The 64,062-nt window shown below is 34.3% G+C and overlaps 1 protein-coding gene across 1 annotated transcript; it reads right to left on the reverse strand.

Annotated features, from left to right (window-relative positions):
- Positions 1–24,280: 24,280 nt before the first annotated feature.
- LOC149409514 (uncharacterized) lies at positions 24,281–43,828 on the reverse strand. The gene is made up of 7 exons (XM_089649442.1): positions 43,694–43,828; positions 34,189–34,338; positions 29,503–29,719; positions 27,598–28,009; positions 26,878–27,097; positions 25,878–26,038; positions 24,281–24,506 (listed from the first exon to the last, which is right to left on the reverse strand). The coding sequence occupies exons 1-7, from the start codon at positions 43,826–43,828 to the stop codon at positions 24,428–24,430; spliced, it is 1,374 nt and encodes a 457-aa protein (XP_089505568.1). The 3' UTR covers positions 24,281–24,427.
- Positions 43,829–64,062: the final 20,234 nt, after the last annotated feature.

Genomic DNA, 64,062 nt, shown 5'->3' on the forward strand with positions numbered 1-64,062 from the left:
TCCGGGTTAAATCTTCCGCATAGGAAAAACTAAACCCTTCCACACACTTTTCCATAAATGATCATCTAATCAATCCACATTATATAAGCAAAATAAATAAAAAACAATACAAGAACAACACGTCAACTCACCAGAGATCAAATGGGAAAATAATTCACCGACTCCAGATATTTTCATATCAGAGGGTTCGGCTCGGTAGAACTCCTAACAGGGCCTATAAATCCTACTGATCCCTCAATATAAATATTTTAAAAGTCTTTAGTTATCCTACATGTATTTAAAATGACCGACTTTTGCATCTTTATATATAAATTTTTTGACAAATCTAATACGTCTAAATTTTGAATGAGAGAGCTAGGTATAATGCCAATAGCCGAAATAACAAATAGTAATATTTTTATAGTCTGAGAATGCCAAATTCTTTTTAAATCATTTCCTAAATCTGTGTATTTTTTCATTAACAGATTTTTTAATATTACAGAAATTTGGAATAGCGACATCAGTGATAAAGTTATTTTTTTTTATTTTTAATATTATTTTTTTTATCTAATAATTATTATTATTGTACATCTGTTATGTTTTGTAACTGCTTTCTCTTTTAGGGAATTATTATTATTACAAAAAAACACACCGCAGGATACTTGAAATAGTAACCCTTCCGTGTCGTACATTTTTTTAAAGGTCATTAAAAATCTAAAAAGCACTAAATTAGTAAATCCGATATGGCCATCCTTTTAAAATGCAATAAATAAGACAAATGTCGTGTCATAAAAGTGTCAGGGGTTAAAAATATTAGAGGCGTCAAAGAAACAAAAAAACGTGTCACTTTTTTTAATTTGACATCTGTTTGAGAATCTACCTATTTCAAAAAGAATCTTGTAAAAAATTGCGGTATTTGAAGGGTCAGGAATGGAATTTCTTTAAATCCTTGTTAAGGCAAAGGACTAAGAAGTAGTAATACAAAATAATGTGGTTTTTACTTGAAAATTTCATCGCTTGCACATATTTTAGACGCTTTAATTAAATACTGCGAGCAGAATACATTATGTAGGGTTTTCCAATAAGAGGTGTTATTTTGAATAGCCCGCTATTTCGGTAGATGTTACTTTTGAAGCTGTCATTTTTTAACATTTGACAAGTAGAAACTACGCCATTAATAAAAATGGAACGATACACGCTTCAACAACGCATTAAAATTATTAAAATTCACTTGAGTGAATCAAATGCAAATCATCTTGAGTGATGAAGCCCATTTCCACCTCGGTGGCTTCGTCAACAAGCAAAATTTTCGCATCTGGGGCTCGGAAAACCCAAGAATTATTGTTGAAAAGCCTCTTTTTCCTCAACGTCTGACTGTTTGGTGCGGTTTATGGTCCGGCGGAGTCATTGGACCTTACTTTTTCGAAAATGAGGCTGGAGCAACAGTTACGGTGAATGGCTATCGAGAGATGATTAATGATTTTTTATGGCCGGAATTGGATGGTATTGATCTGGACAACGTTTATTTTCAACAAGACGGCGCTACGTGCCACACAAGCAACGAAACCATTGATCTTTTACGGGAAAAGTTTCTTTGAATATCAAAATAACACCTCTTATTGGAAAATCCTGTATAATACAGCACTTTTTTCAAGTCATTTTAGAAGCCCAGAAAAAGTTCAAGCCTATAAAACTTTTTTAAATAACTAACTAACTAACTAACCATCACGCTGTTTCCCCGCAGGGGCAGCCAGAGAGGACGGACCGCCAAAAACTCGGTATTGACACACATTCCTTGCCTCATTCACATTCATACATCGTCTCATACATACTCTTCTATTATTCTGACAATTGACATGGCCCGACTCAAATATCTGATTCACTTGGTCGTGCCATGTCTTCCTCGAACGTCCCCGACTTCTGTTACAATTCACATTTGCGTCATATATTATCCTTACACTCATTCGCTCTACATGCCCAAACCATCTAAGCGTCCCTTTCCTAATCTTACTCATTACTCATTACGTTTATATCAGCCTTGGATTCTCTACAGATCTCCACATTTCTCAAACGATCATACATGGTTTTACCACACATACGCCTCAGTGATCTTTTTTCTACAGAACTACTTATTAAATTAATATATATGTACATAATGTATTCTTTCCACCTTCAATACAAAAATTACAATCGTTTCCCCTCGATAGCTTACGTACTATGTAAGGTACAATGCACGTAATTGAAGAGAAGCTACGAGGTAGAATGCATAACGGGTAAGAGCGGGAAAGGGATCGCCAAATTCCCCGGCGATAAATAAAGCGGGCCCGGCGCGCGGCGTGTCGCGTTTCGGACACGAGACACCACCATCTTCTGGGGCACTAATTTACCGCTGCTAATTGCAAGTGGAGGAGAGATTCAAGCTACAACTACCGGCAATATACCTAGATACAATTATATATACAGGGTGTCCGGGGGTAAAGTGCGTTAACTTCGGTAGGTGAAGAAACACCAGGAGGTGTTAGAGGTGTGAGAGAAATATGATGGTAGAAGTAAAAAGGATAAATATATTATTTTTGAAATTCCATACAAAAATATTTTTCCATGGACGAATATTATTATCTCCATGTAAACAATTCAACTTTTGTACCCGAAAACTACATTGAAATATAAATGCATATTGGAGAAAATGAAATCAAATTGTTAATTACGTAGGTACCCTCTAATATCTAAGATATCTCAGTTATTTTCATTATGGTGTGTAAGATATCTCAGATATTTTCATTATGGTGTGTAAGATTTCTAAGATATCTCAGTTATTTTCATAACGGTGTGTAAGTTATCTAAGATATCTCAGTCACTTTCATTGCAGTGTGTAAGATGTCTAAGATATCTCAGACACTTTCATTGCAGTGTGTAAGATATCTAAGATATCTCAGTTATTTTCACTATGGTCCTATGGTGTGTAAGATATCTCAGATATTTTCATTATGGTGTGTAAGATTTCTAAGATATCTCAGTTGTTTTCATTACGGTGTGTAAGTTATCTTAGATATCTCAGTCACTTTCATTGCAGTGTGTAAGATGTCTAAGATATCTCAGACACTTTCATTTCAGTGTGTAAGATATCTAAGATATCTCAGTTATTTTCATTACGGTGTGTAAGTTATCTAAGATAACTCAGTTATTTTCATTACGGTGTGTAAGATATCTAAGAAAACTCCGTTATTTTCATTATGGTGTGTAAGATATCTAAGATATCTAAGTTATTTTCATTACGGTGTTTAACATATATAATATATCTCAGTTGTAAGATATCTAAGATATCTCAGTTATTTTAATTACGGTGTTAAGATATCTATGATATCTCAGTTATTTTCACTATGGTGTGTAAGATATCTAATATATCTCACTTGTAAGATATCTAAGATATCTCAGTTGTAAGATATCTCAGTTATTTTCATTACGGTGTGTAAGATATCTAAGATATCTCAGTTGTAAGATATCTTAGATATCTCAGTTATTTTCATTATGGTGTGTAAGATATCTCAGTTATTTTCATCAAGGTGTGAAAGATATCTAATATATCTCAGTTGTAAGATATCTTAGATATCTCAGTTATTTTCATTATGGTGTGTAAGATATCTCAGTTATTTTCATCAAGGTGTGAAAGATATCTAAGATATCTCAGTTATGTTCATTACGGTGTGTAAGATATCTAAGATATCTCAGTTATTTTCATTATGGTGTGTAAGATATCTAATATATCTCACTTGTAAGATATCTAAGATATCTCAGTTGTAAGATATCTCAGTTATTTTCATTACGGTGTGTAAGATATCTAAGATATCTCAGTTATTTTCATTATGGTGTGCAAGATATCTAATATATCTCAGTTGTAAGATATCTTAGATATCTCAGTTATGTTCATTACGGTGTGTAAGATATCTAAGATATCTTAGTTATTTTCATTATGGTGTGTAAGATATCTAATATATCTCAGTTGTAAGATATCTAAGATATGTCAGTTATTTTCACTATGGTGTGTAAGATATCTCAGATATTTTCATTACGGTGTGTAAGATATCTAAGATATCTCAGTTATTTTCATTATGGTGTGTAAGATATCTAAGATATTTTCATTAATGTGTTATAATGCTTTTTTAGGTTAATGCAAACATGCAAAATGTAATTATTTATATAAAATTGTAAAACAGTTTGTTTCCCTAATAAACTAAAATAAAAAAAATTGAAATTTCGAAAAAAGTTATTTATGTTTTTTACAATCACCTCCCGAAGATTGTGCACGTTATCCCCCGACACTGTATGTATGATTTCCAAATAATTAAATTAATGTTGGTAGTTATCCGACAAAGTAAAAAAAATAAACCCTTAAACAAACATATATTTTTACCATAATTATACTATATTTGAAAATGTCATTTACAGTAAATTTCGTTTAAAATGTTATTTAAACCTAATTTTGTTTTGGTTGACAATTTTGTTTTTATTATATATGATATATTTTAACTATATAGTTTATGATAGATATGACATTATCCATGGTCCAGGATAAGATTCTTGACTACTTAATTGCTTCTAACCGTCTGGAGTCTGTGAAACTATGACATCCCATATTGGAATATGTTGGGAGGGTGCAGGTAGTGGAGATGGTAAGGACATGGTGAAAAAATGAAGACAATGTTAGTAGTTCTTATTCAAAGTATGATACAGTTAAAAGTGACCGAGGGGAATAGGGTCCCATTAGCTCAGTTAGTAGAGCAGTGTCCCGGAAAGACAAGGTTCCTGGGTTCGAGTCCTAGATGTGACCGTATCCTTTTCTGATTTTTCTGTTTCAGATTTTCGTTTAGAAATCACGAATATTGTCTTCAATATTTAAATATTTCAATTTGAAGTTTTACTCAATAAAGTTATTCCGAAAAATAAATATTAAACATTTTACCTCATTTAAAATAAAAGCAGATGTTAAGGTAAAAAAAAACTGTTAAAAAAATTACATTAAAATATCGAGGAATGTGGAGTAAAGGGCAGATATGTATAGGATGTGTTATTTGTAATTTATTGCTTGTCTTATTAACCTTAAAAAGGCAAACACCTTGGCAGTTTATCACGCGTGAAAATAACACCCTGTTATGCCACAAAAATTCAACTCTAAAAAAATTACACCATCTGTTTTTTAACCATTCGAAAATTTCGTATCTTTACTGTTTTTTTGAGTGTTTATCGGTTGGTCACAATCACAAAATAAAGACGAACACAAGAAATGCGATTTGCGTGTGCTTCGCGATACAAAATAAACGCGAGCCGAGCCACGATTTACGGGAAAGGGGCGAAGCAACTGCATGCGGCGTTTTGTGCCATTTGCGTTTCCTTCGTTCCTTTCTCATAAGTTGAGGTTCAGCTCGGCATTTCGGTATAGCTCGAGTATATATATGTAGCATAAGGGTGTGTATAAACAGGACTAAATTTCCGCGAACCGAGCCACGAATTACAGAAAAGGAACAAAGCAAACCGAGCCATCATTTCGCGCCGTTTGCTTCGTTCCTTTCCCATAATTCGCAGCTCGGCTCGCGGAAATTTGATGTATGTAAGAAAAAAACTTCGCCAAAAAGTGTGCTGTAATTTAATTTATGAATTATTATTTTTAAAGAAGAAGCCAAATTATATAATAAAAACCATAACCCAAAATGAGTCCGTTATTATTTACTAACTGACGTGTACCCGGGGTTGCTGGGGGTTATCCTTAGGAGATAGACAAATACCATACAGGACTTTTCTGTAGTCCTTTTTAAGATATACAATTCCGTAGTACATTATTTTGATGTATCTCATAAGGTTTAGCCAGCGTTAGCAATGTAAGCGCCCGAAAATATATTTTACGACTTGATTATAAAACATCGACTTTTCTCTACTTTTTAAAAATATAATATGCATGTATTATATATGTAAACCTTTCGGAAGAAATTCTCTAAATGATAGTAAAAACTCTATCAAAATCCGTTGGGTAGTTTAGAAGAACTAAGCGCACAAACAGACAGACGCGGATAGCGACTTTATTTTATACTGTTGTTTTATATTTTATACTGTCTACGGTGTGTAGAGATAAAGAAGTACGTCTCAACACCTTGCATTATGCCGTATACTTCCATCACGTACAAACTTCCCAATAGAAACTAATATATATATTTTTAAAATAATTTAATCGAAAATAAACTTTTAAAAAGGTATGTATTTTTAAATCACCTTTAATTAAATTCACCTGTCATTTTGAGATTCGTTCCAGTATCATTTATACTCTAGATTCAAATTAAAGGTCACAACTTGAACCTCAGTTCCACGCAGGGGTAGGCAGAGAGGGTTGAAGAGGGAGGGGGGTGCCGTTACTAGGACAACCCCGACTCCTTTGATCCGATGCTTTGATGAACAGAATGTGCATTTGGCCGTTTTAAGGGTGCCTTTCAATCCATTGGACTTGTGTAACTTGTGTTGGGTAGGACACGATATGAGAATGAGTTAGTATGAGGTACTACGTACCTGAGGAATTATTATGTTTTCTGGATAGGTTCCAGCATATTTATATATTTTATTTATTTATTTAAACGCCTTTTTAGGCATTTTCATAAATTTTTCATCGATACATGATGCAGTGTACATAGGAGAATTTCTGTATTATATAGGAAATAATACCAGTATGTATTCCATTTTTTCAGATACAAAATATATCAATGAATACGCAAATATAAAACTGTGAAAACAAGCTTAATGAGAATATAATGAAAAATAATAAAAAATAAATAAATATGAAACAATAATTACAAACAGTAAAATAAAATAATATAGAAACTAGAACAATACTACATATAAGACAAATCACTGAATCTACATTACATTACCAACGCTATAATAATATTTGGACGATTTTTATAGCGCCGTTTTTGTGCAAAATCACATCAAGGGCGCTGTACAAGTATATAATACATTTCTACTATGATCTATGTTATTACTAACTATACCACCAGAACAATAACCAACGGTCACTACAAAGTACCTTCACTACATACCACGTCAGCTCAAATACAATTTTTCTTCCTAACTCCTAAAATCTTTAACCTTATCCCTGAAAACCTAAAAACCGTGAGTCAACCCCATTCCTTTAGAAAACAAATTACGAAATAGATCCTTACACACGGAATACATTACAACTACAATACCCATAAAATACTAGTATAACCAATCTGAAACAAGTCAAAGTTGTACAAAACGCAATTGTAAAATTACTAGTCGTCCCTAATATTTTTAAACAGAGACATAATACACGGTTGCTGTTTCAGAGTGCACGGAGTGCCAAAATTTTACCTGTTAAGGCTATTCTATGGCAAAAAATCATAATTCAGTATATATTTACCCCGCAGCATAAAGAAAAATTAGAACATAAATACAGTACTAGATTCACGCGCAATGACGGGTTAATAGTTCCGAAATTTAATAATAAATACGGACAGAGAACGTTTGAATACAACATACCGAAGATATTTAACTTATTACCTGACACTATAAAGCAATGTAAATCTATGAATAAGGTTAAATATATGGTGAAAAATTGGCTATCGGAAAAAATTTACTTTAATATGTATGAAAAATTGTATGAAAAAATTGTTGATTCTGTAGATATAAGATGTAAATTATAACTTATAAAAATGTATATGTAACTAAACTTTAAGCACCTGTTGACAAGCCAATTCAATTGGCTTAGCAGGACTTGTTCGTTGATATGTATTAACTTATTTATTCAATAAAAAAAAATCATTCTACACTCACCTCACCAATCAATTTAATCACCTTTCAGACAAAACATAATATATCCTTATTCCCTAACTTAGCGGTATAGTATGTACATAATTAATTAGTGTGATCTATTTACTAATAATTTCTTAAATTTTTCATCTTCTCATAATTCTCTAACTTCTCCATCCTCTTCTTGCAACCCAAACTAGCTTTACATCATTTTTCTTATTTCTCTATTTTATATTATAGCAATATATAGATTCTATGTCCGCAAACTGTAAAATTCACCCGCCATAACACAGGGTCATCCCTAGCATGGAGGGTGAAATATCACAAAAAATCACATGTACTCTCTAAATCATGTATTAATAAAATAAAAATATAATAAAATAAAATAAACAGTACAATACTTACTTTAAGGCTACTCTAATTTGTAGGATTCAACAAAGTGCTGGTATAGATTACGCTTAATTCTATAAATGGAGTCAATAAATAAATCAATATTACCCCCAAACTTGTTACCTAGATCATGGATCCTATTGTTTAGTGAGTGTGTCTGATAGTTGGTTGTGTATGTATTAGAGAAGAATGTTACATTTTGTCTTGTGTTCCTAGTGGGTACATGGAATTTTGTAGTAGCGACGATGGCAGAGCTATCAATTAAGGCGATGCCATACGTAGTAATGCAAAACCATGTGTTTTTAGTTTGAACAACCCTTACGGTTTGTTAACAACCCTTACGTAGATGGCGATAAGGTTTAAATTCCTGCTAATTCCAAATTTGACATCCACAAAATAAAATAAAAGGCACTTTTTGGCCGTGTTTTTTTCTTGCATAAATCAAAACAGGCGGATGGTGTTAAGCGGGAATTTAAACCTTATCGCCATCTACGTAAGGGTTGTTATTGATAGCGGCTCAATTTAAAATATTACACGACGTAGTGCATCGCCTTAATTCTATAGATGGAGTCAGTAAATAAATCAATATTACCCCCAAACTTGTTGCTTAGATCATGGATCCTATTGGTTAGTGAGTGTGTCTGATAGATGGTTGTGTATGTATTAGAGAATAATGTTACATTTTGTCTTGTGTTCCTAGTCGGTACATGGAATTTTATAGTATCGACGATGGCAGGGCTATCAATTAAGTTATTAATATTATATTTAGTTTGGAGTCCACACACCACTAGCATATTCCAGCTTACTTATATTTTATTTGAATGAATGTTTGAGTTATTTGAAGAAAAGATAATAATATCCACTGGGTTTTATGTTAAAGTGTCAACAATAAGTTCCCACCTGAAGTAGGGAAGTGTTTATAGATGAAATGGTAGAGGGACAGGGTACAGTGGTAGAATAGGGTAGAAGAAGCGGATAGGAGAGAGTAGATGGAGGTAGGAGATAGAGATGGAGGTATTGAGCCGCGGTAATCCGGGAACACGCCTCGTTACGCCATTATGGTGACACTAAACACTGTCAACCCTGACGGACTGCCAGCAGGGTTGCCACAAATCAATATATTAATAAATTATTATAAGCATTAATTACTCGCCTGAAATATCTATACAAATTGAAAATATCTACCGATTAAAAATAAATGCCGCCGACGGGAATTGAACCTGACCGGACATCAGAAGGTGTATAAATAATTAATTACATAGAAACCGCACAGAAAACGATCTTAAAGGTAATACTAAAAAAACATAGACTGACTGATACAGACCAAATATTCAACAGCTGTGACGTACTAGATATACGCCAATTATACGTTAATACACTACTAAACTACATTTTCAACAAAGAAATTAATTTCAACATACACAAAATAATACTAACAGACCAGTTAGACTAGCGTAAATTCAAGCTTTGGACAAAGACACTACCAATACCATGCTATAAAAGCTTTCAACAGTGTAAAACTCGACATTGAAATTGAGGAAAATAAAAATAAATTCACACACAAAATTACAAAATGGATTAAAGAACAAAAAAGACAATATTACCAAAATATCATAGCATAAAATAAAAATAAAACCTACACGTAACACACAAAACCAATATAAGCACACAAGATTATATATTTAAATGTATTATTTTATCTTATATTGTAGATTGTATTTAGATTGTATTTTTATATTATAAAATGAAGGCCTCAGCACGGGCAAGCCACCCAGTGAGGCCAACATTACTGGAAAACTTTGAAATGTAAAAAAAAAATATTGTACCAAATAAAAACAAAATAAAAAATTCCCGTCGGCGGCATTTATTTTTACTCGGAAGATATTTTCAATTTTTATGTATATTACAGGCGAGTAATTAATGCTTATAATAATTTATTATCCTTTGTGCTATGCATAAAAAACCTTGTCTTATAAACATTAGTTTATCATTAAAAAAATAACAGTATATTATTATTTTTATAGACCAGGCATAGCGAAGTCCTGTTTTGCATTTCATCTATCTGTTAATTTGTTCGTACGTTCCGATTCCGTTTCGAGATGGTGGCCATTTTAATAGTTTAGTAAAGATTCTTTATTCAAATAATGTGAAATCGACATTTATTTGGACTTAGGTAGGTACTTATCTGTTTGGAGAAACAGTTGTCATTGTGATAGTGACGTTTCCTAGGATAAATTGTATATTTCCATATTTGGAATAGAAAAATGTTAAGGCGAAGCTTAATGCTAAATCACTGTTTTGATTAATCTTTATAACGAATTGTTGTACATTATGAATACAAAAAAATATGCTTTAGATAAATTGAAGGTTTTCCTATCGTTTCGCTTGAGTAGAATACAAATAAAAAAATAAATTACTCAATAAAAAATATAAATGTAAACAACTAAAAAAATATATTTTTTAATAGAAATGTATGAACGCGTCATGAACGCGTAAAGTAAACAACTTTAAAAAATACAGTATTATAGCTAAGATTATCTGTGGCAGTTTCACTTGATTAACTTTTTTGCTTTCTTATAAAATTATTTACAAAATAAATAAAAACCAGTTTCGTGCATGAAATCGAAAGTTTATAGACTCAGTTTGTCAAGCGATTTTAATGCCTATTACGTACGATATAAGGTATACCACGAATATACACATTTTTGGCTTGTAGCTTCCTCTTAAATTTAATATATGATTTGTAATTAAGTATATAGGTCAGATATGATTTGAGATTTTCACGGCCAAAAGTATTGTGGTGATTTATTTTTGGGGTATCGTGCCGTGTTAGAGCAGATAAAAGAAGGTAGGTATTTAAGTGTCTACTTGTAACCTTATTTTTTAAAATTTTAAGCCGCACAAGAGTGCAAACTGTTCTTAACCGTCTGAAGCCAGTGAGACTCTGGCATGCCCGAGGATATTTGGAGATGCCCAATTGATCGGGGTATGCTGTGAGGTTGATACTAGTAGGTAGGGAAAGGAGATGAGAAAGAGGAAGGTAGGGAAGTTCATAGCTTTTTGATCAGATCTGGTTACCAAGCAACATTTATATTCTGGATTGTATTTTTCAATATGCTACATATCATTTTAAATGAGTAAATAGTGAAATAACTCAAATAATTAATCAAATAAAATTTACTTGCGCACGTCGGGATTTGAACTTGTTGTATAGAGACTTACCCCTCAACCACGGAGACTTATGATTTCTGAAAAAAAAATTGGTTTTGATGTAATAAATAACAGAAAAATTAAAAACATACTTTTTCGGTCACGAAATCTTCTGTAAACAGAACTACTAGTTCAATCAGTGTTTAACTGGGGTTTCAAAATATTCGCACATTTCAGAACACCTTCGTAACCTTCACTGGCTCAAGTGCCCTGAAAGAATCCAGTACAAACTGTGCTGGATGGTGTTTAAATCCATCAATGAAATGGCCCCACCCTACATCTCTGAACTATGCGTCCCGGAAAACACTGGTCTGAGGCAGTCAACTTTTAGATCAGCAACATCATCAGCTGTAGGCAAACTGATGGAAACTAAGCGCAAGCTAAATACTAAGTTCAAATACTAAGCTAAGTACAAGTCTCATAACAAGTCCAACAGGAATTCAGGTCTAAACTAAAAACTTACCTTTTTAAGCTGTCATACCCTTAAATTAAATATACCATTCCTAAGAAAAAGTCCAGTTATATTCAATTTTCCAATTATGTCCTAAATCCTGTATCTAAATTTCGCTAACCAACAATTATATAATGTTAATTAAGTGTTAATCTCAAGTGACCTACCAGGTAATTATTGTACTGTATATTATCTCCATAAATAGTTAAGTAATAACATAGATCACTGTAGAGATGTATCATAAGTTTGTACAGCACCCTTGAGGTGATTTTGCACAAAAACGGCGCTATACAAGTCATCCAATTATTATTATTATTATTAAATATATTTTTAGTATCCTAAAAGAAATTGTTCTTAAATATTTTTTAAAAATGTTAAAAAATAATATAATCAATCAAGTGACAACCCTGAAAAAACAGTGAGTAGCTGCAAGGGCTCAACTTAATCCCTTTTCAGCCCATTTCTACAAATCCTTCACGAAATTTCACGCTTATATTGTTTATCTGTACGGAATCAGCGCTCATCTCCCATCAAATCCACTCTACAATACACGACACTACCCACTATCCAACACTAGTCCTTCAGTCCCGCAGTCACGAGTCTTTGGTCTTTTATCTCAACACCATTGTGTCAAATCCTACCTGGAATTTTATCTACTACTTGTTCAGAGATTAATTTTATTTATACCAACCATCTTGCACAAAATTAGACTGAATGGAATTATATGTCGTTGGACAATACTTGTGACATGTTTAGTGTGAAAAAATGCTTTAAATGAAGTGGGAAGAATGCAGAGACCACTTTAGACAATTAGACCACTGATTCCCAACCTTCTGTACAAGAGTCCCAATGACCTAACCTTCTCAACATACCTTCCATTGATATTCTTGGTGGCACGCATGCTTCCGGTATATTGATACTACTGATAGTGCATAACTGCTGACCCTGTACAAATTGCACTGTTGAATTTGACAGCCACCTCTGGTCTAGATCCCCAAAACCTTTTAAAAACCCTTGATTCTGTGCAGTAATGGGCGGCAATTTGTTAAATTCCCCCATCTTAACAAACGAGTTGCAATCTTTAGAGGACAGGTGTCAGGAGGGAATGCTGTCCGTATTCTACCGGTATTTAAATGGAAGATGCTCCGAAGAACTAGCGTCATTGATCCTTTTGGTACCGGAGCATATTCATTCAACATTTGTATACTGTTGATATTTGTCACATGAGAACGGGATGTTTCTACGCCTCATTCTAGAGTTCAACAGTTTGGGTGTGGAAAGATTTGCCAGCCTCTGTGTTTCCTCCCTCCTATAACATGTGTACTCTTTTCTCTCCTCAAAAAACCCCCCACACAGCATCCCCCAAATGACAAAGAGAAATGATTGTGTCTCTAAATTATTATTGCCTCTGTGTTTCCTCCCTCCTATAACATGGTTACTCTTTTCTCTCCTCAAAAAACCCCCACACAGCATCCCCCAAATGACAAAGGGAAATTATTTTCGTCGGGTTGGAGTGTTAAAAAATGAAATAAAAAACTTCCTACCTTCCTCTCTCCCATCTCATTCCCCTCCCCAAATTATTCCAAAGTCCCTTTGTCTCCCGGCAGTTTGGACAATTATTCACAAGTGAAACATATTTAATTTGTACTAAATATGCTAAGAGCACGTAGAATTTTAACGAATTTATTTTAAAAAAATAGTACAAATATACCAGGAACTAATAAAACTGCAGTGGTTCAAGAGAAACATATTATTAAAATTTGCCTGTCTACTAAAAACGAACGCATCAGATCGAAGAGAAAATTATTAAAAATACGCCTGACGAATTTCAAGTTTGCAATCCTCACAACTCTAAAACATTGCACTCTACAGAATCATTTTCCAAAGGCGTATGTTTTAAATGATTTTATTACTTTTTAACCAACACGCTCCTAGATTATTTGAAAAATATATCGGGGTATCTACATGATGTTTTATCGATATTGTCGACAACTTGTCAAAGTAGATCGCTATCGTAAAAACAACAGTTCAAGTCGAATAAATTAAAATCACTGAGGACGGTTTGTTTCACAAAATTTGAACAATTCATCAAATTTAAATGTTGATTTTCACGTTCTGTGAAGATTCGTTGGCGATCTGCAGTCGATAACAAGTTGCTGACATACCCAGATTCCCAGAAGCACAAGAGATTGAAGAGATACAATTATTAAAATATGAACCTAGAGTTTTTCGAGTGATGAATTCCCAAAATCTGAAGTTATGGATATAGATTTCTCTGCTGGTGGGTGTCTATAAAGATTCAGTTTTTATGTGGTTATTTAGCAAGATCTGATGACCAGATCTGAATAGCCAGATACTTCCCAACCTTTCTCTTCCTTATCTTCTTCCCCTCCCCACCATCTTCAGCCTCACAAAATTCCCTAATTGGAAATGCCATAGTCTCACTGGACGGTTGGGAGCAGTTGGAGCTCTTGTGCAGTTTCACATTAAAAAAAATATCAAAAATTTCAAAATTGGAACTGATTTGTGAAGAATGAGGTCGTCTCCTACAAATATATTTCAATTTTTTTACATGCTGAGTAGGAAGAACTTGTTAAATTTTCGGAAAATACTAAATACCTAGTACCGAAAACATAAGCCTGAAAAATGACAATTTTTGCAGCCTGGGTCATCCTTAGGCGGTAGACATATACCATCGCAGACATTTCTCTAGGCCTTTCAAAGATATACAATTCCGTACTACATTATTTTGATGTATCTCATAAGGTTTAGCCAGCGTTAACAATGTAAGCACCCAAAAATATATTTTACGACTTGATTACAAAACATCAACTTTTCTCTACTTTCTATAAATTAATATGCATGTATTATATATATAAACCTTGCGGAAGAAATTTTCTAAATGATGGTAAAAACCTATCAAAATCCGTTGCGTAGTTTAGAAGAACTAAGCGCACAAACAGACAGAAACGAACAGCGACTTTATTTTATACTATTTAGAGATTGTACCGAATCGTTTCTATTGCATAAGTTCAACTTTGAAGCGAAGTTCACTTTGAAAGCTCGTAACTTCGTCATTTTTGGAGATATCTCAAAAATAATTTTACTGTCTTTATTAACCATTTAAGGCGAAACTTAATGCTAAATCACTATTTTGATTAATCTTTATAACGAATTTGTGTACATTATGAATACCAAAAAATATGCTTTAGAAAAATTGAAGATTTTCCTATCGTTTCGCTTGACTACAATACAAATAAAATAATAAATTACTCAATATAAAAATATAAATATAAACCACAATTTTTTTTTCAATAGAAATGTATGAACGCGTATAGAAAACAACTATAAAAAATACAGTATTATAGCAAAGATTATCTGTGACAGTTTCACTTGATCAACTTTTTTGCTTTCATATAAAATTATTTACAAAATAAATAAAAACCAGTTTTGTGCTTGAAATCGAACGTTTCTAGACTCCGTTTATCAAGCGATTTTAATGCCTAATACCTACAATATTAGGTATAACAATAATATACACATTTTTGGCTTGTAGCTTCCTCTTAAATATAATTTACGTTCACCTCATTCAGACTATTCTATGATTAAGTCACTCCAGAATTGAAGTTCCGCTTGAAAAGCCCTGAATTTAATAATCCCCATCAACAATAAAAAATGTGAATTGAAATACCAATTCAACAATCAGGGGATTTAAATTCCGGGGAGTGGCGCTGTTCATTTAGTTGTCGCCCTATCGCGAGATAGATCCCATGCTGTTGTCACTACTGTACGTTGCAATCAGGGCCGGATTAGGGATTAAGGCGAAACACTACGAAGTAATGCAAAAACATGTTAACATCTTAACGATCAGCTCTACATAAAATTTAATGTACTTGATGTTCGTCAAAATTACGTAAAAAGGGTTATTATTCACGTACACAAGAATCTAGAAAACCTTGATAAATTGATCATAAATATATCACAAGAAGTCACACCCGAAAGGATTTGTGGACCCAAGGAGCAATACGGCAAAGTATCTGGGACCGAAATTATATAATAAATTCCTCCAAGAATAAAATATTAAAACATGCAAAATGTCCTTCATTGGATCAATAATAAATAAATGGTTAATTTGCTTGGGGAGGGAGGAGTCTGAAAAACTATTAAATAATGTCATTTAAAATTTTACATGGTTACCTATTAATGGCTCATTTAGTAAAAACTTAATATATATTCGATTTGGATAAAAAAAACAAGTTTTAATTTTTTTTTTAATATCCTTATACAGTTATTGCAATATTATTATTTTGCCATATACATGTATCTAATGTAGTGTAATAAATTAAAAATAAATCAAAAATAAATCTGTCATTGGTTTGAAAATTTGATCGCTTGAATTTTGGATGCTTTAATTAAATACTGCGAGTAGAACACACTTGGCCATTTAAAAAAAGGCCATTATCAGGCTTATAAAAACTGCTTTAAAGTTCAAAATCTTCTACTTACGAACCCCTTTTCGGTTGTGGTTTTATTGTATAATGTGAAAAATTAAGTTCATTAGAAAATGATTGTAAATTATTTGTCTTCATTTAAGATATGTATCCAAATTAGAGTATTTTAAAGAAAAATATGAGTACCTTGCTGAACAACACACCTACACTACAAGGACGAAATCCTCAAATCTACTAAACATTCCAAAATTAAATACATCTTTTAGCCAGAAAAACCACTATTTCCATGCTATAAAATTATATAATGCCCTTCCTATTGAAATTAAAAACACCATGGATAGAGAAAAGTATTAAAAAGACATCAAATTATGGCTAACTAAACATGAAGATGAGGAAATCATTAAATTTATGAAGTAACCCCATCGCAACCTACAGACAACAAAAATAAATACTTTTTGCTTAATTTATTTTATATTTTGTGGGAACCAACAAATTAGAAGATGAGGAAATCATGATCAACACAAATACAACAAACTACAGTACGCATCGGAACAGGAAAACCTAGTGAGGAGGACTGAGAACAAACTACATCACTTTAAATGTTTATTTTACTTAATTTTGTATCTTTTTTACTTTACTTTATATTGCCGTTAAATAAAAAAATAAGAAATGAAAAAAGATGGGCGCATTTCGTACCCCTGATCTGAAATTAATTATAAAAACACCCTAATATTATAGAACTTCCTTCTTCTTCTGGCGCTAGTAAAATTAGATTGTTAACATTAATGTTAGTTGTAAGTTTCTACATATGTAAATATGTATGTCATTAAGATAGTAATGAGATCCCTGAGGCGTATGTGTGGTAAAACAATGTATGATCGTGTGAGGAATGTGGGGATCCGCAAAGAGTGCAAGGCTGATGTAAGCGTAATGATTAAGATCAAGAAAGGGACGCTTAGATGGTTTGGGCATGTAGAGCGAACGAGCGAAGAAAGGAGTGTAAGGAGAATATACGATGCAAATGTGAATGGTAGCAGAAGTCGCGGACGCCCGAGGAAGATATGGCACGACCAAATGAATCAGATACTTGAGTCGGGCCATGTCAAGAGTCAGAATAATAAAAGAGTATGTATGAGACGATGTATGAATGTGAATGAGGCAAGGAGTGTGTGCCAAGACTGAGTTGTTTGGCGGTCCGTTCTCTCTGCCTACCCCTGCGGAGAAACGGCGTGATGGTTAGTTAGTTATTAAGATAGTAGTAATAGGCCTTAGTCGTAAGTCACTAGTTTTAAGTCAGTAGTTCTAGTATTAACTATTTAATAAATACATTTGTACAGCGCCCTTGAGGTGATATGTTACCGTATTGACTCGTATTGACTAGTTGTCGATGTGAATGTTCTAGGCTTCCAGTTATGAGCAAATCACTTATCGAGTGAAGAGTCATATTGAAAATGTTACAATGAGAATGCGTCCCCAAAATTTTCGCGCCCTGGTCTACATAAATTGTCTACCCAGTAAGCTTATTGCCAAGTTCGGCCCTGTCTTCACCGTACAGTTTGCACTGCAGTGTGGGGCGGTGCTACTGCAGGGTGTTATCGTGGGACTAACAATGCTATTGCCACAATGGGACGTGACGTCAGTACATGCCATCATCACACGTGGTCACAATGTGATGTAAGAATGAAAGGACACACAGGAGGAATGGTATAACTTCAAAATGACAAATAAATTAATATTGGTAGGGTTTTATTAAAAACCCTGAAAAAGTGAGCGTTGCTCATGAAACATGTTGGTAATAAACAATCAAAGTGGTAAAAACGAAGTATTTTATTAATTTCAATTAAAATGGTGCCACAAAATAAGTTTGCTGTGTTAGAAGAAATAATTCTTGGGTTTTTCGACCCCCAGATGCGACAATTTTGCTTGTTGACGAAGCCACCGAGGTGGAAATGGGCCTCATCACTCAAGATGATTTGCATTTGATTCACTGAAGTGAATTTTAATAATTTCAATGCGTTGTTGAAGCGTGTATCGTTCCATTTTTATTAATGGCGTAGTTTCTACTTGTCAAATGTAAAAAAATAACAGCTTCAAAAGTAACATCTACCGAAATAGCGGGCTATTCAAAATAACAACTCTTATTGGAAAACCCTGTATTATAGCTATAATTGGCAAGTACCTACGTATCTCCCTAATAGAGAAAAGTTCCAAGTTCGGGTCTTAGGGGTTAATTTTTTTCTTATTTTCAATGTCTCTCTCATTCATATAGTTTGAATAAGTAAATTCATATAGAAGCATAGAGCTTTAAAATGTTGATTTTATAACTTTTTGTAACTTATTTTTATTTAGCAACTTTTCAATTTACACCACTCTTCCCCTGTACCCACAATAACACGATATTTTCTCCCAATTGAACAATGTAAATCCGTCTTTATGAGGGATGTTAATACTGCAGGACAAAGCAAGTTTCGTGTTGCACTTTTCGCTATCCTGTCCTTGTCTACTCTATTGTGTAAGAATATAAATATATTTTACATGAAGGACACATTGTGGGTCTTTGTATTATTGTTGTACAATATTTTATAAATGTACTTGATATTTTTTTTAGGCAGGGGTGACCAATTAATTCTATTTTTAATAAAATATTTTTATTTTTTTCGTATTCAATTATCTTATAGACAAGTTCTGCTGTGTAACTATTATTATGCGTGACAGCTGTTTCGCCTTCGAAGGCATCCTAAAACTGTGGTGAAGCCACCAAAATGCGATCAATTTGCATTATTTCAATAAAGGTAATACATTATACTGAGGAATAGTTTTTTTATTTATTTGGTAAATTATTAATTAAATAGTTAATGTATTGGTAAATCCATTAATGGGGGACTGAACGCAGTTGGCGCTATCCAAAAATTGTCCAAAGAAACAAAGCCAGCAGTCCACAATGGAGTGCTGGTACCTACCCTGATGTACGGAAGTGAGGCTGATGGATCTAACAGAGAAAGCAGACTGAATGCTGTAGAAATGAGATCCCTGAGGCGTATGTGTGGTAAAACCATGTATGATCGTGTGAGGAATGTGGAAATCCGCAAAGAGTGCAAGGCCGATTCAATCGTAATGAGTAAGATCAAGAAAGGGACGCTTAGATGGTTTGGGCATGTGTAAGGATACTGTGTGTAATATACGATACGAATGTGAATGGTAGCAGAAGTCGGGGACGCCCGAGGAAGACCTGGCACGACCAAGTGAATCAGTTACTCGAGTCGGGCCATGTCAAGAGTCAGAATAATAGAAGAGTATGTATGAATGTGAATGAGGCAAGGAGTGTATGCCAAGACCGAGTTGTTTGGCGGTCCGTCCTCTCTGCCTACCCCTGCGGGGAAACGGCGTGATGGTTAGTTAGTTAGTTAGTTGATGTATTGTTTAAATTTGACTATAGGTTGTTAAAGTGATGGCTTATGGGGGTTGGTGTTCCAAATATATGATATTATAATATATGATTTGAATGACGCAGGGATTTTTGACTGCATAATTATTATACAAACTTTTATTTAGTGGCGGTAATATAATATTATAATTGAAATTCCGAATATATTATTAAAGTCACAATTGATTTCATACCCGTGGTTTTGCTCTTTCAATGGCTTAGTGTGGAAATTTGAATAGTTGAAAATTATAGTGGTAATGTTCGAATAAATTATTAAAGTCACAATTGATTTCATACACTTGATTTTGCCCTGTCGGCGGCTTAGTTGCTGATTTATGAATTGTGAATGCGTGTAAAGCATTAATTGAATATTATAATCTAAATGGCGTAATATATTATTAAATTTTATACTACTAATAAACAACCATTTTTGTATCATAAAAGGATTTTAATCAGTTGTGTATAATTTGAAATGTATTATAGTCACAATTGATTTCATACACTTGATTTTGCCATTTCAGCTTAAGACCCGGCATTTTCAATTTCTACCGATTTTATATCAAGTTTCTCGCTAACTCCTTAAGTCTTGGAGTTCCAAAAAAAAAAGTTGTTTTTGAAGATAATATCCATACATTTGTTTTGCCGAAACGTTAATTATTTGAAATTCCCTCGATAGAAAAAAATCGCAAAGTAAGCTCCGAAAATTATTAAAAATACGTTTTGTTCTGTTATTTAATATGTTATAAGCACGAAAAAATTCAGAGTGTATGTTTAAATGCAACTAAAGACATTGGAGAGAGATTTTTGCTTTATTTCAAATGAGTCGTGTTTCATAAAATATTTTCACAGCAGTCGCTTACGTCTGTTCGTTCCAATCCTTTTAAATATTAGCGCGCTCTCTCTAACATTCTGATTTACATAAGACCATTTCAAACATTCATCAGTCCCGCGCAGTCGGCAGGCTTAGTAGACGTGTGTCAGAATTTTCGGCATCTAAAATTACGTGATTTACTGTAAATAATATTTAATTTAAAATATTTGAATAGCTTATTTAACGTGAATATTGCATTTATCGGTTAAATAATATTGTTTTTCAAAATTGAAAAATAATTAACAAACATAAATTAAATGTCCCAAGGCCGCGGCTTGTGTACAAAAGTACTATTCGCCAAAAATTCATTTGCCACAAGGCGATGTAAGCTGATTGTTCTAAAACTGTGAGATTATTTCTTGAATGAATTCCGCAGTCGTTTTTTGCCACTCTGGAAATATTAGAGTAAAACACGTCAGGTGTTTAACAAATACTGGTTATTCAGACTTTGCCGAACATTTAATTAATACTAACCATACTTTTGATAAAAATACAGGAGTCAAAATTGTACATAAAAATAAAATAGGAATACGCCTTAATAATATAGAAGCATTAGAAATAGTAGTAGATTGAGATCAAACGAAACCGGTCGACGTGTATAGCAAAATAAAGTGGTTTGAAACAACAACAAAAAATATTTTGAATAACATATTTAATTAAAATGTATCTATCACGTATACTTTTATAAAATTTACAAATATCTTTATGAAATTCAATTTTTATTTAAAAAAGAAAAAAGTGAAGTAAAGCAAAAAATAGAGTATTAGATATTATCCTCAAGGGACAACTCTGTATTACAAAACATATTCAACTATTTCAAGTTGTTTTTATAATTGTATACTTTATATTATTTTTTAGATTGCGTCCATTTAGACATATTTAATGCATTGATAACTGTAAAAACCGAGTAAGTTTGTTTTGTATTGGCCATTAAATGATGATGATGTTTTTGTTACGTAACTCCACACAGGATGCAGGTAATTCTGCGTGATTATACAAGTTAAAAATAAAATGTTAATTTTTCGAAATTCCAACGCTTTAAGGTCGATTTCAGGTAAGTAAGTTAATAAACTAAAGGATAAATAAATATTTTTCTATGGAAAAATATTGTTCTATAGGAAAAAACACAATGGATTGTTAACCCTATACGAACTCTATGACAAGTAAAAGTGGTGGGCGTCGCCCATCTACAATTCGAAATGCAGAATGCCGCGTCTTAAGAGGAAGCTACAAGCCAAAAATATGTATATTCTTTGTTTGCCTTATTTCGTGACGAATACACAGGTAATAGGCATTAAAATCGCTTGGAAAATGGATTCAAGAAACACTCGATTTCATGCGCAAAAGTGGTTTTTATTTATTTTGTATAAAAATTTATAAGTACGCAAAAAATTAATCAAAGGAAACTGTCACAAATAATCTTACCCATAATATGTTATTTTTTAAAAGTTGATTCATTTGTGCATTCATACATTTTTATTGAATAAATACATTTTTTAGTAGGTTACATTTATATTTTATATGAAGTAAATAATTTTTTCATTTGAATTCTCCTCAAGAGAAAAGATAAGAAAAGCATCAATTTATATAAAGCATTTTATTTGGTACTCATAATGTAAAAAAATTCGTTATGAAGATTAATGGAAAATCACTATTTAGCACTAATTGAGCTTCGCCTTAAGTCTGAGTTCTGTTGATTTTATTTCCGAGTAGAGCCGATTTTCCGTCAGCACATATACGTCGTAATGGGGTAAAATATGGTAGATTGTAGTTCATAATGTTATAATGCAAACTTATTAGATAACTATTTAAAATTATTGTACTGTTTAAATGAATAAATATATAATTACAAAAAGTCTTCTGTTTTACAAGTCCTTAGGAGGAACCTAGAGTTCAAACCCTGTTGATATAAAAAAGCTTAAAACAATTAAAAGTATTTTTAAAATATGTAATTATTTACTTATGTATATACTTTTATAAAAGTATATAAATATGTAATTATTTACTTATGTATATAATTTTATAAAAGTATATACATAAGTTACATTTTAATTTAATATAAAAAAGATTTAATTAATTAAATCTGTAATATCCTTAGTTTGAGAATTGTAGACGTTTTAAGTCCCGCGCGCGTCCAGTTCAAGTAACTTCGCTAGTATTTGTCCACCGAAATAAAAGTTTATTTATCAAGTACCAAATACCTAACGACCGGCGGACTCCTGTCGACCCTTACTACGTGTTGCCGTTAAATGCACGGCGAATTTGGAGAGTATGTCCAACTTTTGGTAAAATTAATTTTAGTTCTCAATAATATCAACAGATGTAGCAAACGCAAGAAGTGAAATATATAAAATTGCTATCTTAGCGACAATCAAAACCCTATGCGCAGTTGTGAAAACTAAAAAAGGAGGGTGTTACCCAAATCGCAATTCCAAACAGCGTATGCTGAGGCTTAATATCTGTACATCAGAAGTCAAAGATCGGTTGTCCAGTTTTTGTGAAAATAAGATACATGAGATCTTTTTAATTTTTTCAGTATCTACACAGTGGTATAAAGTAGGTTGTCCTACGACAGTGTAAAACTTATTTAGATCAACATAAAAGGTCTGGTATCCCCACAATGTTCAAAGGATTTTTTTCACTCTTTCCTCTCTCCTTAACAATTAAAAAAATGTGACAACCGACCTTTGACTTCTGAGATAGAAATATTGATTTGCTAGTTGGGAATGTGTGTTAAGCAAAAATAGTTGAACATTATAAAGGGAAATTCCGAATATATTATTTTAGTCACAATTGATTTTATACACTTGATTTTGCCTTTTCGGCGGCTTAATGCTGCTTTACAAATTGGGAATGTGTGTTAAGCAATAGTTGAACATTAGGGACAATCTAAATGTCCGAATATATAATTATAGTCACAATTGATTTTATACAATTGATTTTGCCATTTCGGCTTAATATTGATTCGCTAGTTGATGTGTGTTAAGCATTAGTTGAAAATTATAATATATATATTTTATTAAAGTCACAATTGATTTCATACTCTTGATTTTGCCCTTTTGGCGGTTTAATGTTGATTTGCTTGTTGGTAATATGTGTTAAGCAATAGTTGAACATTATAAAGGTAATATCCGAATATATTTTTATAGTCACAATTGATTTTGCCCTAGTATTTATTTGCTAGTTGGAAATGTGTTGTATCCGTTGTGTTAACTATCGGGACGAAGTTATTGGAAGCACCTGTCTTTTCAGAGTAGTCATATTTTTTACTATAAAAGCTGTAATTAAAATGAATCAAAGCGAACGGTTCTGGAATAGGAAAATAGGAAGCAATTAAACATAACTGTTATGTTAAAATATTTTTTTATTAAAAAAAGTAAACCATAAAAAACAAACAGATAAATACAAAATTTTAATAACGCGTTGGTAAGACTGGCCCAATAAACCCAATTATTTTTATAATTAGGCAAACTTTTCGATGAACAAAATCTTAAAGTTCCAAATAATAAAGATTTTCTTTTAAGGTGCTATATAAAACAAGTGATTTAATTACTACAAACATTAAAAATGTATTAACATTGGCAATTTGTTCCTATGATAATAAATATGCGAAATAAGATAAATATGTATTACACAATAATGGAAGCAGATCTTTAAAAAAATATAAATTTTTATCTTGAAAGTTAAAATTTTGTTGAAAATTTAAATACTCGAATATGTTTTGTTTATCAAATAATATAATCGGATTTTATAAGGGACTGATAATCTAGGATACTCTTGTTGCAGTTAAACGTATTGTAGTAAATACTATAATTTCCAGATATGATATGATGGGTGACTTAGAAGATTCTGACAAGTTGTCCAAATTGGTTGTAAGTGAAGATTGGCTCTGTGATTTGTCTCAGGTTAGTTTGTGCCCTGTGAAATAAAATAAAATACAGATATTACAATTTAAAAAAAGCAGTTTTCTTATTAAACTTAGGTACTGTTCTGTTATTATTATAGTTATTGTACGTCACGCATAGCAGCAGAATGGGCATATGCCTCGACTGCTTTTCCTTGTTTGACAGTTAGTAGTCCAGTCCTTATATAAAATAAACCACTCAAGCGATTAGTGTCGTATACATATATTTACCATATTATTTAATTAATACCTTCCTCAAAACATTAATATAGAAACTATATATACAATGAATCCACCTAGATTTCAATAAATTTGGTACAAAACATGTTTGCAAACTTGGCATAGTATTTCAAAAATCGCTCGAGTGGTGATGAATCTGTGACACTTCATTATATCCACTGAACAGATAAAACCATACTAGAAATGCCTTCGGTTTAAATCACAATGGAAACCGATGTCGTCACTTATTACCTTTAGGTCTAGTCCATTAAGCACACGCTCTGTCTGACATCGTATATTACCACTCTATTTAAACGAAATTGAAATTTCATAATGACGATGAAACGGATTTTTGTCTTAGAAATTTAAACAAAAAGTCAGAACTTTGATTTATTTTGACATCGAATTTATTGTGTTCTTCATAATTCCATGATCATATCCTTACGATCATATCCTTATGATCATATCCTTATGATCATATTCCTAACAACTGCATGTTAGTAGTTCTACCAGCTCTTTAAGTCAGTTTCTTACTTATGTTTCTATGTCTTCTTTCCATCAATTTTTTATCCTTTTTCACATTTGCTTTCTGCTGCTACATGAGTCAAGTGTCTTAGAAGTGACAATGTCATATTAATAGCCTTACTAACTCCCCTTAGTGAATTTATGACCATATTGATGAGTTATCATTTTATTGAAGAGTCCTTCTAACACACTAACAACGAGAAGTTGAAAAATTTGTAAAATCATAGAAGAGAAGAAATACAAGTTCCTTCCATCCAGCGCTATGTCTCACTCAGAACATCAAACCTAGGCATCGTAGATCTCAATCGCATTTGAATTTCATAAACACAGTTTAGTATTGGAAATTTAAGTCCCGATTGGGTAAATATTTGAATCACGAAACACGTACTCAAGACATTTCTCTTGTTCTTATTTAGTCTACAGGTAAATTGAACGCATTTCTATGCGTAACGACAAGTAAAAACATTTGCAAAACTGAAACACGCAAAAAAGACAATGACTGTTAGTTAGCCAATTTGAGACTTTGCACAACTGCAAGAATTTAGCGCAAAGACAATATATTCAGAATATCCATCGATGTGTCTAAATATGTATATTTTTTAAATTTTAGAGGAATTGACTAAGATGATTTAATGTTTTACCTCAACTTAGCAGCCTTAGGAGCAGTTTTTCCTGCCCTCAGTTTAGCTGGCCTTCCAGTCTGCTGGAGAAGTACGTATCTTCCAGCAACTGCATTGGAGATAGCCACATCACCACCATCAACTTCCTCTTCTTCTCCGAAATCTCCGTTGACTTCAGTTGTCTGCAAATTAGATAGAAAGCATTAGCAACAATTATAATTTAGTTCTTTTGGTAACTTATTGCACCAGAAAACGATGGTATCATTAACTCCACCCAAGTTCCGAAAATTTTCTGCTAAAGCAAATCGTAAAGAAAGGACAGTTCGATACAGGGTTTTCCAATAAGAGGTGTTATTTTGAATAGCCCGCTATTTCGGTAGATGTTACTTTTGAAGCTGTTATTTTTGACATTTGACAAGTAGAAACTACACCATTAATAAAAATGTAACGATACACGCTTCAACGCATTGAAATTATTAAAATTCACTTGAGTGAATAAAATGCAAATCATCTTGAGTGATGAGGCCCATTTCCACCTCGGTGGCTTCGTCAACAAGTCAAATTGTCGCATCTGGGTCTCGGAAAACCCAAGAATTATTGTTGAAAAGCCTCTCTATCCTCGACGTGTGAATGTTTGGTGCGGTTTATGGTCCGGCGGAGTCATTGGACCTTACTTTTTAGAAAATGAGGCTGGAGCAACAGTTACGGTGAATGGATTGCGCTATCGAGAAATGATTAATGATTTTTTATGGCCGAAATTGGATGGTATTGATTAGGAAAACGTTTGCTTTCAACAAGATGGCGCTACGTGCCACACAAGCAACGAAACCATTGATATTTTACGATTGAATATCAAAATAACACCTCTTATTGGAAAACCCGTTACTTTCCCACGAAAGAATGAATAATGAATCACACATGTTTTAAAGCATTTGAAGTTTTGAAGTCACTATTGCATTTTCGAAAAAACTTGACCCTTGTCCAATATCATTGGGATTCTTGTAATAGTCAATTTATGTACCTCTTCTTCAACCTGGGGCAATTCTGGTTCCTGTTCTTCTGGTTCGAGTTCTTCTGGCTGGTCAACATCGGTCTCCTCTTGTGGTGCCACCTGGGCGGGGGGTCCGTACTCTTGGGCGGGTGGTCCGTATTCCTGGGCGGGTGGTCCTCCGATCTCGGTTTCTTGGGCGGGAGCACCATAGGTATCTAGTGCCTGTTCTTGCCTCTGGCTCTGGACAAACCTAAAAACCGCACAGTTTTAATATCAGTTGATAATAATTACTATTACTATGAGGATGTTTTCATGTTCAATATCTGAATCGAAGACGATATTTCATATATTATAAGCTATAATTTACTGTGTAGGGGATTCTCAGTTCGTCCAGTTTTCGTAATTGAGTTGTTGATGGTTGCCGCCATCATAAAGATTCTCTCCAGTTTTAAGAATCGTGATTGGGTACAATGTATAACGGAATAATTTATAGGAAAAGGTATATTGTTTTTGAAAACGCTTATGTTGGAATATTGACTCGGAAAGAAATTAAAAAATTCTAATCACTTCAACTAATCAAGTTCAGCACAGAGATGTTTTGAGGCCAATTCTTTACTTATGCTGGAAAATGCAGAGACATAATTATTATGAAAGAACGACCCAAAGAAATAACAATTATTGATGAGACAAAGTGAACAAAGGAAGAGAACCTAAGTTATAAGGACTATTTGATTGGCTTTTGCATTGTACCTCTGTTGTTGGAAAACTGGTGCTGGCCTCAATCTCTGCTTAGGAGCCAAGTTCTGTTGGGGAGCTGTGAACCTTCCGAACTGCTGGGCAGCGAATCCTTGAGTCCTTGGAGCACTCTTTACTTGCTGCTGCTTTACTCCAAACTGCTGGGAAGCGACCTGCTGTTGAATGGAGGGCTGGAATCCGTTGGTGGTGCTGTAGGCGACCTGTTGCCTCTGGAACTGCCTCTGCTGCTGGAACTGTTGCTGGAATTGACCCTGGAAGAATTGGGCTTGCTGCTTTGAGGGTTGGGCCTGGAGCCTTGCGGTCTTCTGCTTGGGCTGGGCACGGAGGCGCTGAACGCGACGGTCGCGGAGACGATCACCGGTGGGAAGAGCGCGGAATTCCTTTGCTGGCTCTATTCCGGGAAGACCTACAAGGATGTATAATGTTACACTGGTGGTTAGAACTGAATACCTTCCTCTTCCAACTTCTTTCCCTATCCACTCCATGTAGTAGGAATCCATGATATGCTATCAACTATCTGCCTACAGATTATCCTAATATACTTTGGACATCTTGCTCGCCAAACTCCGAACTAAAACCTGGAGAAATTCATAGTCACTGGAAAATATAAGGCAAGAGAAGAAGCAGTTGGAATGACTATAGGCAATGACTATAGAATTATTACAGGCTTCCGGGACGTCGGTGTCCTTGGCTCTCCATGGGAGCGGTGAGGAGTGATGAGCCTTATTGTAAAAATTATGACCGCATTAAATTGCATTAGGGGTCACGATTCTCAGCATCGTTGCTGGCAATGATTAAAAAGTAATGGCATAAGAGATGTACAGCTAAACTATAAGCTCTTCGCACTGTTATGGCTGAAAAAGATTTACTAGCCGATAGATATCTTATTTTCTTTTTTAAAATGTTTGTCTTTCACCCCTCAAGGGTGTTCTAGGTCATTATTTCAAACTATGGAGAGAGGGAAGGTGAATTTATATATTAATTTTATACAAATGTACAAATTTTATAATTATGTGAAAGATTGGAGTCGAGTTTAGACTTTGAACCGAAGGGAGGCAATTTTAAAGAAGACTTGATGGAAGAGAGGATATTTGTTTTGAGACGGACAGCAACAAAAATATGTGATCTATGGTTCCCACTTCTAGACCACAGATTTCAATGTGAGGAGTCAAGTACGCGAATTTTAAAAAGTCGAGAATAAACGGTACAATGTCCAAGTCTCGAAATATATTTTTTAGTTTTCTTTTTCTATGGGGGGAAATGTTGAAACCATGGTTTTGATGGGAATGTCCTTTATATCGAGGCATAGTAGGCTCCCTTGGATTCTTTAAGGATCTACAGGTGTAATTATTACTGCTATGCACTGCATACAGTATGTTTAGTGAACACCAAGCTTCAAACTAGCCCTTACATTCTTAAACTTAAATCAGAACAATACCATCGGATATTATTTACCGTCGCTAGAGATCTTTAGAGATCAGCTGTATTGTAGCTATTTTGAAGGCAATTGAATATTTTGTTAGGGAACTGAATATTTTCGAAGAAAATCACAAAATTTTCAATACTTCATAATTATAATTTTTTTTAAAAGAAAGACAAACGTTCCCGGGTTACGAATAACCTGGCAATATTTGATAATTTCCTACTACCACCACAGACCACCACAGTAAGCGGAAAAAGTTGCTTATGTTGTGATGGAGGAGGAGGAGCCAGCCGAGGAATTGAACACAATACACCCAAATGCGATGTGAACTCAGCCACCGGCCATAATTGATAGTTATACAAACCTGATCACTGAAACAATTGTTTAAAGTGTTAACCAAAAATTGAGTAGTTTATTGAGGTTGCATTAGATGGCAAAACGTTCGTGAATCTATCAAGAAAACAACGATTTCATACCTTGAACGCTCAGTTCTTCCTCGGCTTCTACAGCTTCGGTGGTTGGGTTGATCTCTTCCTCAGGGAGGTCAGTGATGGGGGGTCCGTACTGAAGGAAGGGAGTGGTAGCCTCGGTTGTGCCGATCTCTCCAGTGTATTGGACCTCTTCTTCAGATACTTCGATATCGGCTCCGGTTTCTTGGATCTCTTCCTGTGGTGCTCCATAGGCGTTTGGTACCTGAAAGAATGAAATTCATTGATTAAAAAAAATCCATACCATGTAAATACTATGTGGAAGTGCTGCTTGTGTCATGATGGAGGATAGGTGAAGAGTCATTGTACCCACAACGCCTGGATGGTAATTCAACGCATTTGTCAACTCAGTCACTAACCCGTCGATTCTATAGCAGTCGAAGAAGTAATGTACCTTTTTGTGCAAAAGATTATCTCAGCAGATAGAAACTGTTCGTGTAAATCATGACGCCTTTTTAACGACAAAACACGGAAACGAGTGTGTAGGAAGTCCCGGAGTCCAACGTTCGCTCTGTTATGATCTCTGTTAAATCTCTATATTGCTAGAAACCTAACTGCCAGCTAATCTCGGTTCTGAATCGGAGGGGCGAACCTAAACACTAGAGACATCTCTTGGATAACTCTATATACTCCGTCAGCTACCTGCACTAGAGCCATCTATGCTACGTAGCTCGATCTATTTATCTACACATTTATCTGTGATTTTCAAAGAGGAGAGAAAACCCGAAAGAGCTAAATATGTAAGACAAATTACAAGATTTAATTTAAGATGAGTCCTAAATACTTTGGAATTCTTTGCCTGCCAATAAATCATATGAAGAAGTAGGTTATCACTGAATTTTTAGAAAGACAGGAATATTTCCATATTAGTTAGAGTGGATCAGTTCGAAGAGAAAATGTTGTACATATTAACTTTTGATATTAAATGAACAGAGCAATGAAAAACTGTAAGAGGTACCTAACACTGTTTAAAATTGAAACGTTGCAGGGGATGTGTTTAATTTTGTTTATTGACATGATCCTATTATCTTTTACTTCTAAATCATCATCTACCACTTCTCGATTCTCTATTACAGTTCTTCCAGTCTCACATCATTCCCAAATAGCATTTTCACATAGTTCTAATATATTATACCTTCTCATAAGTTCTAATTATTGTGTACCACAATCAATTAGCACAAATTTATTTCTTGACCAATTACGAAGGTCGTTGATAGTCCACATGCAATCTAGATCTCGCATAAACAATGGCTAATTCAACACCTTCGAGTTTTGCCCCAGTTTTTTTATGTTACGGTAGGATGTTTACTGCTCGTAAATACTAATCAGTATTCAAAGGAGGATGCTAGCGTAAAATTACGCAAAAATGTTGTTACGTCACGGAATGTACTCGAAATGGTTGATGGCCAAATGCGCCGTAAGCCATTTTGATGGTGTACCAGAATTTGACTGTGCCTTGCCCATTTTATCTTTAAAACGTGTTGCTACGAAAATTTAGTATAGTTTTTAAGTTGCAAATTATGTTTTTATTAACAGAACAATAAGATGGTAACTGGGAATGTCTCCGTAAAAGTCTACTCCTGTCATTCTAACTTTATTTATTTTCATTTTAGTCCTGAGTTAAACTTGCAATCTTTTTTTGAGTCTTTCTGTTTTTTTTTAAATCTATTGGTTTCATATTAAGCAATTTTATCTTGCATTTTTAAACACCCGTTTATTCCCAGTCGTAATTTTTCAAATCTACTTGCAGAAGGAATAATTTATTTGATTAGTGAGGATTCAAATAAATTTATGCTAGGTAAACGACGAACGAAAGTTTGTTTAGTGGTTGTTTTTCTTAAAATTAAAGTCAAATAAAATGAATATTAAAAAAAATCAATTATTCTTCTGCCGATTTGGGTTTGCCATACCCGCCTTCAAACCCCCTCCCAATGTTAATCTATATTTAACTTCAGTATACGATTCATCCTGGTGAAGAAAACATTGTTTTCTAAACATGTAGATTTTGAATTTAATAAATCAATTATTCTTCTGCCGATTTGGGTTTGCCATCCCACTTTAATTCAGAATGAAAGTGGTTCGGGAGACAGCGAGTTAATTTGATGCAACGTTATTAATTTAATGTGTCCGAAACTTTTGCTTTTGGGTTGGTTTGGACGATAAAATTTAATGATAGATGCAAATTAATATTTTCTTTTGAAATCATTATTAACGACACGTGTCATTCTAAGCCAAATTTAAATTGATATGGACATCAGGACAACGATGACAAGCTCCTAAATGTTCAGGTCATAGACATATGAATATTAGTAGACCTGCCCTAAGTGATTAAAAGCGTATTATTCCCCACTCTCCATACCGGTTCCATTGGAGCCAGCTGGGCTCGCGTATGGCCTCAAGTGAAATTTGAAAACGTGACGTCATCATTCTTGTGCGAACTATGGTCGAGGCATCATCGGTTCATTTTACGAAATAACACGGCAAAATGTTGACTTGTGATATGAAAACTTGTAAAAATAGATGTGAAAAAGAGAAAAAACCCAATTGTCGTATTACATTCCATAAGTAAGCATTATTTTACTTTATTTTAAGCTTATTCACACCGTATTATATGGATCAGTTTTAGAAACATATACTATCACATCACAATGTAGCGATTCTCAAGTGTGCTCATCGTTGTTTACTGGGGTAAGTAAATTATGAAACATTTGTAAAAGTGTCTTAACTAAATACTCTGAAACTAACTACGACTCTGCAAACAGAAGAAATTTACTTTGCCGAATTTGGACTTCGCAAATTAGTTCATAACGTGGCGAGTAATTTGCGCTCCCATGTAAAAATGTCTATTCATTCAAAAGCAGATTTTACTTTTAAGAACTAAATGGTGATATTATAATGCGAGATGCCTATTTATTGTCAGATTGATTTATTGACGAATCACAGTCAGCCTTACTCCCTTCGTTCTTCAACAGTTGATTTTACCCCTCGCCATTATCTTCTCGTCTATTAATTCCTATGTCTGTGGTTCAGGTATTAAAAAGTGTCCAACACACACAAAAAGTAGTAGTTTTCTTACAAGGCTAACGTTATCAATCCCCAAATAGTATAAAATAAAGTCGCTATCCGTGTCTGTCTGTTTATGCGCTTAGTTCTTCTAAACTATTTTGACAGAGTTTTCACTATCATGTTGAAAATTTCTTTCGAAAGGTTTACATGTATAATACATGTATATTTTACTTATAGAAAGAAGAGAAAAGTTGATGTTTTGAAATCAAGTAAAAAAATATTCGGGTGCTTTCATTGCTAACGCTGGATAAACCTTATGAGATACATCAAAATGATGTAGTATGGAATTGTATATCTTGAAAAGGCCTACAGAATAATCTACCATGGTATTTGTCGATCTCCTAAGGATAACCCCCAGTAACGCCGGGTACACGTCAACTAGTCCTAAAATACATGAATAATTCATCACTATAAAAGGTTATTTATTTGCGTAATATATATTATTATCCTTGACTCCCTTCGCAAGGTTACTGCATTTCTCAATAATCAATAAAATTCATGAATCACTATCAACAACAACTAATAATAATCATTTGTTATTTAATTCACGTAATGTAAGTACAAACGTTCCACAAAAAAGGACTCAACAATTTCGTCGATTACACAAGTCGATTACTATTCTTAAAATGTCCTCGTGTTTACATCATCCGTCTTTGAAGATATGCAAAATTAAAACAATTTTGGGACATTTTTAGTTCATTAAGAGTAGGAACGTTTTTCGAGGATTATCGGGTATGTAATTAATGCTAATGCAAATAATGGAAATGAAGCTGGAATTGGTAATAAGCAATGAATATTAAGGTTAAAAATACATTGTATTGATGTTCTTGTATTGTCGTGTTCTTGAATTAAAGACTGACCGTAGTAGAATTGCACCTTGAAAGAAATCACCGTAACATAATAAACCATTTTACGTATATCTTTTCATATTTGTGAGCAGCGCAACTTTTATATTATGCCAAATATTCATCTCCTATCGTAAAGCGAAAAAGCTCGATATCAATGGAAACAGTGGTTTTTAGAACTGAGTTTTTCAGTCTGTCAATCTGTAGTCCTTTTATTGTAAACACAAATGTATTTTTATCTTCATTTTCTGGTCTCAGTCAGTCGGGAAATGTTTTAGTATACTATACTATACTATCATCAGAAAGATTGATTAATCAATCGTATTCTTACCCAAGACAAATCAATTATTCATATAAAGTCAACAAGAGTCTTAAGTTATGAGTGCTGTAGCTACTGTTAGATTTGAACCTTGGAAAAAATAACAAATCCATTATATGGCTTCCCTATCTTAGTGGATCAATTGCAGTTAATGGAAGACATACTGCATGATCTATTCAACAGGTCTTTCAATTTATGGTTTTTAGAACAACAAGAACAGAACTTGAAACAACTTTGAAATTTGATGAATTATTCAAGTTTTGTGAAACAAATCTTTCAAACGCATGCCCATTATTGCGACTTTTATCTATATTGCTATGCTCTAAATAGAGATTCTTTAGAGTTCACTTTCGCATAAGATTGTTGTGATTTGTACATTACACCGTGGTAATTTGGCTGGAAGTTATCACTTGCCGAATGAGAGTATTATTTTTTTATGCAAACCTGTTGTTGTTCCTGGATTGTTCTGGTCGGCAGGTCGAAAGAGGGTCCCCTCGGCCTCCAACCGCTCGGGGCATATGGGGCACTGGGGGCCTCTGGGGCTGCGATGGCTCCCAGGACTGCGCAGGATAGCAGGAATACAGCTGATATCATCTAGAAACAAATAGGTAGAATATAGTAATCGTCAGTAAAAATCATCGCGTATAAATGGTGCGAACTGTGTTCCCCAGTTGAAAACTACACAGAAAATTACGAGTTAAATACTGTAAATGGAGTGGAAGACAACTAATTGATGACAATTTATAGTAGGATTGACATGTTAAAAGAATTCCAGATGACAGGATGCCAAAAATTATGGTTTTTTGAGCCCCAGTGGAAACAACCCAGAGGTAGACCAAGGAAGATGTTGAATGACTTGGACGAAGATCGGAGATGAATGGTGAGGAATTGAAGACAGTGGATAGCATTTGTGGAGGAGGTCAAATCTTATTCTCTGATGCAGCACCATTATAGTGAGAGTGACCAAGATCATTAATCAAATGTTCAAAGTTAGTTAATATTTGTTGATGTCCAAAGAAACGAAGCCTATCAGTGAGGCATGGAACTGCCAGAGAAAGGGTGAACGTAGACGGAATGCTGTAGAAATGAGATCCTTGAGGCATATGATCTGTGAGACATATAGAGATTCTCGAAGAATGATGTAAGCGTAATGAGTAAGATTAATCTTAAGAATGGCACGCTTAGATGGATTAGGAATGTAGAACGAATGAACGAAGAAAAGTTTGCAAGAATTTTAATGGTTGAAGACGTTCGAGGAAGACCTGGAGTCAGAATAACAGAATGAAGCTAGGAGCGTGTGCCAAGACCAAGTTGTTTGGCAGTCCATCCTCTCCGTCTACTCCTGGCGGGAAACGGCGTGATGGTAAGTTAGTTTTGCATGAAAATAAAACTGTTTTCGACACTTTCGCATAGTATTTATCAGAGGGTTGTCATTAGTTGAATGTTGGCGTCTTTTGAGGCACGAGCTATGTTAAATGACAATAACTGTGAAAGATTAAGAGAAGGAGTGATTCCGGAATGAGGAATATCTTAAGCGAAGAAATGAATCCGGACTGAGGAGTATCTTAAAAGAAGAAATGATTCCGGGATGAGGAAAATCTTAAGAGAAGAAATGATTCTGTAATGAGGAACATCTTAAAGAAGTAAGAAAGAATCAAATACATATTTGCAAAATTCTTTAATTGCAACTCTAATGGGAATTTTTACAAGTTCAAGTAAAGTGAACTCAGAATAAGAAAAATACTTGTAGAAGATAATATTTATGAGTAGTGGAAAATACAACTCAGTATAAAGTAAAACGGTATTAATTAAGAAGGAGTGTATTTCTCCTTTTAAGATTAAAATATCCACAATATTTGTCCCTTATTAAATATCAACAACACAACCAAAAACGGCATGAACAAAATACAGTTGAAGTAAAGCTGTTGTAAGGAAAATCCTTGTTTAAAGAATGTTTCAACTTATCATGTTATAAATATTGAAAATATTAGTTAAAACATTTTAAAATGATTTATGTGTCATGAAATAAAAACAGAAGGGAAGAAGTAGTCAAGATAAGAAAAACTACAATTAGTAATATAATATTGATTAATTAATTTGGATTGCAAAACATTAATTAAAACAACGAACTGACTAACGTATCCGATGATATCGAGACAAAATAAGAAAGGACATTTTGAAATAAACTCCTAGAATAATTATATTCCAAGGCACAGATAACGAAAGGACGTTGAGTCCTGTTTTGTAATGACCACAACTAATAGTTAAATAAATCTTTTACTTTATAAATAGACAAATGCTTGTTTTAAAGAATTGTATAAACAGATCAATCAAATTTTCAAAAAATGTTCGCATAACCAAATATTTTTTTTTTTTTTTGAATAATTTACCCAGGTTTTTAAACATAAAATAGATAATTGTTTGTCTTAAGACCCAGTAACAAACTATTAAAAAAACATCAAATTTACAAATAAGCCCACCTTTCTGACCAAAAATCTTTCTTTAAAATGATTAAGCCCTGTTTTAAACAACTCCAAGTGAGCGTGATCTGGATTTTGAATCTCTTACAATGCCAAGAGACTATCTTAAAGCTCTGTATCAAACTATTAAAAAGACCAAATTTTCAAAAACACGCACCCAAAAATCTTTCAATAAATATTTGAGCACTGTTTTAAACATTCCCGATTTAAGGTGATATAGATTTGGATCTTTTACTATGCTAAGAGTCTATATTAAGGCGATGCACTACGTCGTGTAATATTTTAAATTGAGCCGCTATCAATAACAACCCTTACGTAGATTGCGATAAGGTTTAAATTCCCGCTTAACACCATCCGCCTGTTTTGATTTATGCAAGAAAAAAACATGGCCAAAAAGTGCCCTTTATATTATTATGTGGATGTTCAGACATAAATATTTAAATTTTTTTCAATCATTTTATAAATAACTTAATTTGCCACATTATGCAATAAAATCATAACCGAAAATGGGTTCGTAAGTAGGAGATTTTGAACTTTAAAGCAGTTTTCAGAGGCATTTACATTATTTTTTTCTGGGCTTATAAAAAGACTTATCTAAAAAATACTCGATTATTTCAAAGGCCAAGATGTATTCTACTCGCAGTATTTAATTAAAGCATCTAAAACATTTCTAGGCGACCAAATTTTCAAACCAAAAACACATGATTTTGCATTACTACGTATGGCATCGCCTTAAAACACTGTCAAACAATCGAAGTACATAAAATTTTCAAAAAACACCCTTTGACCAAAATTGTAAAATGTGTATTTACCTTCATTTTGGATTTGTTTGTTTAATCACTGTAGAACTAGTTAACTGGTGATACTAGTCAGCAATGACTGATGATGAGCTAATGATGCTATCTGCTTGTGGTCCTGGCTATTTATACTGACCGCTGACTTGTAGAGGCGTGTGACAAGAAATTTAAAATAATTATTGCTGGCGAATTTGTTGTAGGAGACGCGCAAGGACGCTTGCCGAAATGAAGGAGATCGGATTGTAGCTTGAGAGATGGCAAGAAAAGTTTTCAGAAGAGAAAAATGCAATAAATGCATGTTCAAATATGTGAAATAAATATAAAAATACAAAATTCACATCGTGTGATACTAATATTATTTAAATTAGCTGACATACCTGCTCGAGGTTATGAATCGTTTGGAGTAAATTTTTGAGAATTTAACTGTACCTGAAAACTGGGTCTATTTTTAAGGTGAACATAATACAGGATTTTCCAATAAGAGGTGTTATTTTGAATAGCCCGCTATTTCGGTAGATATTAATTTTGAAGCTGTCATTTTTTTACATTTGTCAAGTAGAAACTACGCCATTAATAAAAATGGAACGATACACGCTTCAACAACGCATTGAAATTATTAAAATTCACTTGAGTGAATCAAATGCAAATCATCTTGAGTGATGAGGCCCATTTCCACCTCGGTGACTTCGTCAACAAGCAAAATTGTCGCATCTGTGTCTCGGAAAACCCAAGAGTTATTGATGAAAAGCCTCTCTATCCTCAACGTGTGACTGTTTGGTGCGGTTTATGGTCCGGCGGAGTCATTTGGACCTTACTTTTTCGAAAATGAGGTTGGAGCAACAGTTACGGTGAATGGTTTGCGCTATCGAGAGATGATTAATGATGTTGTATGGCCAAAATTGAATGGTATTGATCTGGACAACGTTTACTTTCAACAAGACGGCGCTACGTGCCACACAAGCAACGAAACCATTGATCTTTTACGATTGAATATCAAAATAACACCTCTTATTGGAAAACCCTGTATTATTCTAATGATTTAAAAAGTTTTTATTTCACTTGATCTTGCCACGACTTCCTCGGTCGTCCCCGACTTCCACCAGTGGTACACTACTGTAAACCACATTGTTACTACTAAAAAAACTAAATTATATGTACTTTTATTCTCTCGTTCGACTCGTTCCAATAATATATATACAACATGTTACTCAACTCTATAAAAAACTGTGAATTGACTCTTAGAAAGAAATGTAGGTTAAAAAAATGGTGATGTGAAAGAATTTTTTTGTGCCAATGTAATTAAGTGTATATTTTATGTACTTGTTAAAATTGTATATGTATTAAAAAAAAGTATTTGTAAAAGAACCCGTTGACAAACTGATGTCAATCAGTTTAAAGGGATTTAAGAGGAAGCTATAAGCCAAAAATGTGAATATTCTTGGTATACCTTATATCGTAGGTAATAGGCATTAAAATCGCTTGACAAACGTAGTCTATAAACGTTCGATTTCAAGCACAAAACTGGTTTTTATTTATTTTGTAAATAATTTTATAAGAAAGCAAAAAAGTTAATCAAGCGAAACTGTCGCAGATAATTTTAGCTATAATACTGTATTTTTAAAAAGTTGTTTCCTTTATGCTTTCATACATTTCTATTGAAAAATTTTTTTTTGTAGTTTACATTTATATTTTTTACTGGGCAATTTATTTTTTATTTGTATTCTACTAAAGGGCAACGATAGGAAAACCTTCAATTTATCTAAAGCATATTTTTTTGGTATTCAATATGTACACCAATTCGTTATAAAGATTAATCAATTAGTGATTTCAACATTTTTACTATTGAAAAACTACATTAAAAGTCCCCGACTTCTTACACCATTCAAACTACCATCTAAGCACTCCTGACACTAATAAGAACAAACTAGAGTAGTATAAGAGTCTATAGGGGACAAACAAAGAAATATTAATTTTAATATATAATAAGAAAAAAGTTATTTATCTTTTTTACTTGTACCATCATGTAGAATCACCTTCCGAAGTTAGTGCACTTTACCCCCGGCACCCTGTATACATTTAAATTCAACTTTATATCTGCCATTATGTTATGTTAATTTTTTTCAAGTTTTTATTTTTTGTTAGCTAAAAAAAAACTCTTCTTGTCTCTGCATTATGCAGAAAATCACGTAAAAGCTATAAGTTCGTTTAAAATTAATAAATATTTTAAAGAATTACCACATGAACGAAATTACCAGCTATCTGGATTCTGTACATCAATTGAGTATCTGGAAAAGGCGTGTATTTAAATTTATTGACTCCCGAACTCACCGTTCGATTGATGTGGTATTTCAAAACATGTTTTTTTCTGCTACAAGCTTCATGCCACATCCTGTGAAAAAGCAGCAGAAATTCAACTCTGAAAATAAAATATACCGCACCCTAATCAAGTCAAAAAATTGCATTTTTTGTGTTAATAAATCAGAAATATTGAAATGTTGTTTTTTACAGTAGCTCCACACAGGAGGTCATCTTTGGGGGTGCTGTGTGGTAAAATGTGTAAGGGTTGGGTAGGAATCTAGGGATCAGTGTGTCCAGGAGTGACGGACATATGAATATATCCCTCCCACTGCAGTGGAGGGCAATCAGTCGAGATACCAGGTGGAGAGGTCAAAGGGTCTCCTCAAACCACCCCCTCCCGATCTGGCATGCTCTGAACACACTTCACCCGATGAACGCAGGCAAACCTGATAAATCAAATTGGGGTGACTTATGGCAGAGGTGTTGGTTATCTCCGCCCGCCTCCCAAATTGATAACAAATACTACAAATTTGGGAGATTTGACGCTGGATCCCCCGATAGTTGATCCCCCATCAATTGATGCCGAGGACAATTCATCCCTCTGCGAGTTATTCTCCCTTAACAATTGATCCCCCGTCAGATAGTTGATCCCCGGACATTGTCAGGTTATTCGTAACCCGGGAATGTATACATTTCTGTTGTTTATAAGGCGAAGCTTAATGCTAAATCACTATTTTTGATTAATCTTTATAACGAATTGGTGTAAATTATGAATACCAACAAATACGTTTTAGATAAATTGAAGATTTTCCTATCGTTACGCTTGAGTAGAATACAAATGAAAAAAAAAAATTACTCAATAAAAAATATCAATGTAAACTACTAAAAAATATTTTTTTTCAATAGAAATGTATGAACGCGTAAAGGAAAGAACTTTTAAAAAATACAGTATTATAGCTAAGATTATCTGTGACAGTTTCACTTGATTAACTTTTTTTTCTTTCTTATAAAATTATTTATAAAATAAATAAAAACCAGTTTTGTGCTTGAAATCGAACGTTTCTACACTACGTTTGTCAAGCGATTTTAATGCCTATTACCTACAATATAAGGTATACCAAGAATATACACATTTTTTGGCTTATAGCTTCCTCTTAAGAAGAACATTACCTATTTTTTTTTGTATAAAGTATTAGGATACTCAACGAATACCTTGTAGTAAATATAATTGAAAATAGTACTTATGTGAATATCACATCCACCCATTGAAAAAAGTGTTTTTCTTATAGTAAAGCAAAACCAAAATTTCCTCTGAAATCTTTACCTAACCACTTTATTAATAAACTCGAAAATTTTTGGGAAGACGAATATTTACTGATCCATTAAAACGGCCAAACAATTTTACATAGAGTTACTAGTGTAAGACCATCTTTCTGATCAGAATAGCCAGGTGCTATCCCATCTTATTCCCTTCTCCACTGCTTTCAGCATCACAAAATACCCCAATTGAGGATGCCATAGTCTAGACATAGACTCCAGACGGTTGGGGGAAGTTGGGACTCTAATGCAGTATTCCATATCTAAGCTATAATAAAGGATGCCAACGTAGTGTAAGTTTTAGACTGGACACTTTTAATTTCGTTGGTGGGTCAGAGATTTGGAACGCACTGAGCTTATGTTATGTAACTCTAAACCGCAAAGCGTCCAACGAGTATTCCAAAACGTTTACAAGGTTTATTGAAAAGACGTGTGGTTTTTTCTTAATTTTTCTAACGCCTGATTTACTAGATAGTAAAAATTAGCGTAAAATTGAGATCACGCGTTTTAGTTACAGTAATAAATTAATAGTTGTTTCTACCTTGTTGTTGGTCCTTCTTCCTCTGGCGCCAATAAAATTAGATTGTTAGTGTTAATGTTAGTTGTAAGTTTCTACAGTTAATGTAGATTTACAATAAACTTCCCCACTCCATTCCCCACTCCCAACCTCACTTCCTTCCTTAGTTCCATCACCAGTCCTATCTCCGGTCACTTCCCCGCACCCTACTACCCTACTCACTTCCCTGCTCCCTGTCGGGTTCCGTTCCCAACTCCCTTCCTCATTCCATTCCCCATCCCAAACCCCATTCGATTCCCCATTCCATTCCACATAATTTTTCCCCATTCCCTTATATCCTACATTTCCCGGCTACCTTTCTGGCTCCCTTCCCCACTCCATTCCATTCCCCACAATTTACCCTAGTTCTTTCCCTTTTCCATTCCCTACTCCCGTTCCCATTAAATTCCCCATAACTTGCCCCGCTCCCTTCCTCGCATATTTCCCTGCTACCTTTGTGGCTCCGTTCCCCACTTCATTCAACTCTCCACAATTTACCCTACTTTTTTCCCTTTTCCATTCCCTACTCCCGTTCCCATTAAATTCCCCATAATTTGCCCCACTCCCTTCCTCGCACAAGCTTTCCCTGCTACCTTTCTGGCTCCGTTCTCCACTTCATTCAACTCCCCACAATTTACCCCACTTCTTTCCCTTTTCCATTCCCTACTCCCGTTCCTATTAAATTCCCCATAACTTGCCCCACTCCCTTCCTCGCACAAGCTTTCCCTGCTACCTTTCTGGCTCCGTTCCCCACTTCATTCAACTCCCCACAATTTACCCTACTTCTTTCCCTTTTCCATTCCCTACTCCCGTTCCCATTAAATTCCCCATAACTTGCCCCACTCCCTTCCTCGCACAAGCTTTCCCTGCTACCTTTCTGGCTCCGTTCCCCACTTCATTCAATTCCCCACAATTTACCCAACTCCCTTCCTCATTCCATTCTCCAAAACCTGCCCCACTCCCTCCACACATCCTTCCCAAATCCCATCACCCCACAACTTTCCCCACTAATTTCCACGCTTCATTCCACACTCCCTTCCCTTCCTCACTTCCATCCACTGTTCTATACCCAGTCCTTTCCTCAATGTCTCCCTTCCAAAATACCATTTTTTTTAATTATCGATTTACTAAACATTGCTGTAAAAAGATTAACAATAAATGACAACGACCAATCTTCAAGTTCAAGGCTAAGCAATGTGATTACGTAAGTACTAATCGGTCGGTATGTAGGGTAGGTACTTAAGTACCTCCTTACACCGAATCAAATATTTGCTGTGCGAATTAATTTGTTTGTACGCATTTATGGTATAAGAATAAGTAAATAATGTTTACTTTCATTTTTATTTGTATTTTTCAGTGTTATCTCTAATATAAATAGTATAAAACAAAGACGCTATTCGCGTCTGTCTGTTTCTGTGCTTAGTTCTTTAAAACTACGCAACGGATTTGGATAGGGTTTTCACTGTAATTTAGAGAATTTCTTCCGAAAACTTTGTATATATAATGCATGCGTATTATATTTATAGAAAGTAGAGAAAAGTCGATGTTTTGTAACCAAGTCGTAAAATATATTTTTGGGCGCTTACATTGCTAACGCTGGCTAAACCTTATGAGATACATCAAAATAATGTACTACGCAATTGTATATCTTAAAAAGGCCTATAGAAAAGTAGAGAATAGTATATGTCTATCTCCTAAGGATAATTCCCAGTAACGCCGGGTACGCGTTAGAGTAGTTAATTATTGGCCAAAGCGTGGGAAACAAAACGCGAACGAATTTATTTACATAGGTAATAATAATATTACGTATTTGGGGACAAAGAAAGATCTATACAGAAAACTTCAAAGGAATTAACCCTTTCAGTACCGCACATTTATTTCCAAATTTAGACCATATTTTAAGCTTGATAACACATTAAACAATTAGTTTTTTTTGCATACTAATTTAGATTTTTTTCTAATTAATAAAAATTATTTGTAGGTCTCAAAGGGTTATTTTTTATGAGCAAGGAAAAAGAACATCGCTCAAATAATCGTTTAATTAAAAAATATATATTTTACAGTGTGAAATGCATAAATGTAAATATGATAATGTATATAAATAAAAATAATGGATCCCAGCCCAAGCAAAACAGCGAAAACAGGATCTGTCATTATATTTACAGTATTTGTTGCTGGAATAAAGGTTATTACCTAGCATAAAAAATAGACACCATGAGGAATATCCTTCACAAGCTTTACGTAAAATAAGGGACGATTTGTTTGACAAAATCAAGAGATATTAATTGGTTTGTTCATATTCCTCAGTAGGAACTCTGGTATTGAAAGGGTTAATATCACCAATTATTGTGTAGTCAATTTGGGAGGCGGGTATGCAACCGTATATACCATTTATTGGATAACCAAAAACCTTGCTATAGGTCTCCCCAAGTGGTTTGCTACGTTTGGTGATGTAGCAGGAGTGTCCGGGTTCGTGGGCTGATGTATGTCCTTTTGCCCACCTTCTGCGTGGCGGACCGAATCAGGAGAGATTGGTTGAGAGAGACCTTTTGAGTTCTCCAGCCAGATTCTCTCGACCCATCACCGTGCGCCACAGTGGAAGGGATAGATTCCACGTCCGTCACTCCTAGACACATTCACCCTCAGATTTCTATCCACCTCCATACATTTTTCCTGCCCAGAATTTCTTCTCCTACTTTTCCATAAAAGAACCTCCACACAGCATCCCCAAAGATACAGGCCATGTGGGAGTATTTTTCCTCAGGGCCTCCTGTGTGAAGCTAATGTAATAAAAGTCACAGTAGCTGAGCATACTGATTTAATGGGGCCTGGGTTTCTAGCACAGTGAAATCGATAAATTTACAATATATCGGATCGATTGGTATAACTACCTACGATTTTATTCAGATTTCCCGAGCACGGTAGGGCTGTTGATATCCAGACAGATGTTGATAAAGCAATAAATCAGAATTCAGTAACACAGCCGCATCTCTCTATGAATTGACATTCCTAAACGTCAGACAGCTATGTAAATGTTAAAAATACTAACAAATTGACAATCTCGAATTGAAATATTGACTATACAATGGCAGTCCGTATGTACTTTTTGACACTAAATATTGAGTTAATTATTTCATAAGGTCATTAGTCAGAACTCATACTAAAATATCTCATATAAATCAATTCGTTCTTTTCCAACCAATTTATAGCTACAAGTGGTGTACCACAAGGGTCTCATTCAGGACCAATTTTGTTTTTTTTTTGTTGTTTAAAAACGATATTGTTAATATATTTGATAATGATATAAATGTATTACTTTAGTTATTCTATTATTATAGTTATTTTACTCTATTATTGCGTGGAGGGGCAAGCTAGCATGTTATAAATCGGTAGAAATTCGGAATGCGGGGACTTCGGAATCGTGCGGGCATCGTGTTGCGAAGCTTATACTCGTAATATAGATCAACGGACTAAATTTTCAAAATCCTTTCATCTGACCGCCTACAAACTAATATATACAATATTATTAGTACAATATGTGCTAAGATAAGTACGTACTTATCCAATTAACATTATTTTTTCACGTACGTGACGAGTGGGTACCCAGTACAAGCAGTAAGGATATGCATATTAATTGTGCCGAAACTGAAAGGACAACCAACTTTCAATTCAACATGTAAGTATAAGTACACAGTTGTTGACACGCAGATCTTGTATGACTCATCTTCACAATAATAATCAATAAAACAAATTTTTTACTTTACAAACCACAGCATAGATTTTTTATTTATGCCCCGCATAACCAATTTCTACCGATTTATAACAAGTTTCTCGTCAACTCTTTAAGTTTTATAGCTCAAAAAATTTTAGTTTTGAAGATAATATCTATATATTTGTTATGAAATTACATCGATAGAAAAAAATCACAAAGTAAGCTCCGAAAATTATTGAAAATACGTTTTGTTCTGTTATTTAATATGTTGTAGGCAATAAAAAATTCACAGTGTATCTTTAAATACAACTAAAGCATTTGTCGAGAGGTGTTTGCTCTATTTCAAATGAGTCGGGTTTTATTAAATATTTTCACCATTTTCGTATAATTATTATCGTTTTTTTTTTTAAATATTAACGCGCTCTCTCTAACGTTCGTATTTACATATCTCCCTTTCAAACCATCTTTGAACGCTTACCAAATTTTTATTAAACTCATTTATTATTGTTTTTGGTAATGTATTTTGAGTTTTAAAAAGGAAATTGAACAATTTGCCCATTGGTGGTTTGGACAATTAAGCACTGAAGCGACGATGTATATATTCAGAACTGGTCACCAAACATGACTAAGCATGGTGGTCTTACACCAGGGCGATACTGAGAGTATCTAGCACTCTAGAATCACGGAGGCCATCAATAAGGAGGCTGGTAAAAGCTATCAATACAACAGACCCCCGGGAATTGAAGGGTACAATCACGAGTTGAAAATAATTTCTTAAATCCCTAAAAAATGTACTACTTATGTCCTGTCTTCTTTCAGCAAATAAAGATTAAATGAGATGAAAATGAAGACGAAACGAGAGTAATTGACAGATCATAGCGAACCACATGTCACGATCAAGCAAATCAACAACTTTATGATAATTATTATAATATATTTGGATGATTTGTATACCGCCGTTGTTGTGCAAAATCACCTCAACTAATTTGTAAATAATACATTTCTACAATGACCAATTTCTTACTAACTATATATGTAGATAATATACAGTACCACACTTACCTGGTATGTCACTTAAGATTAACACTTAGTTGACTAATTGTTTATTAGCGAAATTTAGATTTTTTTTTATTTTTTATAGTGAATACCTCACAAGAGTCCCAACTGCTCCCGTCTGGAGCCAGTGAGACTATGGCATCCCCAATTGGGGGATGTTGTGAGGCTGAAGGTAAGTGGGGAAGTGAAAGAGGAAGGTGGGGAAGTACCTGGCTATTCAGATCTAGTCACTAAACACGGCTAAAGCCATTTGGAGCAACGTTTCAATTCTGAATGGTGGTCTTACACCAGGGCGATACTGGTAGTATCTTCCACTCTGGAACGTGCCGCAAATATACTATATATATTATTTTAATTAATTAATTGTGAAATAACACAAATTAATCAAATAAAATTTATTTGCGCACGCCGGGTTCGAACCCGCGACCTTCGGAATGGCAGTCCAATGCGTTACCACTGGACTATGCCGGCCGTCAAATTAGATGCAGGATTTAAGACATAATTGGAAAATTGGATATAATTGGACTTTCTCTCAGGAATGGTATATTTAATTTAAGGGTATGACAGCTTAAAAAGGTAAGTTTTTAATTATTGAAGACAATATTAGCGATTTCTAAACGAAAATCTGAAACAGGAAAATCAGAAAAAGATACGGTCACATCTAGGACTCGAACACAGGACCCTTGCCTTGCCGGGACACCGCTCTACCACTGAGCTAATGGGACCCTATCCGCTTCGGTCACTTTTAACTGTACCATACTTCGAATAAGAACTACCAACAATGTCTTCATTTTTTCACCGCACATTATTTATTGACATCTTTATGTATGATCGCAAGATTCAACCCGAACTAAATGCAATCTAGACAGCGTCTTTTTAGATAAACCTATCTTATTTTTTATTTTATTTTAAGGTAAGTTTTTAGTTTTTAGTTTTAAGGTAAGTTTTTAGTTTAGACCTGAATTCTGTTGGACTTGTAATGGATCTTAGTTCCGGAGGGAGTTTATTCCAAGCCTTCGGCCCAGATACTCCGAAAGCGCGATCACCAAACTTAGTATTTGGCTTGCGCTTAGGTTCCATCAGTCTGCCTACATGTTCGATATAAAAACAGTAAGTGTATGACGAATATAATTCGATTTGACAATAATATTCAATACGTGTAATTGTCGATATAATGTTCAGTGCACGTTCGTATGGTTTACATCGTGTGGCCGATATAAGTCAAGCGTACACCGCCACGCTTACCAAGGGCAACAATACATTGACTCTACTTCAAATTTAATCACATTTATTTATGTGAACCGGATCTTGGAAGTCTGTCAAAAATTACTCTAAAATGTGTTAATATTAGTTTTAACACAATTATGAGTAAAACCACAAATTGTAATATTTAATCATTGAAGACTCACAAACGAAAATTTGAAACAGAAGCTGGGCGTCTTGTATACGTCTAGCAGATTCTTCCTTTAATGGTAACCACCTGCTAACCCTATACAGATATCGAGAACCCCCCAACAATTGAAGTTGGGAGCCACCTCTGGGCTGTAGCCCCGCAATACTTGATAAACCTGCTGGATTCTTGCAAAGCAGAGCGGTCCGTCTGATTCACAATCCATTGTTAACATACCGATTGCCAGCATGCACAGACGCAATGTAGGCATTATGAGTCTGTTCTATGGGTATTTTAATGGAGCATGCTCTAAGGAGCTAGCAGCATTGATCCCGGGTTCACCGGTGCACGGGCTAAGCCAACATCAATAATAATTCATGAGAACGGACCGTTTCTTCGACTCGTTTTTATGTAAGTTACTCGTATGTGGAACGAGGTACCGGCATATTATGTTTCTCCTTCTTAAGAGGAAGCTGCAAACCAAAAATGTTTATATTCTTGGTATACCTTATATTGTAGGTAATAGGCATTAAAATCGCTTGACAAACGGAGTCTAGAAACGTTCGATTTCAAGCACAAAACTGGTTTTTTATTTATTTTGTAAATAATTTTATAAGAAAGCAAAAAAGTGAAACTGTCACTGATAATCTTAGCTATAATACTGTATTTTTTTAAAGTTGTTTTCTTACAATTCTATTGTAAAAATAATTTTGTAGTTTACATTAATATTTTTTATTAAGTAATTTATTATTTTATTTGTATTCTACTCAAGCGAAATGATAGGAAAACCTTCAATTTATTTAAAGCATATTTTTTGGTATTCATAATGTACACCAATTCGTTATAAAGATTAATCAAAATAGTGATTTAGCATTAAGCTTCGCCTTAATATAATACGGGCTTCTTTAAGGGCCGCATTAAAAAAGCCCTTCCTACAGCCCCTACCTTCATCCGCCTCGCAACGCTGCCCAACCGGGTTTAATTGAAGATAATGTTGGTAGTTGTACCAAAGCAAGGTTGAGCTCCTGGGTTCAATTCTTAGATGTGATCAAATCTTTTTGTAATTTTTCTGTTTCAAATTTTCGTTTGAGAGTCGATAATATTGTCTTCGGTGATTTGAATATTACTTATTGTTAGAAGAAGTCGGAAGGCGATGCACTAAGTCGTGGAATATTTTAAATTAAGCCGCTATAAATAACAACCCTTACGTAGATGGCGATAAGGTTTAAATTCCCGCATAACACCATCCGCCTGTTTTGATTTATGCAAGAAAAAAACATGGCAAAAAAGTGCCTTTTATTTTATTTTGTGGATGTTCAGGCATAAATATTTAATTTTTTTCCGATCATTTTATAAATAACTTAATTTGCCACATTATACAATAAAATCATAACCGAAAATGGGTTCGTAAGTAGGAGATTTCGAACTTTAAAGCAGTTTTCGTAGGCCTTTACACTATTTTTTTCTGGGCTTATAAAAAGACTTATCTAAAAAATACTCGATTATTTCAAAGGCCAAGATGTATTCTAATCGCAGTATTTAAATAAATCATCTGAAACATTTCTAGGCGACCAAATTTTCAAACCAAAAACACATGATTTTGAATTACTACGTATGGCATCGCCTTAAGTCGGGAATAACAGAAGACTATAATATATGATACGATGTATGAATGTAAATGAAGCAAGAAGTGTTTGCCACGACAGAGTTGTTCGGCGATCCATCATCTCTGCCTACCCTTGGGCGAAACGGCGCGATGCTTATTTACTTACCAGGAGTACTTGCGGAAAATATTTTCCCGTGATGTCATCTGTGAGGATGCGATTCACCATTTAAATATTGGGTTAGCAAGAAAACAGCCATATAAAATCACAAGCTGACGTACCCGGCGTTACTGGGGGTTATCCTTAGGAGATGGACATATACCATAAATAAATTTTCTGTAGTCCTTTTCAAGTTATACAATTCCGTAGTACATTATTTTGATGTATCTCATAAGGTTTAGCAAGTGTTAGCAATGTAGTGCCCGAAAAAATATTTTTACGACTTGATTATAAAGCATCGACTTTTTTCTACTTTCTATAAATATAATATGTATGTTTTATATATGTAATCCTTCCGGAAGAAATTCTCTAAATGATAGTGAAAACTTTATCTAAAACCGTTGCGTAGTTCAGAAGAACTAAGCGCACAAACAGACAGACTTGGATAGGGACTTTATTTTATACTATTTAGAGATTCGGACATCATACTGTGCTTTTGTTGGCAGTGAGAAATAGTAGGTTCAATATGTGGTTAAATTAGGTAAAGTTAGCTTAGGTTAGGCTAGAGGTTGATTGACATTATTTGCTGTACAATGTTTTTTTAACTTGCTGACCACAAGTGGCTGCTCAACTGACAGATAACATCTCTAAATAGTATAAAACAAAGCCGCTATCCGCGTCTGTCTGTTTGTGCGCTTAGTTCTTCTAAACTACGCAATGGATTTTGATAGGGTTTTCACTATCACGTAAAGAATTTATTCCGTAAGGTTTATGTACAGGGTTTTCCAATAAGAGGTGTTATTTTGAATAGCCCGCTATTTCGGTAGATGTTAATTTTGAAGCTGTCATTTTTTGACATTTGACAAGTAAAAACTACGCCATTAAAAAAATGGAACGATACACGCTTCAACAACGCATTGAAATTATTAAAATTCACTTGAGTGAATCAAATGCAAATCATCTTGAGTGATGAGGCCCATTTCCACCTCGGTGGCTTCGTCAACAAGCAAAATTGTCGCATCTGGGGCTCGGAAAACCCAAGAGTTATTGTTGAAAAGCCTCTCTATGTTTATGGTCCGGCGGAGTCATTGGACCTTATTTTTTCGAAAATGAGGCTGGAGCAACAGTTACGGTGAATGGATTGCGCTATCGAGAGATGATTAATGATTTTTTATGGCCGGAATTGGATGATATTGATCTGGACCACGTTTATTTTCAACAAGACAGCGCTACGTGCCACACAAGCAACGAAACCATTGATCTTTTACGATTGAATATCAAAATTACACCTCTTATAGGAAACCCTGTATATAATACTCGCATATATACATAGTTATAAAAAGTAGAGAAAATGCGATGTTTTGTAATCAAGTCGTAAAAAATATTTTCGGCCGCTAACGCTGGCTAAACCTCATGAGATACATAAAAATAATGTACTACAGAATTGTATATCTTAAAAAGGCCTACAGAAAAGTCCTCCATGGTATATGTCTACCTCCTAAGGATGATCCCCAACAACGCCGGTACACATCAGCTAATTTAAAAATAAAATAAAAAAACGCTTAAGGCCCGTACTAACCGTTCAAGGATAGTTTGAAAGGGAGATGTGTAAATACGAATGTTAGAGGGAGCGCGCTAATATTAAAAAAAAACGATAATAATTAAGGCGATGCACTACGTCGTGTAGTATTTTAAATTGAGCCGCTATCAATAACACCCATTACGTAGATGGCGATAAGGTTTAAATTCCCGCTTAACACCATCCGCCTGTTTTGATTTATGCAAGAAAAAAACATGGCCAAAAAGTGCCTTTTATTTTATTTTGTGGATGTTCAAGCATAATTTTTTTTTATCGATCATTTTATAAATAACTTAATTTGTCACATTATACAATAAAATCATAATCGAAAATGGGTTTGTAAGTAGGAGATTTTGAACTTTAAAGCATTTTTCATAGGCCTTATACATTATTTTTTCTGGGATTATAAAAAGACTTATCTAAAAAATACTCGATTATTTCAAAGGTCAAGATGTATTCTACTCACAGTATTTAATTAAAACATCTGAAACATTTCTAGGCGACCAAATTTTCAAACCAAAAACACATGATTTTGCATTACTACGTATGGCATCGCCTTAAACGAAAATGGTGGACTCGTTTGAAATAGAGCAAAAATCTTTCGAAAAATGCTTCAGTTGCATTTAAAGATACACTGTGAATTTTTGCATGCCTATGACATATCAAATAACAGAACAAAACGTGTTTTAATAAATTTATGAGGAACGATTTTTTTCATCGAGTAAATTTCATATAATTAATGTTTTGGCATAATAAATGTACCTATAGATTTTATTCTCAAAATTAACATACATTTTTTTGGAATTTAAAAACTTCTTTAGAAGAGAAACTTGTTATAAATCGGTAGAAATTGTGAATGCGGAGACTTAAATAAAATTTGATGTATTGCAATCCCTGACGATGTAGATAATTTACAGTCAATGCGCGTTCTTATATGATTTGCGATTGAGATTTTTGTTATTTATATTCTGATAACTAACTAAAAAAATCGGAAGTCCTTGCTTTTCGAAGGCTTTTTAAATCCTTTATTTATGATTGACGATCTTATTAGCTTCCGTTTTAGTACCTACTTACTTTTCATAGTACCTACATACCCGTAATTAGCTAGAAGGACAACGGTAACGAATTGAATCGTTGCTCAAAATGACTTTAATTGTGTTTGATGACCAGATCTGTATAGCTAGGTACGTCCCCGCCTTCCTCTTCCCTATCTCATTCCCTTGCCCACACTTTTTACTGTGGTAAAGTGTGTATTTATGTATATATATATACGTGATATCGTGTTGCGCGCGTCAATCATCTTAGGCCGGTATTTCAGTATAATAACTAGTTAAATCAATGTGATTTTTCTCTGTGTAGTTTTGGTGTAGCCATATAATAAAGAATATCACAAAAAGTGACTTGTGACGTGTTTCGTGATGTGCCTAGTCGAAGATTAAATTTCTAATAGAAAAATTTGTTTACGACATTCAAATGGGATGGAAATCTACGATGTTTGGCAAGTGTAAGTGAGACGGAGCGCTGGACTATTGGGCTAAATGGAACATTTGTTTCCATTCTAAAATGTATGGAATTCTCCATTAATATTGATGTGGTTTTTGTGTATTTCAATTAGGCCTCCGAAATTTGGGTCTTCCCTGGACTGAAAAAATCCAAATTAATGGCCGTTTTCATGTAAGTGCTTTTTTCTTCATGTCATATTTGGAGATGCTGTTTGGAGAGTATTTTAAATACAAAAAAGGTATGAGGGGTGTGTGGGAATCTGGGATCTGGTTAGTGTGTCCAGGAGTGACGAACGTTTGAATTCAACCACACATGCGATGGGTCGAGAAAGTCCTGTTGGAGAGGTAAAAAGATATCCTCCGACCAGTCTCTCCAAATCAAGTCCTAGACCAGTGGTTCTTAACCTGGGTTCAATCGAACCCCAGGAGTTCGGTGAGTCAGTCTCGGGGGTTCGGTGGAGGTCAAGACCGCCGACTTATATTTGATGAAATCATTGAAATTCAGCAGAGCCAGGTTCAACAGCAACTCTTCAGAACAACATCGCTCTCAACGTTTTGGTGTCAACAAATGGAAACATACCCTGTTATTGCTAAGAAAGCTCTGGAGATTTTTATACCGTTTGTTACAACATATGTTTGCGAGCAATCCTTTTCGAAGATGCTGGATATAAAAACGAAGAAGAGGAATAGACTTTGTTGTGAAAATGACATGAGAGTGGCACTTGCCAAGGTAAAGCCGCGAATTTCTAAATTGGTTTCTGAAATGCAACAGCACAGAAGTCACACTGATTTAAAGTAAATAATAATTAATATGTTTCATGTTTTGATTTAACCATTAAAATTTAATGTATTGATCTTTGTTTTTTATTTATTTTTTCATTTTGTACACCTAAACATAAATATATACCATGTTTTGAATTTGTAAAAATCTAATTTTATTTTTCAAATTAGGAGGGGTTCGGTGAATGCAAATATGTAACTGGTGGGGTTCGGTACCTCCAAAAAGGTCAAGAACCATTGTCCTAGACAATCCTCACTCCCATGAACCCGGGCACCCCCGCTAAGTCATCAAAAGTAGCGAACCACTTTAAATGACCTTGGCAGAGGTGTTAGTTATCCAATGAATAATTTGCGGGGCGGCGGTACCCGTACCCTACCAAATTGTAAGCTCTGAGATCCTTTCGAAGATGGTCCAATCTGTCATTCAATCGGTAATTCGTAACCTGTGAATGTTTTTCTCTCTTTTATTTTATTAAAACAAACATAGTCAAAGAAATACAGAAATTTATTTATTTATTTTACGCCTATTAACCCTAGATTCATAACCTTATCTAAGAGGAACATTATTCATAAACATTCATCTCACAGACGACTAAATTTAAGTGACGAGTTTTGGGGTACTTGTAAATAAAATAAATAAATGGAGTATGGCACTCTTTAATATGTTTAATTAGGTAGCAAAAAATATAATAAACGAGTTAAAATTAAATTTCATCGGTACATTCCACCCACATGAGGCCGCGATGGTCCATGCACATATATTTTTTGCATTACTTGCATTGGAACCTTGTCATATGCTGTTTTTTATAATCACAAAAACCAAAAACCTTTTTTTGAGTACCACTTGGACCAGTTGTGGCAATGGTAGGCATTTCATCTAAAACTTCTGTGATTTTCCTTTTTAGGCATCTCTTCAAAGTTGGCGTTTCGTGTCTTTTACGTAACCATGTCGTTATCACTGTCGGAATCTGTTGGGACCATTTCATCTAATTCCATATGATCTTCAACATCACTGATTTCTACATCCTTTTGCTGACTGGTAAAATCATCATCACCAGAAACAGATAAACGATTCAAATAGTCATCAATTTGCCGATCATCTATTCTAAAATAAAATAATAAGATTTGATGTAAAATACACATAATAATACATTTTGAACGATAAAATAAGATATATATAAATAATAACTCGTATAGAATAATATCATATACTTACTTTTACTCTGTATAACCAGAACTTATCAAAAAACAATGTTTCCAAAATAACTTACGGTCTCGTCAAAAGTTACACTATTCATAAACATTCGTCTCTCAGACGTTCAAAGGTATATAAATTGTCCACGAGACTTCACTGCGAGGCAAGCGCACCCGCGTTACTAATGAACAAGCGATCTAGGAAGGTACTTGAGAGGTCATCATTCTATCTCTATCACTCGAGACACTAGAAACAAATTTACGTTTTGTGCGGTCTGTGGGACGAATGGTTATGAATCTAGGGTTAAGGCTTTTACATACATATATAACAATATTTAAGAAATTATACTCATAAATAGTGCAAGAAATGACTGTTTAAAACATATATATACAGGGTGTATCGGCACGTACCCGACAAACTTTAACCAGCTATTCCTTAGCACATTTGGAGTAAAAAATGCTATGGGCACTTTGCTCTCCGGTAACATTTTTTTTCAATTAAAAATAAAAAATGATAAAAAAATCCACACTCCGTCACTGTCATTGGCATTGTTTCTCGTGTTCAACAGCTGTTATTAGCAAGTGTGTCAAAAAGCGTCCTAGCTCTTTCATACACACTAAATAATAATAAATAAATAAATAAATATTGAAGACAATATTAGTGATTTCTAAACGAAAATCTGAAACAGAAAAATCAGAAAAGGAAACGGTCACATCTGGGACTCGAACCCAGGACCCTTGTCTTTCCGGGACAATGCTCTACCAACTGAGCTAATGGGACCCTATTCCCCTCGGTCATTTTTAACTGTATCATACTTCGAATAAGAACTACTAACATTGTCTTCATTTTTTCACCGCACATTTTTACTGGCAACTATCTTTATGTATGATCGCAAGATTCAACCCGAACTAAATGCAATCCAGACAGCGTAAAAATGACCGAGGGGAATAGGGTCCCATTAGCTCAGTTGGTAGAGCACTGTCACGGAAAGACAAGGGTCCTGGGTTCGAATCCCAGATGTGACCGTTTCCTTTTCTGATTTTTCTGTTTCAGATTTTCGTTTAGAAATCACTAATATTGTCTTCAATATTTAAATATTACAATTTGAGGTTTTACTCAATAAAGTCATTCCGAAAAATAAATAAATAATAAATAATAATAGCTAAAAAATTAGACGAATGGTGCCATGCCATTTCGTTGTGATCGTAAAAGCGCGCCAATGTAGGTACGTACGTATATTATTCAACGAAACTCGAATAAAATATTGCCAGGTGGGTTTTCAAACTTTGACAAAGGATAAAACAGTGGTGACATGTGGTGAAAATATGAATAGTAAATTTTTTATTAAAAAAAATGTTACCGGACAGCAAAGTGCCTATAATATTTTTTACTCCAAATATGCTAAGGAATAGCTGGTTAAAGTTTGTCGGGTACGTGCCGATACACCCTGTATATATACATATAAATATAGTTGAATTTGATCCACACAGTATGTAGGTACAAAATATAAATATAAAAAATCCAAAATATTTTTTTCTTTCAGCCGACAAAATACTGTAATACTGTCAATTTAAATAGCTTTATCAAAATATTCCACTACTTGATGAAAAAAACTTCAATAAGGTATGCTTATATAGTGAAATTGATGTACTAAATATATCAACAACATCGGAGTATTTGTTTCCTAGCTGTTGAATCCGTCGCATAGGAGTGTGATCAGAGATGTGCTTTATTTCAAATAAATCCATTTCAAATGGAAATGCAAAATGCAAAATAGGTATTTTCCATTTTGCATTTTAAATGCTTTTCTAAAAACCATTTTGCATTTTGCATTGTAAATGCTTTTCTCAATGCATTTTCCATTTAAATGCTTTTTTGCAACATTCTTCCTACTATCTCCACTCATCTTTTTTTCATAAGCCCCAAATATCAGTCGTTCCTCAACCTCGCTATGAGAGATAATTTACATTTGTCAAGTTGCTCCCTGGTAGGAGCCCTATTACAAAAAATACTAATTATTATTTTTTTAGTAAACTAATGTTTAAGACAAGATTTTTTATGCATAGCACAAAGGGTAACAATTATTTTATAAGCAATAATTATTAGCCTGAAACACTCATCCACATTGAATAATCTCCTGATAAAAGATACATGACGCCAACTATAATAAAGCCAAACCAAAATAAAGTTGGTTGTTTCAGGTGAAAAAATGTAACAATCAGTAATTGTTGAATGAAACACTAGTATATATTGAATTATTTCGCGGACAAGAGATAAGCCGCCATAGCTCAGTGGTCAGAGCTGTCGACCGGAAATCGAAAGGACACGGGTTCAAGTCCCGTTGGCGTCATGTATCTTTTATCAGGAGATTTTTCAATGTGGATTCAGGCTAATAATTATTGCTTATAAAATAATTGTTATAAAAAATACTGATTCAAATACTGAACATGGGGCCATGACCCTGTAATATTAAATTTTAGATAGCAGTTTCTATGTTTTTACGTTGGCAACATTAGTCCCGCGCAAATTTTTTGTGGTTTCATAATCCGTAGTCGTGGTGTTTTTGGATTTACCATCATGTAATATGTTTGTTCTACATTGTTGTCCATTATTAAATGACAAAATTGTTTAAAAATTCTTTAAATTATTTTGATTGTTTGACCTGAGAAACCATTTTGCATTTTCAATGCATTTTGAAAATAGGTATTTTGCATTTTGCATTTGAAATGCTTTTCTAAAAACCATTTTGCATTTTCAAATGGAAAAGTTTTGACCCATTTCCATTTTGCATTTCAAATGGTTTTGGGTACCCATTTTGCACATCTCTGAGTGTGATATTGGGAAATATTAGTGTGATATTATGTAGAAATGAAATGGGTCGGGAAATAAAGGGTTCTCTAAATAAAATAACAAAGATCGAACTCCCTCATTATTATCCTATAATATAGGTAAGATTTAGTTGTAACAAAGTGAGTAGTCCAGGATTCGATCCGGTGACCTCCTTGACTATTTAGTAAACGTCCTTTGAAGCTATTAGACACGCAAATCATCGATGCATATTTGGTTTTTTGGTCAATGCCTCGCGCTCAAACTGTGCAGCGTGTGACATAATAATATATAGGCGATAGCGTCGTACAGTGCGCTCACTGTTAACCGAGATACAAAACGCTCTACCTAACCGCAGTAGTAAGTAATTAACTAACCTAACATAACCTAACCTAACCTAACCATTACGCCGTTTCCCAATTCCAGAGGTGGAGTGAATGGATCGCCACGCAATCTTTGCTTCATTCATATTCATACACCGTCTCATACGTACTATCTCGTTATTCTCTAGATTCTTGACATGATGCGACTCAAGTATCTGGTTCGCTTGATCGTGCTATGTTTTCTTCAGGCGTACACCATTCACAGATAAATATTTTAATATATGATAAATTAGTGACCAGATAAATCATCAAAATGATAATTCATCACATCTTAAAAAAGTTGTATAAAGTCATGGAAAGTGATGAAACAAAAACTTTATTAACTGGGTTAAGTAGGTTAGGTTAGGTTTAATTTTTTTTCATCGTTTCTAATGACTTTATATCGCTTTTTAAAAGTGTGTTGAATTGTCACTGTGTTGAGTTATCATGGAACCGATAAATTATATTAAAAAATGTTAATATAAAATGATAATAGATTAAAAAATGATTTCATAAACACCATATCCCATATATATGTGATAATTTAGAGGCATTCAACACTATGACCACTAAACAACTATGTGGAAATAGTGGTGAGGGGAAGGAGATGGTAAAGAGGAAGGTGGGGATGTACCTGGCTATTCAGAACTGGCCACCAAACACGAATAAAGCCATTTCAAGCAATGTTTAAATTCTGAATTGTGGCATTACATCAGGGCGATACTGAGAGTATTTTGTTACCTACGGCAGAGGTTTCAGTTATCCAAAAGATGGTTACCGGAGCGGTGGTAACCAAATTAATAAAATTACATAAAAATATCAGTAATGTGTCAACACCATGTAAATAATAAATAAAATAAAACAAATTATTTAGATGTTTTTGGCTGTCGGAAGAATCAAAAAATAATTACAAAAAACGTCTTTCTGCTCTCCTCTAAAATTATGAAAATGGGACATGGTGTCATATGCCTCCCAGGTACAGATATATAAAACTATATGTTTACTGAATAAACTTAAATAAACACAAATCGCTCTGTTAATTGTTTTCCTAATAAACAATAAATAAATTAGTTTACGCGTCCGGGTTAATATGGTGCCACAAAACAGCGACGTGCATGTGCGTGCATAATAATTTAATGCAAATATTTTAACACTCGATCTTGCCAACTAAACAACAAGATAGTACCGTAGTGTTTTAGTGTTCCAAGGTGATACTGACATCAGGTAAAGGCCCCGGGGATAGCACAGTGACTACCAACTACTCAGTCAGCTGAAATAGGTTCGATTACAGATTACAGCATTGGTATTTTTAGATATGGAATTACAGATTAATACATTTTGCCTATGTGTCACCGATTATTATTCATCTAACCGCATGTCAATTCACTGCATTCACCGGAGTACCACAGGGGTCACATCTAGAGCCTCTTCTGTTGACCTAAAAGAATGCATCTAAATTGACCGTTTTTTGGCGACAGTTTGTAACAGTGTGACAACAGGTAAAAGCACTGAGACGGCACGCTGGCTACCAACGACTTAGTCAGTTGAAATGGGTTCGATTACAGATTACGGCATTGGTATATTTAGATACCGAATTACAGATAAATAATAAATTCTGCTTATGTGTCACCGATTATAATATTATTTTTTTACATTAACATCATCGAAGCCAGAGTCAAGTTAGCATCTTAGAAGCTTGGCAGTATATAGATGTACAGGGTCCGCAGATACTGCAGATAGAACACAAGTGCACCCCACTATTGAATTTGGTCCGGAGCCTCGAAATACCTGAAAAAACCTTTGACTCTGTGCAGAAACAGACGGTCCGTTTGACAGATTCCCCTATTTTAACAAACGAATTTCAATCTTTAGAGCAGAGGCGTCAGGTGGGAATGCTGTCCTTGTTCTACCGGTATTATAATGGAAGATGCTCCGAGGAAATAGCGTCGTTGATCCCTTCAGCATCGGTGCATAGTCGGAAAACATGCCGAATGGGTGGGTCGCTAGTGACAGCTGTCTAAATTTAGGTAAACGATTTTTTAGAATATATTTTTAAATATCTGCAAACAGCTCAATTATACAACCTATAAATATGCATTAAACGGTGAGAGATAGGTGAATTCATTAACTTTAAACCACAATAAGCAGTTTTTATGTTTTAATATTAATATTCAGAGATATATTTTTTTGAATGAGCGCTGCAAAATGCAAAACTAAATGCCCGAAAATCTCCATCACTCAGGCATTTATTTTGTAAATATCCCATCGCTCGAGAGTTAACCACTTTACTGTCTTATATTGGAAACAAATCAATAATAGTGAAAAATATATACCCAAATATCTAAATGTACCTTAAATACAGGGTTTTCCAATAAGAGTTGTTATTTTGTTATTGAAAGAAATTTTTTTGCCATTTTTTAATATAAATGATCGAATGTTTATTTCATTATAAAGAGGAAGGTATGCCGTTAATAGTGAAAAATAACATCAATCAAATGACCACCACGACCACGCCTACAGAACCATATCCTTTTCAGGAAATTTTCCATAACCAAATCGCAAAGTGGCTGCCTTATGTCCTCGATAGTCTCACGAATTCCATCTTTGAGGTCTTGAATCGACGCTGGGCTGTTGGCGTAGACCTTCTCTTTCACGTGGCCCCAAAGGAAGAAGTCGCAAGGTGTTAAATCACAAGATCTCGGTGGCCAATTGTGATCACCTCTTCGAGAGATAACACGGTCCGGAAACTTTCCTCGTGAAAGATCAATGGTTTCGTTGCTTGTGTGGCACGTAGCGCCGTCTTGTTGAAAGTAAACGTTGTCCAGATCAATACCATCCAATTCCGGATATAAAAGATCATTAATCATCTCTCGATAGCTCTTTGAATATCAAAATAACACCTCTTATTGGAAAACCCGTAGATTATTATGATACATAAAAAATATACGTGTATACATTCCTATTATGTTTATATTTTTTTCCGAATAGAACTTATATATATTTTTTTATAATTATAATTTATGGATGTCGAATAAACGTACAAAAATATTTTTCCTTTTGAAATTGTACGTCAAAAAATCATTCTGTATTAATATAACGATTTAATTTGTCTAATTTTAACTATATCGTACAGAGTTGATGTCAGCACAATCTTCCCAACATGCCCACAATTGATATGCTTGGTGTAACTCCAAGTGACCAGCTCAGGCACGGGGCTCCATCGAAGCCAAGTTAGCCCATCAGAAGCTGGACGTAATGTACAGGTCCCGCAGATACTGCAGATAGTACACAACTAATGACCCTGTACAAATCGGAAGTACACACCACTGTTGAACTTAGCAGCCACCTCTGACCAAACCCTTGACTGTTTGCAGAAGCGGGGGTTGTGTTTGATATATTCTCCTCTCTGAACAAACGGATTACATTTTTTTCTCCTTGTTCTGCCTTGTTGAACTGAAGATGCTGTCAGGAACAGTGGCGTAGCTAGGTAAGCAAGGGCCCTGGGGCAAATTAAAAAATGGGGCCCCACTACTATGTAAACTGATAAGGTTTTATCAAATAAAAATATGAAATATACAAACACTTTAAAAATGCTAAGCTACTTAAGCTCTTTTTTGTGCACTGCAGACTGCACAATTTTTTTATTAATTATTTTTTATGTGAAACTACAAAAAAATGAGGTGGCGATAATATTTTTAATAAATTAAATTATGAAACTGTGGACCCGTGGTGATAGAATATTATTTATACCAGTTATTCTTCTCTATTGAAAATGGGCCATAATTTACAATCAAGCGAAAGTTATCTTTCTTACATGCTTATATTAATAATTACACTTGGAAAGGTTGTCATTCTGTGGTGCAAAAGATCTCCATAATAATTAAGAAAATGTGTTATATAAATGTACTGTGCATTCCAACATGTAACGTTAATGAGTGAATACATAAAATAGAGTTTTTACTTTAAAAAAACTTTAACTTACATATATAATAATAATAATTAATACAAGCTTTGTCTTGGAATTTCATGGGCACCACAGACAAGTAATATCAAAGATGTGAATGAATCAGGGTTTTCTTTTTCAAAATTAAATTCTTTCTTGCAGGTATTTTTCGATAGCGTGAATAATGTTGTTATGTATTTTTTTAAATTCTACTTCTTAGATTTAAGGGAATATTATTCAATGAAAAACAAAAATTTATAATCAATTAATCTCAATTTTAAATATTTTTTCACGGCTTGGAAATCGGTGATCAGCAGCTAATTCATAAAAATGTTTTAAACTTTCCTTTGCCTTTTTTCTTGAAAATGGGTATCAATACTATATTTTCTTGCAGTTTCACTGGCTTTGCACTTGAATAATTCGAAATCATTTCTATAAATTTGCAACTTTGCTTTGGTCTCTGCTTAAACTTTACTCGCCTCGCCCAAATTGATATCGCCATGTTTTGGATGCATAATTGATGTCGTTCAATACACTGTGCGTGAATTCGCCAAGCAACACAAACTCGAAATTTAGCATTTTCGTTTTAATACTCTCTGCTTCACTATGCTCATCTATATTAGAATTCTTTAGAACTATTTCTGATAATGCTTTGATAATATCAAAATAACTAAGTTTTATTGCAGGTATCGTATTGACCCTACTGGACCATCTAGTCGGATTTAGTTTTTTTAGAGTGGTGTCCGATTCGCCAGTGAATTTTGACAGTAGATCCCAACGTTTGATGCTGTTTCCTGAATTTTGGGGAATTCCCTAGGCATAACTTTTGAATTTCTCTCAACGGAGTTGTCATGATTAAAGTGGGGTTGCAAGTTGCAACCTGTCATATTTATTTTGAAAATGGGAGAAATTTCCAAAAGTTCAGTTCGATCGAGATTTCTGGTAAGGATTCGAGGGCCCCCTGAGCTTGAGGGCCCCGGGGCACTGCCCCGCGTAGCCCCTAGGTAGCTACGCCGCTGGTCAGGAACTAGCCATTGATCTTTTCGGCACCGTTGCACAATCGCGAAACAACCCAAATGCAACCCATGCATGGTGTGAAAAATTAAGACAATGTTGATAGCTCTTATTCGAAGTATGATACAGTTAAATATGACCGAAGGAGATAGGGTCCCATTAGCTCAGTTGGTAGAGCGGTGCCCCGGCAAGGCAAGAGTCCTGGGCTCGAGTCCTAGATTCGCATTTAAATTATTGTTCTAGTGTTTTAATCCTACGAGAAGACGCAGAGATTTTAGGCTTCCCAAAACTAAACTTTCATTCACACAAAATAGCGCGTTTTATAAAGGGCAAAAACTTTATAATAACCTACCAAATGTCATAAAGGAAGCCACAAGCCTTAGCACTTTTCGTAGGACATGTGCTTTAGATGTAAAAAATAATTTTTGATTGTTGAACATACTCACCAATATTATTTTAGTCACCTAGATATCTTATATAATGTAATTTTGCGTATTTATCTTTTTCTCTTAAAATGTAATTGTTATTTTTTGTATTTTTTATATTTTCCTACTAGATGTATGAAAAATTTTGCGTACAGATGTACGCAAAGTTTAGATAAATAAAGATTCAAAAACAAAACAGATGTGACCGTATCTTTTTCTGATTTTTCTGTTTCAAATTGAATAATTAATGAAAGATGCCACGTATGACGAAATTTATGCGAGCCGCGAATTATGTGTTGCTTTGTTCCTTTCCCGTAATTCTTGTCTCGGCTCGCGGAAATTTTGTTCTATAAAAACACACCCTAAGGGGAATAAATGACGCGAATCCGAATGGTATGAGAAGTCGGGACGCCCGGGGAAGACATGGCACGATTAAGAGATCAGATACTTGAATTGGGTCATATCAATAACAGACAGAGATGTGCTTTATTTCAAATAAATCCATTTCAAATGGAAATGCAAAATGCAAAATGGGTATTTTCCATTTTGCATTTTAAATGCTTTTCTAAAAACCATTTTCCATTTTAAATGCTTTTTTGCAACATTCTTCCTACTATCTCCACTCATCTTTTTTTCATAAGCCCCAAATATCAGTCGGTCCTCAACTTCGCTATGAGAGATAATTTACATTTGTCAAGTTGCTCCCTGGTAGGAGCCCTGGCAATTGAGTGATACCATTACAAAAAATACTGATTCAAATACTGAACATGGGGCCATGACGCTGTAATATTAAATGTTAGATAGCAGTTTCTATGTTTTTGCTTTGGCAACATTAGTACCGCGCAATTTTTTTGTGGTTTTATAATCTGTAGTCGTGGTGTTTTTGGATTTACCATCATGTAATATGTTTGTTCCACATTGATGTCCATTTTTAAATGACAGAATTGTTTAAAAATTCTATAATTATTTTGATTGTTTGACCTGAGAAACCATTTTGCATTTTCAATGCATTTTGAAAATAGGTATTTTGCATTTTGCATTTGAAATGCTTTTCTAAAAACCATTTTGCATTTTCAAATGGAAAAGTGTTGACACATTTCCATTTTGCATTTCAAATGGTTTAGGGTACCCATTTTGCACATCTCTGATAACAGAAGAGTAGGTACGTATGAGAAGATGCATGAATGTGACTTAGCAAGAAGTGTGTGTCAAGAACGAGTTGTTTGAAGTCCGTCCTCTCTGCCTACCCCGGCGCGATGATTAGTTAGTTTGGATATATACAGCAATAGGAACAAACTGATGATTAAGTGAAACACTGTCATC

This window comes from Hesperophylax consimilis, chromosome 30, assembly GCF_061612785.1.
Source record: "Hesperophylax consimilis isolate HC1 chromosome 30, BYU_Hcon_1.0, whole genome shotgun sequence".
NCBI lineage: Eukaryota > Metazoa > Arthropoda > Insecta > Trichoptera > Limnephilidae > Hesperophylax > Hesperophylax consimilis.

Coding starts and splice junctions, on each gene's coding strand:
- LOC149409514 (XM_089649442.1), bottom strand. CDS start 43,828: ATGTGTCTAGGAGTGACGGACGTGGAATCTATCCCTTCCACTGTGGCG. Junction 34,339..43,693: donor TTCGGTCCGCCACGCAGAAG/GTGGGCAAAAGG, acceptor ATTTGTTTCTAG/ATGATATCAGCTGTATTCCT. Junction 28,010..29,502: donor GGAAGAACTGAGCGTTCAAG/GTATGAAATCGT, acceptor ACATCCTTGTAG/GTCTTCCCGGAATAGAGCCA.